This window comes from Malania oleifera, chromosome 4 (assembly GCF_029873635.1).
Source record: "Malania oleifera isolate guangnan ecotype guangnan chromosome 4, ASM2987363v1, whole genome shotgun sequence".
Classification (NCBI taxonomy): Eukaryota; Viridiplantae; Streptophyta; class Magnoliopsida; order Santalales; family Ximeniaceae; genus Malania; species Malania oleifera.
In genome coordinates, this window is record NC_080420.1 from 86,752,917 (window position 1) to 86,825,005 (window position 72,089).

Sequence of the window (72,089 nt, forward strand, 5' to 3'; positions counted from 1 at the left end):
CCTTTACTAATCATAGACCCTAACTAAATCGAATTTCGACAAAAAAAATATCTGAATTTGATTAAGAATGCTAAATTAAAATAACTATCAATTAGATAAACAAAGAGATTAATTTAACAATAATGAAATACCCAACATTACTCAACTTAAACAAAAAGAAAGAAAACTCCAATAACATTAAAAAAAACTAAACTTTCTTCAATATTCCAAGATTCAAAGAAAAGTAAATAAAAGAAAGAAAGAAAGGAAAAGAGGGAGAGAGAGAAACAAATCCACGGAGCCGTGGCAGCAGCTGCAGCAGTGTGTGGGTTGGTTCACAGCTGTGGCATGGAGCAAGGAATTGCAGGAGAGTGGCTCACGGATCTGCTGGTGCTGTTGGCGGCCGTCGGAGAGAGCAACAAAGTGTAGCAGGAGCTTTTTGTGCTGCGACAAAAATGGGAAAAATAGGTTTGAGCGAGAGAGAGAGGGATAAAGGGAAGGAGAATAGAGAATAGAGAAAAGAGAAAGAGAGCAAAGCAGAATTTAAAAGAACAAAAAAACAAACTAAATAAGAAGAAGAAGAAGGAGAAGAGGAGAATGGGGAAGAGGAGAATGGGGAGCCCTGGGGGCTGCCTACGCAGGAAGAGGAAGAGAAGGGTTTAATAGGATAGGGGGGAAAGCCCTAGACCCGGATCGGATACCCGACCTAGCAACTTGACCCAATTGGAGTTGACCCGAATTGCTATATTTTTTTTTATTTTTTTCATTCTGTTCATCGCAAATCTAACTCCTTTGGAGCCTGTATCTCACAACACTCAAAACACAAAAGTTGTAGATAATCCTTTCTTCTTTCTCCTAAAATTTGAATCGTCTTGATCGGAGCTCGGACGGAAACGTTATGCATGAAATACGAACAGGTATCGGTTTTGGTTCCCGGGAATTTTCCTGCGACAAAAAATTACCAAAACTTCATAAATAGTGCAATAAAGTTCAAGAATGATGATTTTGGCACTTTATTAAAATATTGGATAATTTTGGACATTTAATTAAAAATATAAATGGTAAAGCCCGGATTAAGCGTCCAATTACGCAGTTTTGACGCGTAATCAATTCCAAGCATTTTAGGAAAAAGTGAGTCCGAGTCCTTCGATTTTCAAGAAGTCAAGTTTCAATATCCAGCAGAGTCTCTCTTTTCATTGGATAGGGTTGATAAAAAATAAAAAATAAAAAATAATCAAAATACAAAAATTCTAGATACTAGTATATTATTATTATTACTATTAGTATATTATTTTTTGGATTACACACCGAGTATCCACGTGTCCGTTTTACGGTCCACGTGACTAATCCTACACCCCTTGAAGTTCCCCTCGCGTAACCGTACTCCCGCACCCGACTCTGGTGACGCAGACCGATTCTATCCCTAACGGGGTAGCAATCAAGTGTTCCAACCGCACTTCAAAAGCTTAGTGGTGACTCCTTCACACATGTTATCCACAAAAATCACATTTTCAAAATCACACATTTCCATCATTTCCACCCTGTTCGCTAGCCGGAACCCCACATTTATGCCCCAAGAGAGAGCAGTTCTCTCTCCGAGCCAGGTCCGGGACGTCGCAACAAACGGTTTGCTGAAACCATCAACAGATTCACTCGGGAGACCAACACTGATTTTAAATTTTGAATGTGAACGTTAGTATGGTTGGTTGTTTCCCGTAGTGTTTATATATACATAATTCTTGGTGTATTCTCATTGTAAGAAGATCATTGCATTGTGTCCTTTGACACCAAGATAGTGAAACTTTGTCGACTGTTTCCGTGGATGTAAACATTGTCAAACCATGTAATTCCTTGATTCTTTTGTTGATTTTATTTGCTTTCATATACACTGTGTGGGTGCGTTCCATATTTGGTTCTTCATTGATTGTTGTATTGATTTTCTGCTATGCAATATGATTCTATACACAACAACTTTATTATTTGAATTGTCTTAAAACCATTCAATCTTTTATTTCATTTCTTTTCCTACCCCATTCCTCTCCTCAAACAAGGGGGGATCTAGAAATTTCAACTAAGGGCGGCAAAAGTATATATAAAATTATTAAGAATTTTTTAATATGTCCATATTATTTTAGCTATTGTTAATATTTAGCTAAATTATCGAATCTATTAACATACAAGAATAAGGAAAAAGATATTTTATTAATTAGTTATGAGTAAATACATCCTATATATATATATATATATCTGTGCCTTGCAACCCCCTTGCATCTGCCTTTGCCGCAAAATCAAACACGACATAAAATTGAGCATGACAGAGATATATATATGCTTACATTTCTGCTAACTATGCATATATATTACATTTTATCACATGCCATTGATTCTTTAACACAAATATGAGGTTCTTAAATAATTTTTTTATTTTTTATTGCACATGTAATGCCGCACAAAGAAGAAAATTTAAAATAAAAAATGGTATCCCAAACTAATGAGGTTTACCTTAAATCCCAAAATCACGCATATTTACATGAATTGACAAGCCTACTATTCTCCTTTAGCTAGCCTAGAATAATTTTTTTTCTACACATCCATGTAAAAAGTGTTTCGTGACTTTAGCATTAACAACTTCATATCAAACACAAATGTAAAACAACACATAGATGTCTCAATAACTTCTTTACATATCCTTAAGACTCAAAATCCTAAGGCTATTTATACCCATAGTTGGTTTATACATTGCCAAGTTTTGTGACATTGAGGTGGACGTGCCGAAGCTAACGGTTCCCACAAACTCCTACCTAACTGAAAATTAAGCGCTTAGAAACAAACTTAAAATACATGTCTTAAATCTATACATGGTTGATTTCAGCACTTAGGTCTCCAAGTTAGATATACGATGTCTGACTTGAGTGGGGTTAGTTCTGAAACATTTGTGACATTGAGGTAGACGTGCCAAAGCTAACGGTGCCCAAAAAATCCTCCCCAGCTAAAACTTAAATTCGTATGTAGTAATCAAAGTTAGATATTTAGAATTGTATCATTTGTTATTAAACTATGTATAATCATTCTTGTTGTCAAATCATTTGTACTTATCGTATTCAAAAATTTTATACTAATTTCTTATATAATTATTATTTTGTAGAGTATGCGGTGTGTCAAATGATGATGACAGCAACAACAACCACAACGATAATGATGCAAACTATTTTTCTACATTTTTTATTATGTGGATAGACCGTGCATATATACATTTTAATATTTTTTATGTATATATATATATTCATTTTCTTAACAATAACAGTAATTAATCCTCTATTATGATTCAATATGACGTGTGACGAAATTTAGTTACCGGGTTCTCACCGAGATACGTGATTTCTTTTTTTTTTTTTTAATTAAATTATTAGGAACTTTGAGTGATGATTTTAGAGTCGTCACTAAAAGTTCACTAGTAGTGATGGCTCTAGAGTCGTCACTAAAGGTGGGCCAATAGTATTGCTAACCATCACTAAAGGTAGGCAAATAGTGACAGACACTAGAAGTTAACAATAGTGACAGTTTTAAAACCATCACTAAAAGTTTACAATAGCGACGGTTTAGAAACCATCACTAATAGTAGGTTTTAATGATGACTTTCAGGCCAAAAATAATGCCAGTTGTAGTGACAGTATTACACTTTCAGTGACGGTCCATTTACATCACTAATAGTCCATTATTAGTGACGGTTTTTAGAATTGTCACTAATAGTAAGTTGAGATAGTTGTTATAGTCACCAATCTATAAGTATCACTAAGTCATCGTTAATAATTAATAGTGATGAGTTTTTATTATTAGTGTTGATTTTTAACCGTCACTAAAACTTTTCCTTTTTGTGGTGATATGCATCTATATGTGCATTGATTTGTGCATCAATAACCTCATTTGTATGCACATTTATTGAATTTGTATCATATCACAGTTCTAATAATCTCACTGATTATTGCAATTTTGCCACCCACCCCAACAATATTAGTAATAAAATTTCACCAACGGATTATAGGAGGATAGGAAACTTGAGATTGGACATTGTTTTTCATTTCCTTGAATAAAACCAAAATTTTTAATTCCATTTCACATTTGTTTAGTATTTTACTTAACTATTCTCTTTAATTTATTTTCAATAGTAGGCAAACTAACCCTTGTCCAACCATGCTAATAAAGATGGGTCTGCAACTGACTGTTCAATGACTTTATGATCACCCTCCCTTTTTCCATTATTTTCATTTCTTAATATAGTTGATACATCAAAGTGATGACTATAACTACATGCTTGGTACATAGGAGTGGAATGGAATTCAATTTATTATTTGAATTTTTCTTAACACCATTCAATTTTTTATTTCATTTATTTTCTTGCCCCATTCCAAAGCTCAAACATGGGGATTCTAGAAATTGTAACTAAGGGGGCCAAAGTATATGTAAAAATTATTAAGAATGTTGTAATATGTTCATATTATTTTAGCTTTCATTAATTTTTAGCTAAATTATCTAGTCTTAATACATGCAAGAATGAAGAAAAAAATATTTTACCAATTAGAGTTATGATTATATATATATATATATATATATATATATATTACACTTTATCACATGTCATGAATTCTTTAATACAAATATGAGGTTCTTAAATGACTTTTTATTATTTACTACACATGTAATGTCGCACAAAGAAGAAAATTTAAAATTAAAATTGGTATTGCAAACTAATGAGGCTTACCTTCCATCCCGAAATCACGCATATTTACATGAATTTGCAGTCCTAATGTTCTCCTTTTGCTAGCCTAGAATAAATTGTTGCTATGCATCCATATAAAAAGTGTTTCGTGACTTTAGCATTAACAACTTCATATCAAATGCAAGTGTAGTAACAACTCATGGATGTCTCAATAACTTCCTTACATATCGACAAGACTCAAAACCCTAAAGTTATTTATACCCATTGTCGCAATGTCCCAAGAGCGCGAGCCTCAAGGAGGCGAGGGAATAAATATATGATATTGGAAATTTTGATTTGGAGTCACCTCTAACCTATTTTTCTTTAGTGCGGTTAGAACATCTAATTACTATTCATTTAATTGATCACTAGACTAAACCAAGGTCAAGAAACTAGTAGTCTCGGTTTGCTTATACAAGAATCGGGATCGATCGAGAGTTTGGTTATGTGAGGAAAAGGTATTTGTACCCCTACACATCAGTTCGACGAATAGAACCTAATTAATTATAAATTATCCCCAAATTAAATTTAATAACCTTTAATCAACTCCTTTAAAATAAATAAATAATATTAAAAAATAAAATTAAAAGTAGATTAAAAATATTGTACGATTTAAGAGCGTCTAATAAGACCTCCAAATGAGGGGATGTTGTTAGATAAACCCCCTCGGAGCTAATAAAGGTGAGCCCTAAAATACCTCATTGCCCCTTTTAAAATCATAGGGACGCACACACACAAAAAAATCAAATAAAATCATCGATTTTCTTTTTTCTTTTTTCAAGCAAAAGAATCTTTAAAAACATTCCCAAATTTTTCATAATTTTGTAGAAATTTTCTAAAATTTTCCAACATTTTTCCTAAAATTGTTTGGGATTTTAAAATACTTTTCTTCATTTTTTGGTAAAAAATCATATCATATGATAAAATACAAGAGAACCTAGTTTAACTTCCAAATGTCCAATATACAATGAATTGGATTTTTAGAAAATGCATGCATTGATGAGCAAACCAAAGTCATATCATGTGATAAAAGAAGAAATATGAAGCATTTAAAAGCAATCAACAACATATTAATGTAATATATAAGGAAACTTGGTTAAAAAAGAAACCAACAACCATTATGATCATATATAAGGAAACATGAATCAAAAGGGAACCAATTGCACATTGTGGTAATATGTAAGGCGATGTGATTCAAATAAGGGAAACCAACAATCATTGTGGTCACATAAAAGAAAACAAGAATCAAAAACCAACAACCATTGTGGTCAAACAAAAGGGAACATTAATCAAAGGAAACCAACAACCATTCAAATCAAGAAAGCAATTTGACTTAATGCATAAATATCAAGGACGCAAGATTTAAGTCATAAAATAAGAAAAAGCCAACCTTAACCAAGTAGCAAGCCTCCAAGGCAGCCTTGCAACCTATTCAAACCAAAACTAATTAGATCAAATGAAACTGAGTCCTTATGATAACGAAGCAAACTATTTTTTTGTATTTTTTATTATGTGGATAGACCGTTCGTTACACATCATATTGAACCATATTTGTAGATTAATTGTTGTAATGGTATGAAAATATATATACATAAAAAAAAGTTAAAATGTACATAAATATCATATATACACACACACATGATATTTATGTACATTTTAACTTTTTTTTATGTATATATATTTTCATACCATTACAACAATTAATCTACAAATATGGTTCAATATGATGTGTAACGAATTTTAGTTACAGGGTGCTCATAGGAATGTGTGATTTTTAAAAAAAACATTAAATTATTAGGAACTTTTAGTGACGATTCTTGAACCGTCACTAAAAGTTCTCCAGTAGTGATGACTCTAGAATTGTCACTTAAGGTAGGGGAATAATGATGGTCACTAGAAGTTAACAATATATAGTGACGATTCAAAAATGGTCACTAAAAGTTAACAATAGTGACGATTTAGAAACCATCACTAATAGTAGCTTTTTAGTGATGATTTTCAACCCAAAAATAGTGTCATTTGTAGTGACGGTATTACACTTTTAGTGACGGTCCATCTCCATCACTAAAAGTCCATTATTAGTGACAATTTCCAAAACCATCACTAATAGTAAGTTCAGTGAGCCGTTAGAGTTACCAATTTGTAAGCATTATTAAGTCGCCACTAATAATTAATAATGACAGTTTTCTATTATTACTGACGGTTTTAAATCGTCACTAAAAGTCATTTTTTTTTTTTTGTAGTGATATGCATCTATATGTGCATCTCTTTGTGCATCAATAACCTCATTTGTATGTGTTAGGATCGTAGGAGCCTATGAGTGGGCTTGATACACATGGGTGAACACCAACTTGACCCAAAAGCTTAAGCCTATTGGGTCTTAGGTACAACCATGTATATAAGCACCCATCATCCACTCAAATTTTCCAATGTGAGATAAGCTCACAAGTGAAATTCACAACAATCTCCCCATCACTTGTGAGTTCCAACTACTCCCCCTTGAACAGAAACCATCTCCTTTATGGGAGTAAGCCCAAATCCCCAATAGTTGCTCAAGTGGGCCTTACCACTGGCGCCTTACGTGCCTCCGATTGCATTCCACGTACCTCCAAACCAATCCTGCCTCCCATGTCTTGATCCTATTCGGATCCATCCCAAACTTAGATGATCCTTATTGATCTCGGTCACACACTTGGTCCTCCAACTATTAGCACGTCAAGAGAATCAGATTCACGTCTCGACTTTTACAATGTCGCTGACCCAGAGTTACAAACTGTCGGCTCTGATAACACTTGTTAGGACTGGAGGAGCCTAGGGGTGGGCTCGATACACATAGGTGAACAGCAACTTGACCCAAAAGCTTAAGCCTAATGAGTCTTGGGCACAACCATGTATATAAGCACCCATCATCCACTCAAATTTTCTAATGTGAGACAAGCTCACATGGGGAATTCTCAACAGTATGCACATTTATTGAATTTGTATCATATTATACTTCTAATAATCTCACTAATTATTGCAGTTTTGCCACCCATCAAAATTTGGCCCCAAAAATATTAGTAATAAAATTACATGAACGGATTCTAGGAGAATAGGACACTTGAGATTGGACACTGTATTTCTTTTCCTTGAATAAGAACAAAATTACTAATTCCATTTCACATTTTTTAGCATTTTACATAACAATTTTCTTTAATTTATTTTCAACAGTAGGCAAACTAACCCTTTTTCAACCATGCAAATAAAGATGGGTCTAACACTAACTGTTGATTGACTTTATGATCACCCTCTCTTTTCCTCTTAGTCTCCTCTCTTTATATAGCTGATTTATTAAAGTGACAACTATAACTACATGTTTGGTGCATAGGAGTGGAATGGAATCGGGTGGATTAGAATTCAATTTATTATTTGAATTTGTCTTAACACCATTCAATTTTTTATTTCTTTTCTTTTCCTACCCCATTTCCCTCATCAAACAAGGGGAATCTAGAAATTGCAGCTAAAGAGGGCCAAACTATATACAAAAATTATTAAGAATGTTGTAATGTGTCCATATTACTTTAGCTATCATTAATTTTTAGCTAAATTATCTAATCAATTAACGTACAAGAATAAAGAAAAATATATTTTATTAATTAGAGTTATTAGTAAATATATCTTTTTTTTATATATATATATATATATATATATATATATATATCACTACGAGTTGTGAACACAAATTTGTAAAAAAAATACATCGCCAAAAAATTTGTACATATTAAAATCAATAGTGATATATATACATATACCACTTTGATTGTGCCTTGCAGACCCCTTGGATCCGCCCCTACCGCAAATCAAACGCGGCATAAAATTGTGCTTACATTTGTGCTTACCATGCATATATATACACAAAATGCAATATATATATATATATATATATATATATATATATGGCATGGATTCTTTAACACAAATATGAGGTTCTTAAATAATTTTTTATGATTATTATAATAGGATGTGGCTCGTATGGGTGTCGGCAGTCGCACCAGTCGAAATTGTTGAAGCTGGAGACGGACAGCCACCAAACTCTGCCTACCATGTTGAATTGAAGTCGCCTTGTTTGACTTCCTCCCCCTTTCATATGTGTGTGTATATATATATATATATATATGTGTGTGTGTGTGTGTGTGTGTGTGTGTGTGTGTGTGTGTGTGTGTGTGTGTAATTGAGTGTGGCAGTGTGGTGAGTTGTGGGGTGCTATGTTGTGTGCGTGCAGAGAGCTAAATTGTGAGAGTGCAGAGAGCTGTGTGTTGTAGAGAGATGTGGTGTGCTGTGTGTGAGGTACAGTGAATCCTTGTAGAGAGAGTGAGAGAGGAGTTGAGAGCAACAACCTCCTCCTTCTCCTTGTATAATTCTCCCGGTGGTTGTAGTGGATTTTGTGCTCTCCGGTGGACGTAGGCCACAGTGGACCGAACCACATAAATCTAGTCTTGTATTATTGGTTGTGTAATTTTTCTTGTGCGATTGTTGCTCGTGGATCACTTCCTAACAAATGGTATCAGAGCGAGGTTGGAGCAAAATTACCAGATCGAAGCAAAATTCCCAGATTTGAGCCTCTGCCCAGTAGCTCGAAACTCGATTTTAAGACCACCTAAACATTCCTCTCATCGAGACGAAGCCAATGGCAATAATTGGATCTCAAATGGAGCTCGTACAAAGCCGCATAGGCTCACACACACCACTGGTGGAAAGAGCACATTGCCACCGCCCCCACATGCTCTTACGTGCCAACAACTGATCGAGAAAAAGCGTCACACGCGCCCATATGCAGGCGAAGGTTCGGCGCACGTTCAGAGGTTAAAGACACTGACATTAGCGGCCATGTAAGCCCTGAGTCAGCTACACAGTCAGCAGCCATGTCAGCGGGCGACCAGTGACACATCAGTAGCCCGTAAAGTGCCACATCAATAGTCGGGGACCCAAAGACACGTCAGTAGGTGGACCCCTGTGCCACGTCAACAAGTGGGCCCTGCAACAAGTGGACCCCTGTTCCATGTCAGCAAGTGGGCCCCATAGGAGGTAGGCCCTAGGACACATCAGCAAATGGGGACCATGGCGCCACATCAGCAGACGGCGTCAGTGGCCGTTAATGCCATCAGGAATATTCCGTTAAGGGAGGGAATATTTTGTTAAGTTAATGGAGAGTTGACTGCTTTTGACTAATTTGACCTGAAGTTTGACCTGGCTTTTTAAAGCCATTTCGGTTCAGTTTTTTGAACGGCTTAAACCATTTCTTAGATTTTTGGCCATTCGAGAGCCATTGGTGATGTTTTTTTATTGAGATTTGGAGCAGAATGGCAGGAATTGGAACTTCAAAGTTTGAGATTGAGAAGTTTGATGGGCGGAACAACTTCAGTTTGTGGCAGGGCACGGTGAAGGATATTTTGGTTCATCAAGGCTTGATCAAGCCATTGATAGAGAAAAATCTAGATGATTTCAAAGATAATGATTGGACCAAATTGGAGATGAAGACAGTCAGCATAATCGAATTGTGTCTGGCAAATAGAGTTAAATATTAGGTGTTAAACGAAACCTCACCAATGGAGCTCTAGAAGAAATTGGAGCAAAGGTATATGTCGAAGTCTCGTACTAATAAACTGTTTCTGAAGAAGAAACTTTATTAACTTCGAATGAATGAGGAAAGTAGTCACATAAATGATTACAATGAGATTTTGACCCAGTTGTTGAGCCTCGGCGTAAAAATTGATGAAGAGGATAAGGGGCTTCTTCTATTGTCGTCTCTACCAGCTTCATTTGATGGTTTGGTAACTGTATGTCTCGTGGGGAAGGATACCTTGAAGTTGGATGATATGATGGCATCACTTCAAGATTCTGAGACGTTAAGAAATCCGATTGTGATGATAGTGAGAGAGAAGGAAAAAGCAAAGATCGAAAGTTCAGAAGTAAACAATGGCGTTCAAAATCAAAAGGACAAGATACGAACGAGGTCATATGTTACTAGTGTGATAAAAAGGGGCACTTCAAGAGGGACTGTGAAGATCGAAAAAGATACAAAGAAGAAAAGAAGATACGGGACGGTGTCAATGTATCGGAGCATGACACATGGCATGGTATTGACGAGGTCCTTGTAACGACGAGCAGCTTACATCGAAAAAATCGAAGAAATGTGCAGTGTCGATACTGCAAGAAGCACGGCCATATGAAGAGAGAGTTCCAAAAATTGATGAGAAATAACATGAATGCTCATGACATTCCAAACGATGATGGATGGGTTTTGGACTCTGGGAGGTTAGTTCATGTTTGTTTTAAAAAAGAATTTTTTCATTCTTTCAAATAAGTTCGCGGTACGGTATCACTCGGTGATGGGTCTTCATGTGATGTCAGAGGGATTGGATCTGTGAAGCTGAAGACGCCTATTGGAGTGGTTTGTATTTTGGATGACATAAACTTCATTCCAAGGATGCGAAGAAATTTGATCTCCCTTAATCGGTTGGATTCTAAGGGTTGTCAAATTTCTATCGTAAGTGGAGCTATGGAGGTGACCCGACATGACTTAATGATATTTACTAGGAAGGAGTCTCGTGGGCTGTATCAGTTGATGGGAACCATAGTGGTTGGTGGTTTGACCTCGAATGATGATAATGGTACGTTGTCAGAAACGAACAAACGCGTACTCTTTGCATGGTTCAGACATTTGAACCAAGTTATAAATACTTGCCTTGATCAAGTTCGTATGAAGGTGGAGCTGTGGACTTGGGAGTTAATACTCGCCAAGGTGGAGATTGTTGGGATGTGGCTCATATGGGTGTCGGCAACCGCACCACCCAGCCAAAATTGTTGAAGCTAGAGACGGACGACCACCAAACTCTACCTACCATGTTGAATTGAAGCCTCTTGTTTGACTTCCTTCCCCTTCCATATGTGTATATATGTGTGTAATTGAGTGTAGCAGTGTGGTGAGTTGTGTGGTGTTATGTTGTGTGCGTGCAGACAGCTGAATTGTGAGAGTGTGGAGAGTTGTGTGTTGTAGAGAGGTGTGGTGTGCTATTTCTGAGGCAGAGTGAATCCTTGTAGAGAGAGTGAGAGAGGAGTTGAGAGCAATAGCCTCCTCCTTCTCCTTGTATAATTCTCCCGACGGTTATAGTGGATTTTGTGCTCTCCCGTGGACGTAGGTCACAGTGGACTGAACCACGTAAATCTGGTCTCGTATTATTGCTTGCGTAATTTTTCTTGTGCAATTGTTGCTTGTGGATCACTTCCTAACATATTACACATGTAATGTCGCACAAAGAAGAAAATTTAAAATAAAAATTGGTATTGCAAACTAATGAGGTTTACCTTCCATCCCAAAATCATGTATATTTACATGAATTTGCAGGCCTACTATTCTCCTTTTGCTAGCCTAGAATAAATTTTTGCTACACATCCATATAAAAAGTGTTTCGTGATTTTAGCATTAACAACTTCATACCAAACACAAATGTAGAAACAACACATGGATGTCTCAATAACTTCCTTACTTATCCACCAGACTCAAAACCCTAATTCTATTTATACACATAATTGGTTTATACTTCTACCAAGATCTGTGACATTGAGGCAAGCATGCCGAAAGTAGCGGTACCCAAAAACTCCTCGCTAACTATAAATTAGGCGCTTAGAAGTAAACTTAGAATACATGCCTTAGATCTATACTTAGTCGATTTTAGCACTCAGGTCTCCAATTCGGACATACGTGGTCCAAACTAAGCGGGGCCAGTTCTGAAACATCCATGACATTGAGCTAGACGTGCCAGAACTGATGGTACCCAAAAAATCCTCCCCGACTGAAACTTAAAATCGTATGTAGCAATCAAAGTTAGATATTTATAATTGTATCATTTGTTATTTAACTATGTATAATCATTCTTGTTGTCAAATCATTTGTACTTATTGTATTGAAAAATTTTATACTAATTTTTGTATAATTATTATTTTGTATTGTTTGTGGTTTGTCGAACGGTGATGACAGCGATGACAACCATAATGATAATGATGCAAACTATTTTTTCATATTTTTTCCTATGTGGATAGACCATGTACACACACACACACACACACACACACACATATATATATATATATATATATATTCACTTTCTTAACAATTACAACAATTAATTTACAATTATGGTTCAATATGATGTGTGACAAAAAACAAAAAAAAAAAACTAGTTACAAGGTGCTCACTGGAATGTGTGATTTTTTTTATAAAAAAAAATTAAATTATTAGAAACTTTTAGTTACGATTCTAGAACCATCGCTAAAGTTCACTAGTAGTGACAAATCTAGAATCGTCAGTAAAGGTTGACCAATAGTGATGGTTGCTAACTGTCACTGAAGGTAGGTGAATAGTGACAGTCTTTAAAAGTTAACAATAGTGATTGTTCTAAAATCATCACTAATAGTATGTTTTAAGTGATGATTTTCAGCCCAAAAATAATGTCAATTATACTAATGGTATTATTCTTTTAGTGATGATCCATCTCCGTCACTAATAGTCCATTATTAGTGATGGTTTCTAGAGCCATCACTAATAGTAAGTTGAGACTGCCGTTATAGTCACCAATTTGTGTCACTAAATCATAACTAATAATTAATAGTAACATTTTTCTATTATTAGTGACAATTTTAAACCGTCACTAAAAGTCCCCCTTTTTATAGTGATATGCATCTATATGTGCATCTATTTTTGCATAAATAACCTCATTTGTATGCACATTTATTGAATTTGTATCATATCACACTTCTAATAATCTTACTGATTATTGCAATTTTGCCAGCCATCAAAATTTGGCCCCAACAATATTAGTAATAAAATTACACCAATGGATTCTATGAGAATAGAAAACTTGAGATTGGACAATATTTTTCTTTTCCTTGAATAAGACCAAAATTTTTAATTCCATTTAACATTTTTTTAATATTTTGCATAACTATTCTCTTTAATTTTTTTTTTTGAATAGTAGGCAAACTAACCCTTGTCCAACCATGCAAATAAAGATGGGGCTGCAGCTAAGTGTTGAATGAATTTATGATCACCCTCCCTTTTCCTCTTGTTATCCTCTCTTTATATGGCTGATACATCAAAGTTACAACTACAACTACATGTTTGGTACATAGGAGTGGAATGGAATTAGGTGGAATGGAATTCAATTTATTATTTGAATTTTTCTTAACACCATTCAATTTTTTATTTCATTTCTTTTCCTACCCCATTCCACTCCTCAAACAAAAGGGGGATCTAGAAATTGTAGCTAAAGGGGGCCAAAGAATATATAAAATCTATTAAGAATTTGTAATATGTCCATATTGTTTTAGCTTTAATTAATTTTTAGCTAAATTATCTAATTTATTAACATACAAGAATGAAGAAAAAAATATTTTGTTAATTATTTTTATAAGTAAATGCATCCTATATATTACTATGAGTTGTGAACACTAATAAGTGTAAAAACACATTACCAAAAAATCAATTAAAATTGATCTGCCCCTACTGCAAATCAAACACAACATAAAATTGAGCACTGTTGAGATAATTGCTCAGCATGAGCATCAAGTACTAGATAGAGTGCCCAAGGGAATTTATATTCATTCAATTTCTCTTCCATACATTTTGTCGTGCTATTACATTACTTTTATAGAAACATTCTAGAGCTAACAACTTTCCACACAATCAGGATCAATCAACACTTATCCTACCAAAAATGATCTTTTGCTTCTAAAAGAATCTTAGTTAATCCTTTGTAGTGCCTTGCTTTTTGCATGCCTTGGTGATGGTACGTGGAAAGTTTTTCTGATATTGGCAAGTGATGATCTAGCTTGGTATTATCCTTAACAACCCCCCTCGATGCAAGTGGCACTTGCGAAATAGTGAGACTTGATCAAAGGAGTAAGAACCATGTTGTTGACAATGGTTTAGTGAGTATATCCGCCGCTTAATCTTTACTGGGCACAAAGGAGACATTGAGTGTCTTGGCTGCTACACGATCCCGTATAAAATAATAACCAAGTTCTACATCTTTTGTTCTAGTATGTAGAATTGGATTTACTAATAAATATGTAGCGCCCAATTTGTCACACCACAAAGTTGGTGGATCTTTCAAAAATTCCTACTTCCATCAAAAGAGATTGAATCCATAGGATTTCATAAGTTGTATTGGAAACTGCCTTATACTTAACCTCAGTGGATAATCTAGAAATTGTGGGTTTTTTTTTTTTTTTTTTTTTGAACCCCAAGAAATAAGATGTGACCAAAAGAAGATACAAAACCCACCTCTAGATTTTCTATCATCAAGGTCGCTAACCCAGTCAACATTGGAGAATGCGGAGAGTACGGGCTTGGAATTTTTGGAAAAGAAAAGGCCAAAATGGGGAGTTTTTCTCAGATACCTAAGAATTCTTTTGATAGCTTGACAATGTGGAATTCTAGGGTTATGCATGTATTGGCACACTTTATTAACAACAAATGATATGACCGGATGAGTAAAAGATAATATTGCAAGCTGCCAACTGTACTAGGATATAAATGAGGATCCTCAAAAGAATTTCACTCAAGGGTCGAGAGTTTAAAGTAGGTTGACATGGGGGATGAAACTAGTTTTGCATGATGCATATTTTCATGATGAAGATTATCCGAAATGTATTTATATTGACTTAAGAACAACCCTTTATCATTTCAAATAATTTCAATTCCTAAAAAAAAAAAAAAAAATACAATGGACCTAAGTCTTTGACAAGAAAAGACACGTCTAAGGCAGCAATGAAATCATAAATAAATTTAGAATCAGACCCGATGACTATAATTTCATCCATTTATATAAGAATGAACATAATATGAGATGCATTATGATATAAAAATAAGGAAGTGTCAGTCTTTGATTCTTGGAAAGCAAGCAAAAAAAGCTTGGTATTGAGCTTTGAAAATAGGCCTAAGGAGCCTATTTGAGGCCATAAATGGCTTTTTTCATCCTACGCGCATGATGAGGAAATTCCAAATGTACGAAACTAGGAGGTTGCCGCATGTATACTACTTCTTCCAAGTCACGGTGCAAAAAGGCATTATGTATGTCTAACTATTTGAGAGGCCATTTAAAGATGACAGTCGGATGGTAGTATGTTTAATCACTGGTGAAAAAGTTTCTGTGTAGTAAATGCCTGCTTGTTGATGAAAGGCTTCGGCTACATGACATGCTTTTCTTAATTCTAAAGTGCCATCAAATTTCCTTTTTGTTTTGATCATCCACTTGGGACCCAAAACATTGAAAGAAACTGATGGAGGGACCAGGTCCCATGTGTGATTGTGTAATAGTACTTGAAATTCCAATTTCATAACCTCTCACCATTCAGGGAATTTAGAGACCTCAGTGTAGGAAGTAGGTTCTTCTGGAACAGTGTGTGAAGTGGTGATGAGTGAAAGTGAAGGTGATGGCTTTCGAGTGGGCCAAAGAATTGTACCATCAATGCATTTGAGAGGGCAAGAAGTGTTTACCTTAGCACAAGTGATCATAGGACGAGCATTAAAAGATAGCACAAGAGGAGACAAAGTTGGTGGAATAGTTGGAACCGATTAGAAGAAATATGAGTTTTCTGAATTTAGGGATTGTGACGATCTTAATGAGGAATAAAGGTCTTGTATTGTATTAGGTGAGGAGTCCGAGAGTCTTAGTGGGATGAGAGAAGAGTTAAATGAGTTAAATTGGTCTAAAGGTGATGCAAGCCCAGTGGGTAGTGAGGGCGTGTGGGTCACTGAGAGAGGGATGGGTTGGGAGGCATGTGAGTGTGGGCTGGACTGAGATGCAGTGGGTGAGGTATATAAGTGTATAGGACAAACAAAAGTAAATAAAATAAGCATGGGACGTGATGTGTTACATGTAACGTCCCGACCCGTTATACAGCCCTAGAGTGCTACTACACCTATATAATACACCCGCCCTTAATAGGGACATACAGGTATTTCATACTAATCTGAAATCACATGCACAAAAGAAAACATAAACATCCACATGGAAACTCTAAAAGACATACCAGAGCTTCTAGCTGTATCCTCAAATACATAAGATCGTACTTTAAAACATAACATGTTCTCATAATCTTCAAAAGATGTTCTAGACTAAGTCTATTACATATACAGAACCCTTACATAAGCTAAAATCAAAATGAACATTCAAGTCCCTCTAGCAACCAGGATCGACGTCTTGTAGGACCTCAAACAAAGATTGTATGTTGGGGTGAGACACTTCTCAGTAAGGTAAAAGATATTACATCAGTGTGTGACCACATGTGTTTATTTCAATTGAAAGCAGATTTATATAAGGCATATTCTTAATACTGTAATATAGGAGATATATAGACATAATTCCTATGATTGATGGTTTAGCATCATAACAAGTGAGAGTTCCCGAGGTTAGAGTAAGGTATAGGCCCATACACTATATGATCTCTCCGCCCGGTACTTAAACTTGTGAATTTGCTCATTTTAGTTTTCAAATCATAAATTTGCATATTTAGAACACTGTCCAACTTAGATACAATAATAACAAATGCCAACACATTAAACCCCTTGGCTTCGAGTTACACGATTTACTATAGTCCAACTAGAACCACTTGGTCCATTAATCCACTAGTGGCCACTCCAATATCCAGCCAACTATCTCAATACCCACACTAAAAATCATATGTGTGGTTGCACTGTATCTAATATATATAAAGCAACGAAACCGTGCTTAACATTGAGCTTTTTAAAGCTCTCTTATAACGGTGAGCTTTTTAGGGCTCTTATATAACGGTGAGCTTTTTAAGGCTTTAATATAGCAGTCAGCTTTTTAAGGCTCTAATAGTAACAAGCTGGGGTTTCCAAATATCATATATATAATTTATGGTAAAACGAATTAACTTGTTTCACATTCAAAAATCACGTGTATAGTTCTAGTATTTTCACAAACTCATACAATCATAATGTGGCATAAACCGGCACACAACCTCTCAGTTTAACACTTTTTACGTTTATAGCTCGGTTTATAATCGACACCGATTTTTCACATTTTTCACATAGCAAAATAGAACTCCAGTTCCCATAGTTCATATACATATTTAAACAAATTCACATATTCCATTTCATATCATATGTCACACTAGTTTGATCAAAAATCCGCTATATACTATATAACTCGATAAATATCATTTGAATGGAAAATAAAGGGTTCAAGCATCTCCTACGTTAAGATTAATGCAAAGAAAGATGTTTTTGAAAATTTTGGAGATCATACAATAAAACCCTCATTTTTACCAGAATTGTAAAATCGTAAAACCGGCATTTTTACCTAGTGAAACTTCAAAAATAAGCAGTTATACTATACATATAAACATAAGCTAACTTTTTTAGCAGTTTAGTTTTATGAAAATACTGATGTAAACAAATCCCCTTACGTATTTCTAAATTTCAAAACATGAACTATACGGCTCCCAAAATAGCGAACCGGGTTCTCAAAACCTATAAACTGAAGAGCAATACTTCAATATTATTCAATCTACTACAGATCTACCAAAACAAAAACAAATTCAGATCCTTACCTCGATTTTAGGGACAATCCCAAAAATCTTGAAAACGACGATCTGATCCACTATAACTGTAGAGTTTCCTCCCCTAATCCACGCAGAAACTTCCGATCGTAGAAACAAACGACAAACGATGAAGGATCGTAGAGAGAGAGAGAGAGAGAGAGAGAGAGAGAGAGAGAGAGAGAGAGAGCTTTTGGGTTTTCTTACCCCTTAAGCAACCAAAAATGATATTTATAAAGCCTTTGACCTATTCAAATTGGTCGATGAAGCGGCACCTTCATTGACGAACCAGCCATTCAATTCATGGACGAAGCTCTACCTTCGTTGATGAACCCCATCCGGATATTTTTCTTGGTTCACCTGGTATTTCTTTGTCGACAATGCTCTAAATTTCGGTGGCAAAGAACTGAAGGTAATTCGGTGACGAATATACTGGCTTTGTCGACGAACCCTACTAAAATTCCCTTTTTACCCTTTTCTTATTTATTTTCCTTATTTATGGGTTTGGGTCTCTACAATCTCCCCTCCTTATAAAAATTTCTTCCTCAAAATTTATTAACCGTTTCTAAGCATAACCATATCTTATAACTTCGTTCTACAAAAGAGTTGGCAGCCACCCACATAGCGGCTCCGACCCAAGTTGATTACATACCCTCACATATGGCGGAGGAATACCATGGTTACAACATAATGTTTTAGAAGTTTACATACACATACAAAACTCTCCCAAAGACCATATTATTTAATCTGAACCACCTATACTACTATACATACTTACGTACCATAAAATAATTGCGGGTACTTCTAACGTATTTCTGACTCTAGTTCCCATGAAGCTTCCTCCACTGCATGGTTACGCCATAATACCTTCACTAACGGTATTTTCTTAGTCTGTAACTACTGAACTTTCTGATCTAATACCTGTACTAGTACCTCCTCATATGATAAAGCATCACTGATCTCTAGAGGTTCATAACTTAGCACGTGTGATGGATCTGAATGTACTTCCTCGGCACTGATACGTGAAACATGTCGTGAACTCTGGATAATGTTAGGGGTAATGCCACTCGATAAGCGACCGGACCTACCCTTTCTAGAATCTCAAATGGCCCAAGCTATTGAGGGCTTAGCTTCCTTTTCTTCCCAAACCTCATTACTTCCTTCATCGGAGCAATCTTCAGGAATACTATATCTCTTGCCTCGAACTCTAGCTTTCATCAACGATTATCAGCATAACTCTTCTACCAAATCTAGGCTGCCCTAATTCTTTCTTTAATCAGCTCGACCTTTACAGATGCCTGCTAAATTAGTTCTGGTGCCGCTCGCCTACTTGATCTCAGTACGATAGAGATCGACACCGACAACCATACAATGCCTCATATGGTGCCATTTCTATACTAGCCTGGTAGCTATTATTATACATGAATTCCACAAGCGGTAGATACCGTATCCAACTGTCCCTAAAATCTAATACGCATGCCCATAGCATATCCTCTAACATATGAATAGTCCTCTCAGACTATCCATCCATCTACAGGTGAAATGACGTGTTGCATGTAAGCTGCAATCCCAAGGCATCCTGTAGACTTTTCCAAAATCAAGAAGTAAAACGTGGGTCTCGATTTGAAAAGATAGAAACTGGGATACCATGGAGTCGTACAATTTCCTACACATATAGCTTTTCCAGCTTATTTAAAGAGTAACTAACTCTGATTGGAATGAAATGCGCAGTCTTCATCAGCCGATAAACACCAACCCATATCACATTTTGCCCATGCACCGCCGCAAGTAACCACGTCACAAAATCCATCGAGATCTGCTCCCACTTCCACTTGGGGATGTCAAGTGGCTGAAGTGGTCCTACTGGCCTTTGCTACTCTACCTTGACCTATTGACATGTCAGGCACTACTCTACGAAGCGGGTGATCTCTCTTTTCATGTTCAAGCACCAGAAATATTCCCTCATATTTCGGTACATCTTCGTACTGCTAGGATGTACGGTGTAAAGCAAATGGTGTGCCTCCTCCAGAATGACCTGTTTAATCCCAGTGTCATCTGGTACACATACCCTGTTATGGGATCTCAAAATTCCATTACCAAAAATACTGAAATCCAGGTTTAACCCACTCTAAACTCCTTCCATAACCTCAACCAGCTCTGGATCCTCCTTCTGAGTTATTCGGATCTTCTCCTGTAAGGTTGGTTGTACCACCAAGGTAGCAAGAATAGCCTGGTGATTTCCTTCCACCGCTTTTAAACACAACCTTTCCAGGTCCATATAGATCGGATGCTGAACTCCCACTACAGAAACTGACGCATCCACAGACTTTCGACTTAGAGCATCAGCTACCACATTTTTTTTTTCCTAGGTGGTAGCTAATAGTACAGTTGTAGTCCTTTATCAACTTAAGCCACCTACGCTGTCTCATGTTCAACTATTTTTGGGTGAAAATGTACTTAATACTTTTATGATCAGTAAAAATCTCGCACCTTTCACCACACAGGTAGTGCCTCTAGATTTTCAATGCAAACATTACAACTGCCAATCATACCTCACGTTCTTCCTCGTGAGTCACATCAATGGATCCGCTAAACTGGAGAACCTTTCAACAAAATGATGGTAGTAACCTACAAGACCTAGAAAACTTCTAAGCTCCTGAACATTGTTCAGTCTCTCCCAATCCACTGCTGCCTCTATCTTACTCGGATCTGCTAATACTTCTTTGGACACTACGTGCCCTAGAAATGCAATATGTTCCAGCTAGAACTCGCACTTCTTCAGTTTAGCAAGAAACTTCTTCTCCCTAAGGATTTGCAGTACCAGTATCAAATGAACTTCATGTTCTGCAGCACTCATAGAATACACCAGGATATCATCGATAAATACCACAACGAACCGGTCTAAGTATTCATGAAAAAACCTGTTCATCATATCCATAAATGTCATAGGTGCAATAGTCAAACCAAAAGGCATCACCATAAATTCATAATGGCCATACCAGGTTTGAAATGCTGTCTTCGGAACGTCCTCTGCTTTCACCTTCAGCTAGTGATACCCAGATTGTAGGTCGATCTTAGAGAAGATCCATGTGCCCTGTAGCTAGTCAAAAAAATCATAAATCCTAGGTAGCGAGTATTTGTTCTTTACCATCACCTTATTAAACTCTCTGTAGTTGATGCACATCCTTATCGATCCATCCTTCTTCTTTACAAATAACACTGGTGCTCCCCAGGGTGAAACACTCGGTCGAATATACCCCTTGTCTAGTAACCCCTTTAACTCTCTCAATTTTGTTGGAGTCATACGGTATAGAGCTTTGATATAGGCACCGTACCTGGAACCAACTCTATAACAAACTCCACCTCGCGATCTAGAGGTAATCCCGACAAGTCCTCTGGAAATAAGTTTGGGAACTTGCATACCATAGGAATCCCCTCTAGTTTACACTCCTCTTCTGGCGTGTCTTTCACAAATGCCAGATACCCTCAGCATCCTTCCAAGAATAATCTCCTAGCTTGCATAGCTGAAAGGATCCATGGTGCAGAACGCGCACATGACCCTAGGAACTTGAACTCTTGCTCCCCTGACGGTCTAAACATCACCTCCCTCCTATGGGAATCGATACTGGAATAACTTGCAGATAACCAGTCCATCCCTAGGATGATATCAAAGTAATACATGTCAAACACAATAAGGCTAACTCATAATACCCTCTCCTAAATTTCTAGTAGGAAATCACGGACTACTTTGCTACATATGACTATAGACTCAAATGGCGTAGCCACTACGAGTTCATAATCTAACTATTGCACATCTAATCCACACAATTTAATGAATCCCCAAGAGATAAAGGAATGTGTTGTCCTAGAATTGAATAATATAATAACTATATGAGAAAGCATGTAAAAGATACCTGTGACTACATCACCAGCATTCTCTGCATCGCCTGGAGTCAGGGAATACACCCTAGCCTGGGTTGTACCCCCTATTGACCACCATGTTGCGCCTGTGTATCTCCTTTGTATGGTTTTTGTGGAGCTCCGCTGTTTCCCTGCATGCGATAATCTTTCGCCTGATGTTCCAGCGTACCACACCACATACAAGCCCTTATAGTCCTCCAACACTGCCCAAAGTGCCTCTAACCACACGTACGGCAACCACGATAGGATGTGGTGCTCTAGGATGTACCACTACTGTTCTTCTTCCAGTTACCCTGCCCTACCCCAGAAGAAGAACTAGGAGGCGCTGGCTTCTTCTTCGGAACCTGGACCTCTGCGTCCTCCAGTAGACTCTCCTCAGCTACAGCGACTTTGTCTACCAGTGTAGCAAAGCCCTGTAACTGAAAGATTGCTATTTGTCTCCGAAGCTCCGTCCTTAGACTCCTATGAAACTTGCAAACCTTCATCGCCTTATCTGGTATCATCATCCTTAGACCCCTCTGAAAGCTCCTGGAATCTGGCAGCGTACTGTTGCACTGTCAGCGACTCCTGCATCAGGCTTATGAATTCCTCCATCTTCGCATTTCTGACCGTGGCTAAAAAGTACTGTTCAAAGAACAATTCTCTGAAATGGTCCCACATCATCGCTATTGGTATCGTTCGGTGCTCCCCCATCTTCTTTACCGACACCCACCATCTCTCTGCCCTCCTTGACAACTTGAACGTTGCAAAAGTTACCTTCTGCTTCTCTGTGCAGTTCAGAACATCCAGGATCTTCTCGATCTCCTGGATCCAATTCTCATATCGAATCGGATCTACACTTCTTATGAAATCCCAAGGCTTCAGTCTAGTAAACTGATTAATGGAGCATCTCACCTCAGTTGTGGGACGGTCTTGCCCCCTATTAGTTCGAACCACCTCAGCCATAAGTTGCTGTGTGAAATTCTGCAATACACTCGTAGACTCACTGCCAACCTCATGGCCGGCACCCTCACTACTACTACTTCCCACATTGGCAGTATTGTCCTTGGATTCCATCCTGAAAAGCAATTGTGAACATCCATTAAAAGAGTAATAGCCTAAGTATCAGCTAATACTACAATGCTACAGACTCAGTTCCCTAAATCAATATTCTTAATATTGACATACTCCATCAATTTAACATCCTCATTCTAATTCAAGTTCCGCCCTTCCACTTAGAAACAAAACCGTCAATGGATTGCCGTGATTTTTTGAACCTTTTGATTGATCCAGAAAAACATAGAAGTCTGTTAATGCATTTCTATTTCTAGGTATACAAAGCAAAAATCAAATGTTTTATACATATCCTAAACTCTGGTAAAGTCTAATCTACATAACCTTGCAACCTAAGTTCCTAGAATTTCCATAACCAGGCAATATGAACCATATCACACTTCCAGCTGATAAATGCTTTGATACCAACTGTAATTCCTTGGCCCATTATACGGCCCTAGAGTGCAACTACACCTGTATAATACACCTATCTCTAATAAACGTACATATACAACCCACCCTAAATAGGGACATACGGGTATTTCATACTAATCTGACATCTCATGCACAGCGGAAAACATAAACATCCATATGGAAATTCTAAAAGGCATACCAGAGCTTCAAGCTGTATCCTCAAATACATAAGATCGTACTTTAAAACATCACATGTTCTCAAAATCTCCAAAAGATATTCTAGACTAAATCTATTACATATACAGAACACTTACTAAGCTAAAATCAAAATAACCCTTCAAGTCCCCCTAGCAACTAGGATCGACGTCCTGTAGGACCTGAAACAAAGGTTGTATGTTGGGGTGAGGCACTTCTCAGTAAGGTGGAAGATATTACATCAGTGTGTGAACACATGCGTTTATTTCAATTAAAAGCAGATACATATAAGGCATATTCTCAATACTATAATATTGGAGATATATAGATATAATTCCTATGATAAATGGTTTAGCATCACAACAAGTGAGAGTTCTCGAGGTTAGAGTAGGGTACAGGCCCATACACTATATGATCTCTATGCCCGATACTCAAATTTGAGCACCTTTTATTTTAAAATTGAATCCCAAATATTTTTAAATTAAGTCCTGGATATTTTTAAATTTTAATCCCTTTTATTTTAAAATTGAGTCCTAGATATTTTTAAAATTTGAGTCCCGAATTATTTTTTAAGTCCTAGATATTTTTAAATTTGAGTCCCTTTTTAAAATTGTGTCCTAGATATTTTAAATTGAGTCCCGATTATTTTTAAATTGAGTCCATTTTATTTTAAATTTGAGTCCCTAATATTTTTAAATTAAGTCCTATTTATTTTAAAATTTGAGTCCTTTTATTTTTAAATTAAGTCTTGGATATTTTTAAAATAAGTTCTGGATATTTTAAAATCGAACCTCGGTTATTTTAAAATTGGGTCTTTTTATTTCCAGGAATTAAATAGGGCCCCACAAGACAATCAAGTTTTCATATTTTATATGAGAATACAAATATAGGAGAATATGCTAGAATATCCAATGCCAAAGGGAATATGCCAAAATATACAAATTTGAATTAATCGAGGAATCTGCAGATTAAGAAATGAAATTCAAAATCCTATGCCTATAAAAGGGCATGCAAACAAATGCGTTAGACACCAAGGTCAGTCATAGCCCCATTCCTCTCTCTCTCTCTCTCTCTCTCTCTCTCTCTCTCTCTCTCTCTCTCTCTCTCTCTCTCTCTCTCTTTCTCTCTCTCTCTTGTAGTTTCTCCCTCTCTTCCAGAATAGCTCAGCGATGGCAGCGGAACACCTCCCGACCTACCCAGTCAAATTGATGAAGACGAACGGAAGTTGATTTCTTATCCGATGAAACTAAAACTTTACTAGGTTATTTTTTACCCTTTATTCTTTATTTTTACCAGTTGAATTATTTTTTTGAGTTTTATAAATTTATTTTTGTGTCCAGGATAGTAGCCTCATCAAAGCAGCAGTGGAGTCACCAATGCTTGCACAATCAAATTGATGAAGACAATCGGATAGTGATTTCTTATAAAGAGGGAGATTGCCAAGTTTCTGCAGCAGTGCTTGATGTGCCAGCAGGTTAAGGCTAAGCTCCAAAGAGTGGCGAGATAGTTGTAGCCACTTCACATCCCTCAGTGGAAGTGGGATCATATTTCTATCTTCTTTACCGACACCCACCATCTCTCTGCCTCCCCTGATAACTTGAACATTGCAAAGGTTACCTTCTGCTTCTCTGTGCAGTTCAGAACATCCAGGATCTTCTCGATCTCCTGAATCCAATCCTCATTTCGAATCAGATCTGCACTTCCTATGAAATCCCAAGGCTTCAATCTAGTGAACTGATCAATGGAGCATCCCATCTCAGTTGTGGGACGGTCTTGCCCTCCATTCGTTCGCACCACCTCAGCCATAAGTTGCTATGTGAAATCTCGCAATACACTCATAGAGTCACTGCCAGCCTCATGGCCGGTGCCCTCACTACTACTACCTCCCACATTGGCAATATTGTCCTTGAATTCCATCCTGAAAAGCAATTGTGAACATCCATTAAAAAAGTAATAGCCTAAGTATCAGCTAATACTACAATACCACAGACTCAATTCCCTAAATCCATATTCTTAATATTGACATACTCCATCAATTTAACATCCTCATTCTAACTCAAGTTCCGCCCTTCCACTTAGAAACAAAACCATTAATGGATTGCCCTAATTTTTTGAACCATTCGATTGATCTAGAAAAACACCGAAGTTTGTTAATGCATTTCTATTTCCAGGTATACAAAGCAAAACTCAAATGTTTTATCCATATCCTAAACTCTGGTAAAGTCCAATCTACATAACCTAGCAACCTAAGTTCCTAGAATTTCCATAACCAGGCAATGTGAACCATAACACCCTTCCGGCTGATTAATGCTCTAATACCAATTGTAATGCCTTGGCCCATTATACGGCCCCAGAGTGCTTCTACACCTGTATAATACACCTATCTCTGATAAACAAACATATACAACTCGCCCTAAATAGGGACATATGAGTATTTCATACTAATCTGACATCTCACACAGAGCGGAAAACATAAACATCCATACAAAAAATCTAAAAGACATACCAGAGCTTCTAGTTGTATCCTCAAATACATAAGATTGTACTTTAAAACATAACATGTTCTCAAAATCTCCAAAAGATATTCTAGGCTGAGTCTATTACATATACAGAACACTTACTAAGCTAAGATCAAAACGACCCTTCATGTCCCTCTAGCAACTAGGATTGACGTCCTGTAGGACTTGAAACAAAGGTTGTATATTGGGGCGAGGCACTTCTCAGTAAGGTGGAAGATATTACATCAGTGTGTGACCACATGCATTTATTTTAATTGAAGGCAGATACATATAAGGCATAGTCTCAATACTTTAATATTGGAGATATATAGACATAATTCCTATGATAAATGGTTTAGCGTCATAACAAGTGAGAGTTCCCGAGGTTAGAGTAGGGTACAGGCATATAGGACCTCTCCGCCCGATACTCAAACCTGTGACTTTGCCCATTTTAGTTTTCAAATCATAAATATGCATATTTAGAACACTCTCCATTTTAGAAACAATAATAACAAATGCCAACACATTAAACCCCTTGGCTTCGGGTTACACGATTTACTATAGTCCAACTAGTACCACTTGGTCCATTAATCCACCAATGGCCACTCCAATGTCTAGCCAACTATCTTGATACCCACACTGAAAATCATATGTGTGCTTGCGCTGTATCTAATATATATAAAGCAACGGAACTGCGCTTAACATTGAGCTTTTTAAGGCTCTTTTATAATGGTGAGCTTTCTAGGGCTCTCATATAACGGTGAGCTTTTTTAGGGCTCTCATACAGTTCCAGTATTTTCACAAACTCATACAATTGTACTGTGGCATAAACTAGCACACAACCTCTCGGTTTAACCCATTTTACACTTATAGCTCGGTTTATAACCAGCACCGATTTTCAACATTTTTCACATAGCAAAATGGAACTCCAATTCCCACAGTTCATATACGTATTTAAAGAGATTCACATATTCCATTTCATATCATATGTCACACTAGTTTGATCAAAAATCCGTTATATACTATATAACTCGATAAATATCATTTAAATGGAAAATAAAGGGTTCAAGTATTCCTATGTTAAGATTAATGCAAATAAAGAGGTTTTTGAAAAGTTTGAAGATCACACGTCAAAATCCTCATTTTTACCAAAATTGTAAAATTGTAAAATCGGCATTTTTACTCGGTGAAATTTTGCAAATAAGCAGTCATATCATGCATATAAACATAAGCTAACTTTTAATGGTTTAGTTTTATAAAAAGACTGATGTTAACAAATCCCCTTACCTATTTCTGAATTTCAAAACACGAACTATACGGCTCCCAAAACAGCGAACCGGGTTCTCAAAACCTATATATTGAAGAACAATACTTCAATATTATTCAATCTACTACAGATCTACCAAAATGAAAATGAATTCATATCCTTACCTCAATTTTAGGGACAATCCCAAAAATCTTTAAAATGACGATCTGATCTGCTATAACTATAGAGTTTCCTCCCCCCCCCCCTATCCACGCAAAAACTTCCGATCGTAGAAACAGATGATGAAATGCAAAGGATCGTAGAGAGAGATAGAACTCGCAAGTTCTAGAGAGAGAGAGAGAACTCGCTAGTTCTAGAGAGAGAGAGAGAGAGAGGGAGCATTTGGGTTTTCTTACCCCTTAAGAAACCAAAAATGATATTTATAGACTCTTTAACTGAGTCAAATTCGTCAACGAAGTGGCACCTTCATCAACGAACCATCCATGCAGTTTGTAGACAATGCTCTACCTTCATCAACGAACCCCATCCGGATATTTTTCTTGGTTTGCTTGGTATTTCTTCGTCGACGATGCTTTGAATTTTGGCGATGAACAACTGAAGGGACTTCATCAACCAATATATGGCTTCATCGACGAACCCTACTAAAATTCCCTTTTTACCCTTTTCTTATTTATTTTCCTTATTTACGGGTTCGGGTATCCACATTACACACATGTTGGACAAATTGCTGAAATGGAATATGGTTTTCACTGAAAATTACATCCCTAGAGATGTGGACTCATCCCAAAGGAAGATGAAGACATTGATATCCCTTATGATCTGGAATGTATCCCATAAACACACAAAGTGTGGATCTAAGGTCTAATTTATTATGATTGTATGGATGCAAATTTGGCTAACATGCTACCCCAAAGATCTAAAGAAAATTGTAATGAGGTATTTTTTTATAAAGCAGTTGAAAAAGAAATTATTTTCTAAAATTGATGTAGGCATTTTATTTATGATAAAAACCAAAGTTTGAAATGCCTTGGACTAGTATTTTGTTGGCATACATGCTTGAGTTAAAAGAGATAGTCCAGTTTCAACAATATAATGGTGATGATGCTCAACTGTCCCATTTTAAGCATGGGAATATAGACATGTGAGGTGATGAACCAAATTATTGAACAATTTTCCTGGTTAGTCTAAGTTCACCATCCCTGTCTGTTTGCACAATTTTAATTTTTGAGGAAAATTAATTATAGACATAATTTAAAAGGCAATAAAATTTAAAGAAACATCTTATTTAGATTGGATCAAAAAACATCAAATATATTTAGAGAAATCATCAATGATAGACAAGTAAAATTTACAACCATTCAAGGATAAAATAGGGTCTGGACCCCACACATCTAGGAAGAGTAACTCAAATGGATGTAAGGACCTAGAGGGTGATGAATAATGAGGAAGTGCATGTTCTTTTCCTTGATAACATGTTGAGCAATGTGAAATAGGTTTGTGAGAATTTATTGGAAGCTTAAACTTACTAATGATGAAAGAGGTAGTTTTTAGGGATGCATATCCAAGTCTGAGATGCCATAGGTATGAAGAAGTGTGTTTGCCAATGTATACTTGAGGAGAGGATGAAACTGACACTATAGTGGTGCTATCTGTAGGTAAGACACACAAGCCATTTTCAATGTTTCCCTAAAGTATAACCCTCGGAGTTTGTAAATCCTCCACTAGAAAATAGTTGGAATGAAACTCAAAGTAAACGAAATTGTCATAGCAAAATTAACAAATGTACAACAAATTTTTTTTGTAATTCAAGGAACATGGAGAAGTTGATAAAGATTAAATTTTCTAGTGGGAGTGTGCAGATGAGCAGAACATGTATGATGTATAGGCATCGTAGAACCATCTTCAACGCCTATTTGATTCGAGCCCTGATATGAAGAAGAATCCAAGTTTAGGTTGCTAAACTCATAAGTGAAATATGATGGGTTGCAATAGTGTCAGGATACCAAGAATGAATATTCTATGGGGTGGAAGGAAGAGTGGTGATATTTTCCAATAATGGGGGAGATGGAGCTATTTGAAAGCTATGATCAAATTTGTGCTAACAGACCAAGGCTGAGTAGTCGGGTTTGTGACACACTTGACACAGGAGCCAATTATCAGTGTAGACACCCTAATTTTAACCAGACCTTTTTGAAGAGACCTTACGTAATAAGAAATCAACCTTTTATCCCAGGAATTGGAGGATCTGTATTGAAAAATCTGGTTGAGTCTTGAATCTTTGAAATTGAGTCCTTTAATTTAAAATTTAAGTTTTCTTTTTTTAAAAAAAAAATTGAGTTTTTCTTATTTTAAATTGTGTTATTTAATTTCAAAATTGAGCTTTTAATATTGAGTCCAATATATTTTAAAATTTGAGTCTCTTTTATTTTAAAATTGAGTCCCAAATATTTTTAATTTGAGTCGATGATATTTTTAAATTTGAGTCCCTTTTATTTTAAAATTAAGTCCCAAATATTTTTAAATTAAGTCCCGGATATCTTTAAATTTTAGTCCCTTTTATTTTAAAATTGAGTCCTAGATATTTTTAAAATTTGAGTCCCGAATTATTTTTAAGTCCTCAATATTTTTAAATTTGAGTCCCTTTCTAAAATTTTGTCCTAGATATTTTAAATTGAGTCCCGACTATTTTTAAATTGAGTCCATTTTATTTTAAATTTGAGTCCCTAATAGTTTTAAATAAGTCCTATTTATTTTAAAATTTAAGTCCTTTTATTTTTAAATTAAGTCTTGGAGATTTTTAAAATAAGTTCTAGATATTTTCAAATCGAACCTCACTTATTTTAAAATTTGGTCTTTTTATTTCCAGGAATTAAATAAGGCCCCACAAGACAATCAAGTTTTCATATTTTATATGAGAATACAAATACAAGAGAATATGCCAGAATATCCAATGCCAAAGGGAATATTCCAGAATATCCAATGCCAAAGGGAATATGCCAAAATATCCAAATTTGTATTAATCAAGGAATCTACAGATTAAGAAATGAAATTCAAAATCCAATGCCTATAAAGGGCATGCAAACAAATGGGTTAGACACCAAGGGCGGTCATAGCTCCCTTCCTCTCTCTCTCTCTCTCTCTCTCTCTCTCTCTCTCTCTCTCTCTCTCTCTCTCTCTCTCTCTTGTAGTTTCTCCCTCTCTTCCATAGCGGCAACGCCAGAATAGCTCAGCGATGGCAGCGGAACACCTCAAGACCTACCCAGTCAAATTGATGAAGATGAACGGAAGTTGATTTCTTATACGATCAAACTAAAACTTTACTAGGTTATTTTTTACCCTTTATTCTTTATTTTTACCAGTTGAATTATTTTTTTGAGTTTTATAACTTTATTTTTGTGCCCAGGATAGTAGCCTCATCATAGCAGCAGTGGAGTCATCGATGCCTACATAATCAACTTGATGAAAACGATCAGATAGTGATTTCTTATAAAGAGGGAGATTGCCGAGTTTGTGCAACAGTGCTTGATGTGCCAGCAGGTTAAGGCTGAGCTCCAAAGAATGGTGAGATAGTTGTAGCAACTTCACATCCCTGAGTGGAAGTGGGATCATATTTCTATCTTCTTTACCGACACCCACCATCTCTCTGCCTCCCCTGACAACTTGAACATTGCAAAGGTTACCTTCTGCTTCTCTATGCAGTTCAGAACATCTAGAATCTTCTCGATCTATTCGATCCAATTCTCATATCGAATCGGATCTGCACTTCCTATAAAATCCCAAGGTTTCAGTCTAGTAAACAAATCAATGGAGCATCCAATCTTAGTTGTAGGACGTTCTTGCCCCCTATTCGTTCACACCACCTCAGCCATAAGTTGTTGTGTGAAATCCTGCAATACATTCGTAGTGTCACTGCCAGCCTTATGGCTGGAACCCTCACTACTACTGCCTCCCACATTGGCAGTATTGTCCTTGGATTCCATCCTGAAAAACAATTGTGAAAATCGATTAAAAGAGTAATAGCCTAAGTATCAGCTAATACTACAATACTACAGACTCAGTTCCCTAAATCCATATTCTTAATATTGACATACTCCATCAATTTAACATCCTCATTCTAACTCAAGTTCCGCCCTTCCACTTAGAAACAAAACCGTCAATGGATTGCCATGATTTTTTGAACCTTTCGATTCATCCAAAAAAACATAGAAGTCTGTCAATGCATTTCTATTTCCAGGTATACAAAGCGAAACTCAAATGTAATGCCTTGGCCCATTATACAGCTCCAGAGTGCTACTACACCTGTATAATACACCTATCTCTGATAAACATACATACACAACTTGCCCTAAATAGGGACATACGGGTATTTCATACTAATCTGACATCTCATTCATAGCGGAAAACATAAACATCCATATGGAAAATCTAAAAGACATACCAGAGCTTCTAGTTGTATCCTCAAATACATAAGATCGTACTTTAAAACATAACCTGTTCTCAAAATCTCCAAAAGATATTCTAGACTGAGTCTATTACATATACAGAACACTTACTAAGCTAAAATCAAAACGACCCTTCAAGTCCCTCTAGCAACAAGGATTGATGTCCTATAGGACCTAAAACAAAGGTTGTACGTTGGGGTGAGGCACTTCTTAGTAAGGTGGACGATATTACATCAGTGTGTGACTACATGCGTTTATTTCAATTGAAAGTAGATACATATAAGGCATATTCTCAATGCTGTAATATTGGAGAGTTCCCGAGGTTAGAGTTGGGTACAGGCCCATACACTATACGATCTCTATGCCCCGTACTCAAACCTATGACTTTGCCCATTTTAGTTTTCAAATCATAAATATGCATATTTAGAACACTATCCATTTTCGATACAATAATAACAAATGCCAACACATTAAATCCCTTGGCTTCGAGTTAGGTGATTTACTATAGTCCGACTAGTACCACCTAGTCCATTAATCCACCAGTGGCAACTCCAATATCCAACCAACTATCTCGATACCCACACTGAAAATCATATGTGTGCTTGCACTGTATCTAATATATATAAAGCAACAGAACCGCGCTTAACATTGAGCTTTTTAAGGCTCTCTTATAACGGTGAGCTTTTTAGGGCTCTCATATAACGGTGAGCTTTTTAGGGCTCTCATACAATTACAGTATTTTCACAAACTCATACAATTGTACTGTGGCATAAACTAGCACAAAACCTCTTGGTTTAACCCATTTTACGTTTATAGCTCGGTTTATAACCGGCACTAATTTTCCACATTTTTCACATTGCAAAATGGAACTCCAATTCCCACAATTCAGATATGCATTTAAAAAGATTCACATATTCCATTTCATATCATATGTCACACTAGTTTGATCAAAAATCCTATATACTATATAACTCGATAAATATCATTTAAATGAAAAATAAAGGGTTCAAGCATTCCTCTATTAAGATTAATGCAAATAAAGAGGTTTTTGAAAAGTTTGGAGATCACACGTCAAAACCCTCTTTTTGACCAACATTGTAAAATTGTAAAACCGGCATTTTTACTCGGTGAAACTCCGCATCGCAAATGAGCAGTCATATCATGCATATAAACATAAGCTAACTTTTTAATGGTTTAGTTTTATTAAAAAACTTATGTAAACAAATCCACTTACCCTTTTCTTATTTATTTTCCTTATTTACGAGTTCGGGTCTCTACATTACACACATGTTGGACAAATTGCTGAAATGGAATATGGTTTTCACTGAAAATTACATCCCTAGAGATGTAGACCCAGCTGAATGGAAGATGAAGACCTTGATATCCCTTATGATCTGGAATGTATCCCATAAACACACAAAGTGTGGATCTAAGGTCTAATTTATTATGATTGTATGGATGCAAATTTGGCTAACATGCTACGCCAAAGATCTGAAGAAAATTGTAATGAGGTTTTTTTTTTTTTTTTTATAAAGTAGCTGAAAAAGAAATTATTTTTTAAAATTGGTGTGGACATTTTATTTATAAGAAAAACCAAAGTTTGAAATGCCTCGGACTAGTATTTTGTTGGCATACATGCCTAAGTTAAAAGAGATAGTCTAGTTTCAACAATATAATGGTGATGACGCTCAACTGTCCCATTTTGAGCATGGGAATATAGACATGTGAGGTGATGAACCAAATTATTGAAGAATTTGCCTAGTTGTTCTAAGTTCACCACCCCTGTCTGTTTGCACAATTTTAATTTTTGAGGAAAATTAATTATAGATATAATTTTAAAAGGCAATAAAATTTGAAGAAACATCAAATTTAGATTGAATCAAAAAACATCAAATATATTTAGAGAAATCATCAATGATAGACAAGTAAAATCTACAACCATTCAAGGATAAAATAGGGTCTGGACCCCACACATCTAGGAAGAGTAACTCAAATGGATGTAAGGACCTAGAGCGTGATGAATAATGAGGAAGTGCATGTGCTTTTCCTTGATAACATGTTGAGCAATGTGAAAAAGGTTTGTGAGAATTTATTGGAAGCTTAAGCTTACTAATGATGAAAGAGGTAGTTTTTGGGGATGCATGTCCAAGTCTGAGATGCCATAGGTATAAAGAAGTGGGTTCGCCAATGTATACTTGAGGAGAGGTTGAAACTGAAGCTGTAGTGGTGCTATCCATAGGTAAGACACACAAGCCATTTTCAATGTTTCCCTAAAGTATAACCCTTGGAGTTTGTAAATCCTTCACAAGAAAATAATTGGAATGAAACTCAAAGTAAACGAAATTGTCATAGCAAAATTAACGAACATACAACAAATTTTTTTTGTAATTCAAGGAACAAGGGGAAGTTGATAAAGATGAAATTTTCTAGTGGGAGTGTGCAAATGAGCAAAACATGTATGATGTATAGGCATCATAGAACCATCTTCGATGCTTATTTGATTTGAGCCCTGATATGAAGAAGAATCCAAGTTTAGGTTGCTAAACACATAAGTGAAATATGATGGGTTGTGGTAGTGTCAGGAAACCAAGAATGAATATTCTGTGGGGTGGAAGGAAGAGTGGTGATATTTGCCGATAATGAGGGAGGTGGAGCTATTTGAAAGCTATGATCAAATTCGTGCAAACAGACCAAGGCTGAGTAGCCGGGTTTGTGACACACTTGACACAGGGGCCAGACACCCTAATTTTAACCAGTCCTTTTTAAAGAGACCCTGCGTAATAAGAAGTCGACCCTGTATCCCGGGAATTGGAGGATCTATTTTGAAAAATCTGGTTGAGTCCTGAATCTTTGAAATTGTGTCCTTTAATTTAAAAATTAATATTTCTTTTTTTAAAAAAATTGAGTTTTTCTTATTTTTAATTGTGTTCTTTAATTTCAAAATTGAGCTTTTAATATTGAGTCCCATATATTTTTAAATTTGAGTCCCTTTTATTTTAAAATTGAGTCCCAAATATTTTTAAATTGAGTCCATGATATTTTTAAATTTGAGTCCCTTTTATTTTAAAATTGTGTCCCAAATATTTTTAAATTAAGTCCCGGATATTTTTTAATTTTAGTCCCTTTTATTTTAAAATTGAGTCCTAGGTATTTTTAAACTTTGAGTCCCGAATTATTTTTAAGTCCTGGATATTTTTAAATTTGAGTCCCTTTTTAAAATTGTGTCTTAGATATTTTAAATTGAGTCCCGACTATTTTTAAATTGAGTCCATTTTATTTTAAATTTGAGTCCCTGTTATTTTTAAATTAAGTCCTATTTATTTTAAAATTTGAGTCCCTTTAATTTTTAAATTAAGTCTTGGATATTTTTAAAATAAGTTATGGATATTTTAAAATCGAACCTCAGATATTTTGAAATTGGGTCTTTTTATTTTCAGGAATTAAATAATGCCCCACAATACAATCAAGTTTTCATATTTTATATGAGAATACAAATACAGGAGAATATGCCCGAATATCCAATGCCAAAGGGAATATTCCATAATATCCAATGCCAAAGGGAATATGCCAAAATATCCAAATTTGTATTAATTGAGGAATCTGCAGATTAAGAAATGAATTTCAAAATCATATGCCTATAAAAGGGCATCCAAACAAATGGGTTAGACACCAAGGGTGGTCGTAGCCCCCTTCCTCTCTCTCTCTCTCTCTCTTGTAGTTTCTCCCTCTCTTCCATAGCAGCAGCACCAGAATAGCTCAGCGATGGCAGCGGAACACCTCACGACCCACCTAGTCAAATTGATGAAGACGAACGGAAGTTGATTTCTCATCCGATCAAACTAAAACTTTACTATGTTATTTTTGACCCCCTATTCTTTATTTTTACCAGTTGAATTATTTTTTTGACTTTTATAACTTTATTTTTGTGCCCAGGATAGTAGCCTCATCATAGCAGCAGTGGAGTCATCGATGCCTACATAATCAACTTGATGAAAACGATCAGATAGTGATTTCTTATAAAGAGGGAGATTGCCGAGTTTGTGCAACAGTGCTTGATGTGCCAGCAGGTTAAGGCTGAGCTCCAAAGAATGGTGAGATAGTTGTAGCAACTTCACATCCCTGAGTGGAAGTGGGATCATATTTCTATGGATTTCATGACGAGTTTACCGTCAGTGCAGCACGGACAGAATGCTATTTGGGTGGTCATAAATTGACTGACAAACACCACTCACTTTATTGCTATCAAAGTCAACTACTCCATGGATAGACTGGCTTAACTATATATTCAAGAGATAGTACGATCACATGGTGTGCCAGTGTCTATAGTATCAAACCAAGACCCACGTTTCACGTCACATTTTTGGAGGAGCTTGCGGGAAGCTCTGAGGTCTCAGTTATTATTTAGCATGACGTTTCATCTTCATACTGACGGGCAATCAGAGAGGACGATTCAAATATTAGAGGATATTCTACGAGCATGCATGCTAGATTTTGGGTGTAGTTGGACCCAGTTTATGCCGCTGGTAAAGTTTGCATATAATAACAGCTATCAAGCCAACATCGGCATGGCACCTTACGAGGCATTATATGGTAGGAGGTATCGTTCTCTATTATACTGGGATGAGATAGGTGAAAGGCAAGTTTTGGGACCAAAGTTAGTGTAGCCGGCATACGAAAAATTCCAACTTATTAAAGAAAGAATCAGTGCAGCTCAGAGTCAACAGAAAGGCTACGCAGATACTCGCCGCCGGAAGTTGGAATTTGAAGTGGAAAACCATGTATATCTTAAAATAGCATCACTAAAAGGAACTATGAGGTTTGGGAGGAAGGGTAAGTGGAGCCCTAGGTTTATTGGCCCTTTCGAGATACTTGAAAGAGTGGGGTTAGTTGCCTATCATCTAGTTTTACCAATTTTATCTAGAATACATGAAGTACTTCATGTTTCCATGCTGAAAAAATACATCTCAGATCCCTTCCATATGGTCAAGTTTTCAGAGATACAACTCAGAGATTCACTAGTTTGTGAGGAGATACCAGTACAGATCTGAGACAGCAAATGAACAGGAATTGCACTGTAAGAAAATTTCATTGCTAAAAGTCTTGTGAAAAAATCACACAGTGGAAGAAGCTTCTTAGGAGCTTGAAGAAGAAATACGATAGAATACCCGCACCTATTTAGTGGGGACCAGCAGTAATCAGGAAAAATGTAGATAAGTATGTTAAATTTCTTTTATGCAGGATAATCAATACATGTAATAATTTTTTGTTAGTAGGTAGTGTTTTGGTTTTGGGAGAATTTTTCTTTTATGTATTTGTAATCTTCCAGAACTCTAAATGTAACCATGGTATTCCTCTACCATAAATGAGGGTAAGTAATAAAATAAGTAGCCTATTTTCCTCAAAATATGGTGTTTAATGCAGATAGTAAATTTCAAGGATGAAATTTTTTGAGTAGGGGAAAATGTAGAGACCTAAAAATTTATAGTCATTAAATAATAAAGAGAGAGAAAAATAGGTGGAAGGAAAAGAAATTCAAAAAGGGGACAAAGCAGGGTTCGTCGATGAACTCTCTAGTCTAGTCGACGAACTCCTTCACCGGTTCATCGTACGCCATGTGTCTCATTAACGAAAATATACCGAGAGTGGTGATGTCAGGCCTGAAGTTCATCGACAAAGGTTATGAGCTCATCGACGAACTCCCTTCTTGGTCTCGTCAACGAGGTAACGTGTCTCGTCGATGAATCCAGGTGTATAAATATACCTACCTCAAGTTTTCAACGAGAAATTTTCATGCAAAACTCTCTCTCTCACACACACTAGATTTCGTCTCTCCCACCTTTTTTTTAGGTTTCTAGCTTCATTCCTTGCCGGTTCGATGATCAGAAGCCACCACGCTACTCTTGTGAAGATTCTCTTCAAATCTGCTGGAGAAGATCGTTGGTTAGGCCTACTTGGGCACCATCCCAAAATTTGGGTAATTTGGTTAATTTAAGTTTTATACAGTATTTGGTATTTCTAGACTGACGAAAGTGTTGTAGATGGAATAATACTGAAGTTTTTTTAGGAAAAATGTAAATTTCTGGGTGTTAAACTGGGAATACTACAAGCATAGTTTTAGGTTAGATTGTGGGCTTCTCAATAAGTTAGGTAAGGGGTAAATTAAGTCAAGATTTTCATGAAATTATTAATTATTATACAGCATTTATTTTCAAAAATTACACACGATATAATACAGTGTTTGGGAATATTGTTCTTGAACAGGGAAATGCATTTTATACATTTTAGCAGAAAACATGGTTTCAGTTCAGATTTTATATTCAAAATAATATTCACATTTGTGTGGCATGAGTATGATTTTCCATGTAAATTATGTTATACCGAAATATTATTATTTCCCAAACTAAGCATGTTATAATAGTTTTCAAAAAAACCATAAAAATAGTACAAGAACTATGGTTTTTACATAATATGTTAATAGTACAGAAGTATCGAGATTCAATCTATTATGTTATGTTATATGCTAGCGCAAATGCCATGATTTATACGATACGATATGCCAGCACAAATGCCTTGATTTATACAATATGATATGTCGGCACAGATGTCGTGATTTACATGTTATGTTATGCCAGTGCAAATGTCGTGATTTATGTTGGCATAAATGTCATAATCATGTATGTTATGTCAGAATTTATAAAAATATGATCATGTTAAATATTTCTATGAAATATGAAACATTATGTATTAGTATCATGAAATGTATTATATGTTATCAAAACCTGAATGGCTTAGTTTAGTTTCACAAAGCACGGTACCATAGCTATATGTTCAAGATTATGTTTATGTTAGTGCTACCACACATCTCAGATAGAGTGTAGGAGATTGCAGTCAATGTGGCTTCATGGTAGTGCAGGTGTCCCACTGGCAGTTCGAACCAGGTGGTGCAAGCCCATCGTACTTACAGACTTAGGTTGACTTAGCATGGTCGGCCAACCATTGCTAGGTTCTACCTTCGGGCCGCACAACCCTGTCATGTGGCGGGTAAGACATGACACTAACTAACTATCTATTTTAGGTATTATTTCAATATTGTATAGTTATATAAGACAATTCACATGTACAGAAATTTAGTATGTTATATTACAATATGTCAAATCATGTTTTATTCAGAAACTATACAAGTAGTTTTACATGTTATATAATTAAGTACAGTTCACCATTATGAAACGATAATACTCATGTTGCCACACACTGATATTAGTTTCTCCCTTACTAAGAGATGTCTCACCCTAGGATTATAAACATTTTAGTAAATCCAAGTAGGAGGCCAGATAGAGCCCCGCAGCAGTAGTTGACCGAACTATCCTATCAAAAGGGTAAGTAGTTGAGATAGGGTCAGATGGGTTTTTGGTTTGAGACCCTAAGATACTTTTTGGTCTTCTTGTGGATGATTGTATATATATGTAACGACCTGAAAAATTAAAATAAATAAAATAATTAGGAAAAAATTAATAAATGAAATAACAAATATAATTAATTAATTAATTAAAATTATTAATCAATTAGTTAGTTAAGTATTATTAAATTGATGTATTAAATAAATAAATAAAAAGAAATAGTATGAAATAAAAAAATAAAAAAATTTAAAATTAAATTAAATAATTAACTAAGTTGAATACTTAATTAAATAGTAATTAAAATATACAATATAACATATTAATATATGTTAATATAATATAATATATTATTATAATATATATAAATATATATATATATATATATATATATATATATGTAATGATCTTGAAGCTTCCCAGCTTCAGGATCAATGCAATTACAAAGAGGAGGCCGCCCCCTGTGAAATTCTCCTGGCCGTCTAGCTCTCTCCGTCTCCATCTCTCTCTCTCTGTCTCTCTCTCACAAGATTTTGATGAATATTCGACCGATCGGGAAACGGAAGGTGTCGTTGGATTCCTAACTCCGCCACCGACATTTCTACTAGAGCAGATTTGTCGTAAGAGTGGCATAGGCACCATTCCTGGGGTAAGGTAATCTTCCCCTAATTTCCCAATTTCTCATTAAATCTGATGTTGAATCGACGATCAGGCACCACCATGAGATTCTAGTTGTGATCGTCGTCATTTTGAGATGAGTAAATTCCAATTGGGGTTTTCTAGGCTCCACTCCAAAGTGAGAGTGAAATATAGGAAATTTGGTATTTTGGCTATATTTAAGGATATAATTATTTATTTAGAATTTATCGTCCTAAGAAATATTAAAATAATATTTTATTTAGGATTAATTTAATGGAATTAGGATTTTTGATTCAGGGTTCGAGTGAGCGCCGCAGACATATTTTTGGGGTCCCTGTTGGCGTAGTTCAAGAAATTAGGTAAGGGAAAATTATATATTAAATCAGAATTTATGAAATTAAAACTAATAATTTACGTTATATTATATGAATGTTTTGGTGTGAATTATTAAAATGAAGACCATGTAAAACAATGATTTTTGAGTCTAGGACCACTTATTTAGTTATGTATTTGTGAAAATGAACTCATGAAAGTGCAAAAATATTTTCATTACAATTATGTAAGAAATGAAAGGTATTTTCAGCATATAAACGTTAAATGTTGGTTGGCTTATTTTACAGACAATGCATGAATTTTATTGCTAAACTGTGTGGCATGAGATTCTGTGCAAATATATGTTAAATATATGAGATGCAGGCTAAGTAAGAAATGAATTGTGAATAAAACATGATATGGACTATGTTGCTTGTGTGTGTTAATGCAATCATGTAAACAGCTGAAAAATGTTGGGTAAAATAGTTGAAAGATGTTGGGTAAAACAGTTGAGAGATGTTGAGTAAATGTGTAATAGCTGAAAAATGTTGGGTAAAACATTTGAAAGATGCTGGATAAATTTATGACAGTTGAAAAATGTTAGGTAAAACAGCTGAATGATGTTGGGTATGAAACGAAATGAAATGAAAAGGGAAATGAATGAAATGAAAATGAAATGTGAAATGTGAACAATATAAAATGGGAAAGAGTCATTTAAAGTGAAATGAAGTGAAATGTTAAAGTTATGAACATGAACGTAGGTGAATGGTTGAACAATAACAGAAAGAATAATATATTATGGTATTAGCAGTATTTATGCTAGTAGAACATGTTACGTTTGGGGCGAGGCAAACTTTTCGAACGTATCATATGGTGCACGCACACAACACATGAAGTGAAGACTTGAAGACCCTGTTTATGTTGTATTGTAATTTAATCATTATTTGGGTCTGTAGTAGTAATTAGGAGAATATGGTATGTGATAAGTAATGTCTTACCTGCATGGTAGGATCGATAAGCTCAATACCATAGATGGACCTTAGGGAACACCGGTCAACCGACACCGGATTTTATCGGTGTTTTAAAAAAGGCTTAGAAGAGACCCTAGGACACTCACTCATGCATACATATGATTGATTATTTTACTCGGGTGATTGCTTAGGGAAAAAGGACCGAAATGCACACATTGTGCACTTTCGGTCGACTGGCCAAGGCAGTTCATTTTGCCCTGGTCGACCGAATCTGGCCTAGGTCAACAATTTGAGTTCAGTCTAGTCGGCCGAACTAGATAATTCATTTATAGCCCGATTGACCGAACCCAGGTCCAAGTCAACGATTGACCATGTCCCGGTCGACTAAACCATTATAGTTCAAATACCCATGGTCGACCGAAACCTCCTAGAGTCAAACATTTGACAATCTGGTCGACCGAGCCAAAATTGCATACCAACTACCTGGTCAACCAAGGGTCCTCAGGAGAAATCCTAACTGTCTGGTCGACCGAAAGATTCAGTTCATTTTCCCCTGGTCGACCGAACCGCGCGAAATAAAAAATTCGCCTTCCCATGGTCGACCGACCGAATAGTTCAAAAATGGCCCGGTCGACCAAACCATATGAACTTTGGTCGACTGAAACCTTCCTTGTCAACCGGACCTCTCGGATTGCCCCTCATTTTTTACCGCAATTAATATTTTTAAACGGGGTTAACTTGGTTAAAATGTATTAAAACTTTCCTAATAATTCCATATGTCCTTAACGGTTATATTTTAAGGGTTGTCTATATATACCCCCTCATTTGGTATAATTAGTAATCAGATTAACAAAACAATTAGCAAATATCCTCTAATTCTCAAAAGCTCTATTTCTCACATCCAAGCTATATTTCTTCATTCTTACTTATCCTCATTGCAAATCTTGTTAAGTAAGAGTGCTATTGTGAGTATCTAGTTAAGCTTACACTCTTATTTGTTCTAGTTGATTGATATATATTTTTATCCGAGAGTAAGCTTGAAGTTTTTCTAGGAGACTTCATTAATAAGTCTTCCATAAGAAAACTTCGTAGAGCTTGTGAGTTTTGCATCATCATTGCAATACTCAAGAGTTCGTATTGCTTTTTGTTTGTGAAATAAATTGTTGCAAATCGATTTCAAATATCTCGTGTGATTTACTTTGAGAAATATTTTGTTGAGATATTTGTGCATATGCAAAAAAATCTTTGTTGAAATATCCTTTGATTGATTTTATCTTCTTGAAGACAAAGATCAAATTATTGATAAACTATATCTGAATATCTCTTGTGGTTTATATTGAGAAATATTATCTATTGAGATATTTGAAGTGTGCTTAGATCTTCGTCTGTGCATTGTGATTGAAATATTATTTTGACACAAAGAACCTATCACTTACACTCTCACGCACTGATTGCTATATTTGCATAAATATTTGAGAGTAGACACTCAGACTACACCGAGCTATCAAATCCTATCTCTTGGTAGTGTATTAATTACATTGTGCTTAGTGGTACGTAATCAGCTTAGTGTAAGAAGCATTTCCTTATACGCAAAATTATATACACATTTTTTGTATTTCCAGGAACGGGTCTGAAAAGGGAGACTAGCCCTGGAATAGTCTCAGATTGGCTTAGACCCAGTTAGGAAAGCTAGGTGCGTCATCCTGATAAGGCGTGTTGGTTGTGGTCAACCCCTTTAATTGACCTAGTTGTAAAGGTTGAGGTCAGCCCTATGCTAATTAACCTACTTGTTTAGGTGCCGCTCCACCAGTTAAGTGAGTCTATAGTGGTAATCCTTGTGCTTGTTGGCCAAGGCGGGGATGTAGGCAATTTGGCTGAACCTCGATAACATTTCTGGGTGTCGTCTCATTTACTACTTTATTGTGTATGCTTGGTTAATCGTTTATTGCAGCTTAAATTCCATTATATATTTACATTGATTCATTTTGCATGCACTAGATTGACCTTAGACTTGTGTAATACTGTTGTTAGAGGATTGACCTAAGGAATAAATTTTTAAATACCAATTCACACCCCCCCCCCTATTGGGATTGCACCAAAACTAACAATTGGTATCAGAGCCTCGTAACTTAGATTTAAACATTATTTTGTAAAAGATCATAATGGCTCATGTTAGTGCATCCCATGCATGTGAGGGTAGGTTAGTCACAAACCCACCATTATTCTATGGTGATAATTTTGTTGTATGGAAATTCAGAATGACTGTGTATGTGAAAGCTTTAAATTGGAAATTTTGGAATGTCATTGATCAGGGTGATGGTGTGCCTGTTAAATTCATTGGTTGTACTAGTGTTCCTAAATCTGAGTGTGAACTCAATGATCATGATAGGAACTTAATGCAAATAAATTTTGATGACATGAATACCTTACTGCATGCTTTAGATTCTAATGTTTTATGTGAGGTTATAGCGTGTAGTAATGCTAAGCAGATCTGGGATGAACTTGAGAGGAGATATGGAGTACCTATGCAAAACAATGTGATCTCTCCGTGTGACTCAAGCCCTTCTAATCTTGAAGGAGGTAACCAGTGCTTTGTTGCCTTAATAGATAATGAGGTTATCTTTGTTCCTTCTGCTTTAGTAGATAAATCTGATACTGAATCATGTGATAATACTGATAGTGAAAGCATGCCTACTTATGAGGAATTGCAAGTTGAATATGTTAGAACTCATAAGTCACTTGTTAAAGCTAATAAAAGATATACTACTTTGAAAAACAAGTATGAGGCATGTGAGAAAGAATGTGACTCAAAAGAAAAGGGTATATATCTATGTTAATTTTGGGGTGTATAAAATTTATGTTTTATGTCTTTATGCTTTAAGTTAGTTATGAAAGGAATGATTGTGAAAATACTGGAATGTGTGGAGAGGTAAGTATTTATGGTAATGCAGGTGTTGGATGGATAGTAAGGATGTTATATAGGGGTAGTAAACTCTGGTATTATTGATTATGGTCTTTATGTTATATGGAGATTATGTTTATGTTTTCCGCTACGTATATGTTGATTATGGATTATTAGAGATTTTATCAGGTAAAACGCGTCGGACCCGGGTTTAAGGGTTTGGGGTGTTACATTGTGGTATCAGAGCAATGTCCAACCGGAAGTGTGATTAATTTCGCATCGCCTGGATATGGAAATGTTAGAGTATTAGGTTAGAGATGATTTATACTGAGTATAGGAAACAACTAGGATAAGGATGATAGATGGATAGGTTAGCTAGGTTAGGTGTTGAGAAGTAGGTATGGTGTAGGGAAGTATGGAAGTATAGGATTTTGTCTTATAGCTTGGAGGCAGAAATCCCTTGCCGGACTTTTGTGATTTTCTGATTCAGTGGACGGTTTCAGAAAACCACGGTAAATCCATCGATGGTGATGTTTCTTAGTAGTGGGACTGGTCCTTATATGGAGAACTTGGATGTGTATTGGATTTAAAGTATATAATTGTGTTGTTGGGATTATGGTGTGAAATATAGTAAATCGTAGAATTATGGAAATGAAAGATTAAAATTAAATTAAACTAAATTAAATAATTAACTAAATTGAATACTTAATTAAATAGTAATAATCATTAATTAAAATATACAATATAACACATTAATATATGTTAACATACTATAATATATTATTATAATATACATAAATATATATATATATATAAATATATATATGCAAAGATCGTGAAGCTTCCCAGCCTTAGGAACAACGCAATTACAAAGAGGAGGCCGCCCCCTGTGAAATTCTCCTAGCCGTTCAGCTCTCTCTCTCTCTCAAGTTTTTGATGGATATTTATCCGATCAGGGAAACGAAAGGTGCCGTTGGATTCCTAACTCCACCACCGACATTTCTACTGGAGCAGATTTGTCGTAACAATAGCGTAGACATCATTCTTGGGGTAAGGTAACATTCCCCTAATTTCTCAATTTCTTAATAATCGGTTGTTGAATCGACGATCAGGCACCACCATGGGTTTCTAGTCGCGATCGTCGTCATTTTGACATAAGTAAATTGCAATTGAGGTTTTCTAGGCCCCACTCCAAAGCGAGAGTGAGATTTGGCAAATTTGGTAATTTGTCTATATTTAAGGGTATAATTATTTATTTAGAATTTATTACCCTAAGAAATATTAAAATAATATTTTTTTTAGGGTGAATTTAATGGAATTAGGATTTTTTATTCAAGGTCTGGGTGAGCATCGCGGGCATATTTTTGTGGTCCCTCTTGGCATAGTTCAAGAAATCAAGTAAGAGCAAATTATATATTAAATAAGAATTTATGAAATTAAAGCTAATAATTTACGTTATATTATACGTAAATTTATGTGTGGATTATTAAAATACTGACCATGTAAAACTATGATTTCTGAGCCTATGACCACTTATTTAGTTATGTATTTGTGAAAATGAACTGATAAAAGTCAAAAAATATTTTCAGGATAATTATGTAAAAAATGAAAGATATTTTCAGTATATAAACGTTAATGTTGGTTGGCTAAGTTTACAGGCAATGTATGAATTTTATTGCTAAACTGTATGACATGAGATTCTGTACAAATATATGTTAAATGTATGAGATGCAAGTTAAGTTAGTAATGCATTGAGAATATAACATGATATGGACTATGCTGCTTGTGTTTGTTAATGCAACCATGTAAATAGCTGAAAAATGCTGAGTAAACAGCTGAAAAATGATGGGTAAAACAGCTGAAAGATGCTGGGTAAATGTGTAAACAGCTGAAAAATGCTGGGTAAATAGCTAAAAAATGTTGGGTAAAACAGCTAAAAGATGTTGGGTAAAACAGTTGAAAGATGCTTGGTAAATGTGTAATAACTGAAAAATGCTGGGTAAAATAGCTAAAAGATACTGAGTAAATGTATGACAGTTGAAAAATGTTGGGTAAAACAGCTGAAAGATACTGGGTATGAAATGAAATGAAATGAAAAGGGAAATGAATGAAATGAAAATGAAATGTGAACAATGTAAAATAGGAAAGAGTCACTTAAAGTGAAATGAAGTGAAATGTTAAAGTTATGAACATGAACATAGGTGAATGGTTGAACAATGACAGAAAGAATAATATATTATGATTTTAGTAGTATTTATGCTAGTAGAACATGTTACATTTGGGCGAGGCAAACTTTTCGCCCAAGGCTTGCTGAGAAAAACGAGTGCCCTGGTTGTATCAGGTGTAGCAATAGGCTGCATAATGTGCTAGGGCGGAGGAAAACTACTTGTATAGGCAGGTAGATTTCCATATTCTTGGGAGCTTTCGCCGGTAAACTTTTGTATGAACTGTATGAGTACAAGATCAATTTATCACTTGAGGGCTTACTCAGTAAGGTGAGTGCCCTGGTATGCTTTAACTGTAACCTTTGGGTTGCCTAGGTATCAGAGCAGAAGGGTGCTACTTGTATGGGTGGGTAATCACCCTTATCCTTGGGTAATCTCGTAGGTTAAATCTTTGCATATGATTGATTAGGTTTAGAAAATGATTTCAGTGTTTATAATAATGTTTTGAAAATGTTATTAAAATGATATTTATAAACTCATGTGAGTCACACACTATTTTAATATATTGTTTATTCCCTTACTGAGATGTGTCTCACCCCAATATGAATTTATCTTTTTTACGATTTCCTCGAGATCGAGCTTAAAGAGCTTGAGGGTTTTTAGACTTTTTGAGAGGTATTAAAAGAAAAGGGTATATTTATATGTTAATTTTAGGGTGTATAAAATTTATGTTTTATGTCTTTATATTTTAAGTCAATTATGAAAGAAATGATTATGAAAATACTGGAATGTGTGGAGAGGTATGTATTTATGGTAATGCAGGTGTTAGATGGATAGTAAGGATGTTATATAGGGGTAGTAAACTCTAGTATTATTGATTATGGTCTTTATATTATATGGAGATTATGTTTATGTTTTCCGCTACGTATATGTTGATTATGGATTATTAGGGATTTTATCAAGTATAACGTGCCGGACCCAGATTTAAGGGTTTGGGGTATTATAATATATATGACAGACTCAGCAGAACTCTGATATTGTGTTTGGTGTTGTATATGGCTTGTATATAATTTATATTTTCCGCTGCTTAGGTATTAGAGATGTATGATAGGCTTATCAACGGCACCATTTGGTCCGAGTTGATCATAACTATTGCAGTTTAGCAGGATATCAAGATTATTATGTATGTTATAATATATATATATATATATATATATATATATATATTTGGAAAAATAGGCAGGTCGTTACAACCTGGTTAAACATAAATGAATGAATGGCAAATAGTATGAGTTGGTCACGCAAGACCCACTGAGTATAATCGGGATTAGGGGCATCATTGACCATGGGAGAAGGCATAGGAGAATAGCCATCCACATGACCAAAGAGTTGATGGCCCATATATAAGAAAGGGTACCGTCTGTGCCTTCCAAAGAAGGAAATTGTCGATGGTGAGCTTTATAGTGATGAAGTGGCTAGCGGTACATGACTTTGCAAGTCTACTACTCTCTTTTTGCTAGCCTAGAATAAATTTTTTCTACACATCCATATAAAAAATGTTCCGTGATTTTAGCATTAACAACATCATACCAAACACAAATGTAGAAACAACACAAGGATGTCTCAATAACTTCCTTACATATCCACAAGACTCAAATCCCAAAGGCTATTTATACCCATAATTGGTTTATACCCATATATTCATGCGAAAGGCCACGAAGAAGTTCATTTGTAGAAAACTAATGAGGCTTACCTTCCATCCCGAAATCATGCATATTTACATGTCTTTACAGGTCTACTATTCTCTTTTTACTCGCTTAGTATAAATTTTTGCTACACATCCACATAAAAAGTGTTCCGTGACTGTAGCATTAACAACTTCATACTAGACAAAAAGGTAGAAACAACACATGGATGTTTCAATAACTTCCTTACATATCCACACGACTCAAAACCCAAAGGCTATTTATACCCATAATTGGTTTATACCCATATATTCATGAGAAAGGCCATGAATAAGTTCATTTGTAGCAGTATTTTGCCACTTTTAATGCTTTCGGGCATGTTCATTGTGGAAGCAGCTCCATGGGGGTCTCAGATCACATGCCTCCCTGGCTTCAATGGCACTTTCCCCTCCAAACACTACTCTGGGTAAGCCTTGTTATCCTTGCATTTACAAACAAAAAATATTTTTTACTCGTCCTCCTCTTCTCCTCCTATTCTTCTTCTTCCTTTTCTCTATCCATAGGTGTACATTTGTGTTTGTTTATGTATATATATGTAATGATAATAAAATAAAAATAGTAAAAATAATAACAATAATTATAGTAAAGTAATAATAAAAAATAAATAATAAGAATGATAAAAATAATAAAAATAATAATAATAGTAAAATAATAATAGTAACAATAAAAATAATAATAATGATAAAAAATACTAATAATAATAATAATAATAATAATAATAATAATAATGATGATAAATTTTGGTCCAGGAAAAATAGGATGTCTACACTATGTGCGTACGTGCGCACACACACAGACACACACATATACATATATATTACATTTTATCACATGCCATGGATTCTTTAATACAAATATGAGGTTCTTAAATTACTTTTTATTTTATTACTCATGTAATGTCGCCCAAAGAAGAAAATTTAAAATAAAAATTGGTATTGCAAACTAATGAGGCTTACCTTCCTCTCGAAATCACGCATATTTACACGACTTTGCACGTCTACTGTTCTCTTTTTGCTAGCCTAGAATAAATTTTTTCTACACATCCATATAAAAAGTGTTCCGTGACTTTAGCACTAACAACTTCATACCAAACACAAATGTAGAAACAACACATGGATGTCTAAATAACTTCCTTACAAATCCACAAGACTCAAATCCCAAAGGCTATTTATACCCATAATTGGTTTATACCCATATAATCATGCGAAAGGCCATAAATAAGTTCATTTGTAGCAAACTAAAGAGGCTTACCTTCCATCCCGAAATCACGCATATTTACACGACTTTGCAAGTGTGCTATTCTCTTTTTGCTAGCCTAGAATAAATTTTTGCTACACATCCACATAAAAAGTGTTCCCGTGACTTCAGCATTAACAACTTCATACTAGACAAAAAGGTAGAAACAACACATGGATGTTTCAATAACTTCCTTACATATCCACAAGACTCAAAACCCAAAGGCTATTTATACCCATAATTGGTTTATACCCATATATTCATGAGAAAGGCCATGAATAAGTTCATTTGTAGCAGTATTTTGCCACTTTTAATGCTTTCGGGCTTGTTCATTGTGGAAACAGTTCCGTGGGGGTCTCAGATCACATGCCTCCCTGGCTTCAATGGCACTTTCCCCTCCAAACACTACTCTAGGTAAGCCTTGTTATCCTCGCATTTACAAACAAAAAATATTTTATACTCCTCCTCCTCTTCTCCTCCTCCTATTCTTCTTCCTTTTCTCTATTTATAGGTGTACATTTGTGTTTGTTTATGTATATATATGTAATGATATTAAATGGGATTTCGTTTGAAGGTATGTGACCATTCAAGGGAATCCTACGAAATATCTTTTCTACTATTTTGTTGTGTCAGAGCAGAATCCACGTAAAGATCCTCTTGTTCTGTGGCTTAACGGAGGACCTGGTTGTTCCAGTTTCGATGGGTTTGTTTATGAACATGGTATTGCTTCTTAACATGTATGATATAGAAATGTTTGTATTTAGTCCACCATATATTTGATATTTGCAAATTGTCCAAGTTAATAATCTTTCAATTTTTTTCTTTAAATTTCATTCTACTGAACTAATCATTTTAAATTTTTTTATATTTTAATTTCTTTATGAATTATCATATTTCCATGTAGAATAAATTATTTTAAATGCTTAATATATAAGAAATCTTTGGCTTCAGAGTTCCAACAGTATTTTTTTTTTAAATTGTTTAGCTATTTCACCATTGCTTCAAGTAAAAATGACACTTAGAATTTGAGAAATGAAATTAAGAATTATAAATAAAAATATCGATAAATGGGTTTATTTGAAATAATAGCTATTTATTGGAAGATTTTTTTTTTTTTTTTTTTTGGTTCAAAAATATTCATGTAGTTATTGGTCACATTACTTATAGCTTGATCTGCTTGCTTAGTTTTCATCACCACCTTCCAACCAAACTCTCTACATAGAAAAGTTGTTCGGTAAAATTTTGCGCAGGACCATTCAACTTCGAAGATGGAAAGGCTGGAGGCAGCCTGCCTTCATTACAACTCAATCCGTACAGTTGGTCTAAGGTTCAAAAATTCTATTTCTTAAGATACCATTTAAATACCTGTTGGAGAGCAATCAATTCATATCAGTGATTCCAGTAACTTAACGTGGATTATTTCATGCCTTTCATTAAGGTTTCCAGCATTATTTATTTGGATTCTCCCGCTGGTGTCGGCTTCTCCTACGCGACAAATGAAAGAGCTTACGCTACTGGAGATTCGCAGACAGCTCTAGACACACACGTGTTTCTCCTTGAGGTAAAAGCTTATGTCAGGACTCGGCCCACGCGTAGCCTTCCCCCGGGAAAAAAAAAAAAGAAATGCAAGTCGAGTAAGAGGAGAAGTAGTAAACTTGAAAACCATTATTGGGTCTGGGTGGATTCAAAACCTGAAATTAACTTTGAGAAGCTTTGCAGACTTGGATTTAACATGTCTCAATGTTGACTATTGAGTTTGTGAGAAAAATATGTTTATTAGAATTTGCAATTTTGAAAACAGTGGCTCAAGCAATTCCCAGAGTTCCAAGCAAATCCATTTTATATAGCAGGAGAGTCTTATGCAGGAATTTACGTGCCAACTCTCGCTTCTGAAGTAGTGAAAGGTTCGACGATGCTCACACCGATAAGTTATGTGTGTGTGGGGATAACCTATAGTGCCTAACTTTCTCTTGTCATGTAGGAAATCAAATTGGTGCAAAGCCTACCATCAATTTGAAGGTATAACATTCCATGTCCCGTGTATGCGTATTGTATTGAGTTTGAAATCCAACCCATATGATGCAGGGTTACATCGTAGGAAATGGAGTTACAGATAACTATTTTGATGGCAATGCTCTTATCCCCTTTGCACATGGGATGGGCCTCATTTCAGATGCTATTTTCAAGGTGAGTAACTAGAAAATTTTTCAACATCTATTTACTTTATATATATATATATATATATATATATATATATATATATATATATATATATATTATATAGGTAGTATGGTTCTCTTATGATAGCATAGGTTTTAATTTGCAATGGAGCCTTGTCTTTAAGTGCTCCATTTCAAAACATGGTTTCCTAATTTTTAGACACGACAAACTTGTGCGCAGCTTCATTACAAAAGTACTATTTTCAAACAAACAATTTTGAAGAAATGTAGACATGAAAAACTAGATTATGTTTCAAATTGAATTCTTAACTCTATTTAACTAGAACAATATGCACATTTATCGGTTCAGGATGCTACTGATGCTTGCAGAGCAAACTACAATGACAATAAGAGGAGTTGCCAGAAACAAGTAAAAAGAGTTGATGATGTTAGATACTTTTTTCCGTACACTTAAATTTTATTATTCAAAAGAATAGAATTATTTGCTTCGCTTGATGGAAATAATTTTCTTGAATAATTTCTAATTGCTAACTAAACATTTTTGTAACTATTAAATATATTTCCCCTTTCAAAATTTATTTTCCTTGGATACAACTAAGCAGATTCTTGACGGATTAAACATCTACAACATCCTTGAACCTTGCTACCATGACCCAGATGCAGATACAAATTCAAGCTTACCATTAAGCTTTAAGCGGCTAGGGATAACTACTAGGCCTCTTAAAGTGAGAAAAAGAATGTTTGGTCGTGCATGGCCTCTTCGAGCACTAGTACCACGCGGCATTGTCACACTGTGGCCTCAGCTAGCTAGCAACCACGATGTCGAAGTTCCGTGCATAGTAAGCTCTTCAATTCTATACTTCATCAACCCATTTTTATTTTTGGCTTCGGTACATTAACATTAACGTTGGACCAAGTTCATATTTGTGTGTTTAGTTTTAATTTTTAATTTTACCCTATCACGTTTTACTCTTTTATCTTTTATGATCTTTAAGTACGTGATCTTGCTAATGTTTTCCCTAATTTTAGAATGATGAGATTGCTACCAAATGGTTGAATAATGCAGGAGTCAAGAGAGCAATCCATGCAAAGGTAAATGTCTATTTAGTGTTTTTGCATTACTACTAACATCATATTTGATTTACCAATTGAAGGGGGTGGAAAAGGAATGGAATTAAACTTTTTTGAATGGAGAGTATGGTGGAATCAAGTGATAAATTTAATTCTTTTCCATCAATTCCATTCTATTGGTATGCCCTCAATCAAAAATGAAAATTTTAAATTACACTTTCGACGTTGTTGGATTCTTACAATTAAAAAATATATATATATGTATGTGTGTGTGTGTAGGATAACATACATTGGATGTTATGCACGGATAAATTAACTTACATCCATGACATTGAAAGTATGATTCCTTACCATAAAAACCTCACCACCAAAGGATATAAAGCTCTTATATTCAGGTATTTACCATAAAATTCTCCACTTTTCGAGACTTTTGTTGCTTATTGGAAACAAAATCATATATTGCAAACCAACTAATATCATTTTACTCTTGAGGATATATATGACACTGACACCAAAATGGAATGACAATAACTATTATGTATGCATTGTAAGGTTCATGGGATGTTCAAAGCTCCTCCATCATTTTATTAACATACATACATACATATAGGCCTTGACCATTACTATTTTCCTTTTATTTTTGCTCTCCCTTTCGGCTTGTTGGATTCAATGGCAGTGGTGACCATGATATGTGTGTGCCCTTTACGGGAACTCAAGCATGGACTGAATCACTTGGATTCAAGGTTGTGGATCAATGGAGATCATGGCTGTCAAATAAGCAAGTTGCAGGGTATAGCATATGTCCCTACTTAACAAAGTCCCATATATCACAAAGAATATTGTACTCATGGGAGTAATTTATATTTTAATTTTGCAGTTATACGCAAGGATATGACCACAACCTTACCTTTCTTACTATCAAGGTCTTTTCTTGAAAATCATTTTTTTTTTCTTTTTTTCCTTGTTTACCAGTCTACTGTTGTTTCATTTGATATTTTGTGCTAGTGTTAGAGTATAATCAATATCCCTATCATAAATTAATGACTACACATAGTTGCTAAATTTCTTCGTCAAAGTACACAACACCTAAGGAGTAGGCCTTCTACTCACCGCTTCAATCTCGATGAGGGTAGCCATCGCCACCATTTCAATGTTGTCACCCTGTTGAAATTCTATTGATGATTAAGGATAAAGGAAACCAAACAAAAGTAATGAAAAAGATAAATTTGGGTTGGAAGTTGAAAAGTGGTGGGAAGTTGAATAGTGCATAGTAAAAGAAAGAAAAAATTACCGTCAAACATATATCCACACCTTGGTGCAAGCATGGTTTAATGAAGCATTCCATTTTTTCCACATCTAATAAAACTCCCCATTCTTCTATTCCATCTATCTCTGCAAAACTACATACATACCATAATCTATGAAATTGAACAAACAAACATATTGATAGGAAAATATATAATTTAAGTGATATGTAATATAAATTTAGAAAGTAGTAAAAATTAACTTAGACTAAAACTAAGAATTGATTGGAGCGCAAAAAATCTGTAGACATGACTTTTAAAATACACCAATGGGATGTGTAATTTTCCAATTTAATTGAAAATTAGTATAATATTTTTTTTAATGACTTCTCAAGATTAACAATCATGATTTTTCTTTTCTGTGTTGTCATCCCAAATAAATGTCTGTAAAAAAAAAAAATCAATTTTTCTTCATTTTTAACAAAAATATTATAATTGAATACCCAATCACTTAAAAAAATAGAGAGAGAGAGAGAGAGAGAGAGAGAGAGAGAGAGAGAGAGAGAGAGAGAGAAGTGAGTGATTGGGAAGAGATAGACATAGAGGATTGATTCTGGAGAGAGAAAGAGAGAGAATTGGAGATGATCAAACATCTTATTAGTATTAGCATCATTTAAGAATTGTTTAATTGGTAGTGTGTAGGTCAAAGGGTATGAAGAAAATTAAGGCAATAGTAGATAAGAACATTAAAAATAAACTTATCGAAACATTAGCGATCAAATAAAAAAGTTCAAAATTATAGAAAAATAAAGATAAGCATTTGGTGGCCTATTATAGAATAGATGGGTGCGTGTGCACACGCGTGTGTGTTTATGTGTATATATAGACAGACATTTTAATTACTAATAAATTTCAAGTTCTTGGTTTCCACCACTGCAGGGGGCAGGGCATACGGTTCCAGAGTACAAGCCACGTGAGGCATTGGACTTCTATAGTCGTTGGCTAAACGGAACTCCAATTTAACAGCAGTCACGGTTCATCTAATTAGTCGTGACACTTCGTCTTCATCATTTTATCATATTTTATGTGGACTACTTAATTTGCTTCTATGTACCAAGATGAAATAAAATATCTTAGTAATATTACTAACTATGGCCACCTCTACGTATACAGACCAAATTTATCTTTTTTTTAGCAAACAAATTTGTTATTTCTATCTTGGAAATTTTTCTTTAAATGACACATTTTTTTTTTTTCAAAGATTGGAAAATTAATCAACATCTAGTCTCAATGTGAATTACACTAGGGATTATTCAAAACTTAATAAAACAATTATCATCAATGTAGTGAGCTAATTTGATCAAATCCAAGGCATTCTTCCATTGATTTGTAATGTATCGTTCAAGGGATTGATGAAATTCTAACGAAGAAAAGAAGTGATATAGACGAATTCTTTAAAATGGTCTTGCAAAAGGCATTCCCAGTATCCGTTTAAACGACTGCCTGTCGATGGACATCAAATAAAGCAAGTTTGGCATGAATTAATGCAATCTTAGAATTGAGCAATTGTTGCCTTGTAGTTAATGTCATGCTCTTGTTTATATCCTTAAGGTACCAATGTAGCCCTACACTGATCATATCTAGTTATCAGGCCTTGCCAAAAAACCAATTTATCCATAAGCTTGGGCTTAATATATGAGGCCCAACAATATTAAATTAGGCCCTTACATCTAAAATCTTACTGGGTTTGACAAGTAAATGAAGCATAGGCAAACCCTAACTCAAGTCCTACATTAAAATTCAAGGTTTCTTTGCCGCACGTTAGAATAGTAACCAAAATTCCATACGTGTCAGACACAAGTAAGGAATTCAATAGCATCACCGTCTTGTCATTTTCCTTGAATGTCACATCAATCTGAATTAAATCACTTACAATCTGCTTGAATGCATTGATGTGTTGGTTCAAATCCGAACCTTCTACCATCTTAAGCCAATACAACTTTTGCTTACGAATTAATTTATTCATAAGTGACTTAGACATATACCGATTCTCAAGTTTCTGCCAAACAGCCACAGGAGAAACCTCTTCCAAGACATGATACAGCACCTCATCGGCCAAATAAATCCTGATGGTAGCCACAACCTTCGCTTCCAATTCTTTCTAACTTATTTCATCCATGCCTTCTAGTTGAGTTCTGTATAAAGCCTTCACCATACCTTACTGCACTAACTGATCCTTAACCCTTCTGAAAGTCAAGGTGTAGTCCCAAGAGGAGGGGTGAATTGGGTTTATAAAATTCTTTTAAGTGTTTTTACAAATTTACAACCATTTGTATACTTGAGCAAACACACAAGAATGTTTTGATTTTATATACTCAATTTAAACCAACCACAACCAATCACTTCAATATCAATCACAAACCAAATAACAATCAATCAACCAATCACATAATACTTAACCAAATTGCAAGAGTTGTTGCACTTTCATATTTTAGTGCTTGCAAAATTTCAATTTATGGCCCTATATGAATGAATATTTTTGCTCTTCTTTTAATCAAGATTTTTGCAAGCGATTAATCAACGTACTCCCTTTAAGGTTTCCAAAAAAGATTAACCAACGTACTTTCTTAAATTAAAAGGTCTTATCAATCTCATTTTCAACTACTTGAACTCAAACACAATTTATAGATGCTGAAAATTTAAATAGAGAAGGGTAGAGAATGAGACCGAGATTTTTTATGAGGTTCAGCTTATCCCCATCCAACGTCCTCACCTTAGGCAAGGCCACCTAAGGATTTCACTAACACGTTACTTTTTCGGCAGAACAAATTGTTTACAAACCCTCCTTTAGGGTCGAGCCCCCTCTCCAAGCGATACCCCACGCTCGGATACAACAATCCAATGACCTAAACCGTCAAAGAAACAAAAAAACAAGAAAGGATTTCTTTTGTACAAAGAGATGCTCTTAGATAGAGTTGGTTAGTACAATTGAAAGCACTAATATACTTCAAAACAAATATCAAAATAAATTGAATTCAAGCTCAAGAATTAATTCGCCAAAATACTTCTCTAATAATCAACAATTCAGAGGTTTTAGCTCTGAGAAGATTGATCAGAGACTCAAAGAAACTCAACAATTCTCAGTTTGAAAGAGTGAGCAAGAGAGCTTTGAGAGAGCAAGAGCAATTTTTGCTTGAGAGCATATTTTCAATGCTTGGTGTAAATTTGATTAGAGAAATCATGTATTTATAGGCTCAAAAAGGTTTAATTCATATTTCCCAAGTTACTTGGAGTGTTTCCCAAGTTTATACAAAATTTGGAGCACAAAAAACATAAATTTGAATTTTAAAACTTTTAAAAAATATAGTCGTTAATAGTGTTCAGGCGCTTGAGGTCTCGAGGTCAATCGTCTGAGGTTCTTTAAAACTGTGTATTTTTAGCTATAAAACAGGGTCAGACACCTGAGGTTACAAGGGTCATTCGCTTGAGCCTACACTGCCTCTTCAAAATTACTTCAAGAAAATCTTTTGGCACCTGAGGTTTAATTTTCAGTCGCCTAAATAGTTATAATTTTTATTTTTCAGGCTATTTTTAAAAAACACTCAGTCATCTTACTTTGTTACTTTAAAAATCATTATCCGGGGTTTTAAAATAAGGTCTCCAAGTCCATGACAACCCTTAATGAGCTTCAAAACATTTCAACATGATATTTAATGTGAAGTACTTACATAATTCATCATAAAGCCTTAAGCACTCTAACCTTGAAGTCTTTATATGTGTCTTGTCTTTGAATCCACTTTAACTTGAGCTTGAGTCATCTTTAGGCTTTCATATGCTTTGATCTTTTTGTCCATTTGAGAATTCTTTGGATTACTTTGAAGATGAGTGTGCTTTATAGTGCTTAGTGAACTTGAACTTGCATTTCTTTTGATCTTCTGAACTTTGGCATTCAAGCTTTCCTGAAATATCAGCACTTAAACACAACAAGTTAAATCAACATTTATTTTGTTATCATCAAAACCAGATTAGAAAGTCATGTTTAGGCCAACAATCTCCCCCTCTTTGATGATGAAATATAAGGAACAAAGATGAGAGAACCTTTGATAAGGCTCCTCTTTACAATAAACATGCTTCTTAACAAATATGAAAAAATGATGATTTCATATATAAGTAAGTTAAAAAAAAATCACAATCAAGTAAATTGCATTATATGTAACGACCTGCTTTTTCATGCCATTTTTTTCCACTTAAACATACATAGCAAGTCTCCCTATATTATCTGCTGAACACATCTCAAGCCCAATGGAGCATTGACGAAACTTTGTACACAATACATTCCTATGCAGCGGTAAACATAAAACTATATACTATAATTACAATACCAAAAATCTAGAAAGTCCCAAAATATACATCACAAAATACCCAGTGACGTCAATAAAAAATCCTGGGATCTATCTCAAACAACCAACACCCAAGACACACTCACTCTTCCAAAAATGGCAGCGCATGAACTTCTCTATTAGCGAGGCTGGTCTGCTCACCTGAAAAAATGTTAAGCCACTAAAATGAGACAACGCCCAGTAAGAAGAAATATACTATTACTAGTGGGTGGCAACTGAGTTACACATGTGATATATTGATATAATAAAAAAAATGTAAAACTGATAGTCTAGTATATCGTGCAGATTATATTTATTATAATTTAAAATACAATTGTATATCTGAATTTTCTAGTTACACATAATTCTAGTATCATAGTAATATGTTGTTGTACTGTAAATCTTTATATATATAAACAACTATGATAATACCCTGGAATCTGAAAGTCATGATTTAACCACTCATAACAGTGTTTTAAAACTATAGTCGTTAACAGTGTTCAGGCGCCTGAGGTCTCAAGGTCAGTCGTGTGAGGTTCTTTAAAACTGTACATTTTTAGTTATAAAATAGGGTCAGACGCCTGAGGTGACCAAGGTTAGTCGTTTGAGCCTACACTACCTCTTCAGAATTACTTCAAGAAAAGTTTCACGTGCTTGAGGTTTAATCTTCAGTCGCCTAAACTGTTATAATTTCTATTTTTCAGGCTATTTTTCGAAAACACTCAGTCATCTTGCTTTGTTACTTTAAAAATCATTTTCTGGGGTTTTAAAATAAGGTCTTCGTTGTGATATTAATTGAGTATAGGATACACACACACTCAAAGGAAGATGTAAACTTGCAACAAATCACCAAGTCTCAACAACACACAACCAATATGGATGAGAAACAACAATTTATCACATAAGAATAAAGCGAATGGCACTCAATATTCACTATAATGTATAGAACAATAATACACTAATATTACAAAGTTCTCTATAAACAAAATACATTTAGAAATGCATAAATAGAAGTTTCTCGGAGGTTTCCCTCCAAATACCCAACTACCATAACGTCCAAATTCAAATTTTGAATTTCTCTTCGCGGCCAAAGCCACACTCATCAACGAGTACAAGGATTCGTCGACGATACGAAGAAGAAAACTCGTCAATGTGTCCAAACTCTTATTTATGAGTCTTCAATTCTAAGAAATTCTGATTCTTGGTATCTGCTCGTCGACGAGCTCAGAGCACTCGTCGACGAGTGCCTGCTGCGCAACCCCTCCATGTTCTTCTTCCTTCCCTTGTTTATGAAACTCCAAGTACAAGAGCCACACCATAAACAACAATCTCCACCTTGGCGATTATATGCCCCCTTAGAATACTGAAAAGCATATGAACTGCTCCACCTTGAACTTGAATCGCTCGGTTGGGTTATGTCTCCTTTCTAGCACTTGGAGACAAATACCAAGTCCAAACAATATCGCTTGAACTTACCAATGGCAGATTCAGCTTCTACCATCAACCCTGATGCAGTTGTAGATTCATCCTAGGCTTCCAACAAAGCCTTCCAACAATAGTAAACAAACACTGCTACAAGCCTTATATCACCAAAGCCCCCTGCATAGTCTTCAACAAATCTCACAACTGACGGTCCACTCTGTTGCCTACTGAAACACCCCATTTACACAATCATCGAGGACCTTAGACATATCCCGGACATCACATCCCATCCTTGGGTACCGAGCGGTATACATTTCATGACGATTCTCCATAGAACCCCCTTGATATGGCAAACGAAGTCTCCTTACGGTTTCGTCCACAAAGCCACCATGAGATAATACCAATCTCCTTACAGGTTTGTCCATGTGAATCAACAAACCAAGACTCATCTTGGACGTACCCAAATACATTCATGTCAAAACCTTCCAACAGAGTTTCCAACTGATTAAAGCCTCAGTTAAAGCATTTTCAGCCAATAACATGTCATTTATACACAACAGACATATCACTCCACTGCATCTTATCACCCTCTTCCAAATTGGAAGCCTCGCCACCTCACACACCTGAGTAGTGGTCTGATAGTGCACATGAGCTTACCGTGATTCTGTGGGTCTCTTGAGCTGAAACTCCCTACAATATGACCAATGTCATTTCTGCCCTGAGTCTATTGCTCCACCTGCATCACAAGCCCATTTAATCCATTAAATTGAGTTCGAACTCCCCTCATTTCTGCCTTAAGTCTCTAACTCCACCTAAATAAAGTGACTGTTGGTGCTGCAATTTTCTAATATTTTTGTTTCTTTTCCTTTACCTAAGTATGCTGCCCCATGACTTCATCAACAAAAAGTCATGTCCTCAATCACCCCTTTATTTCCCACAAGATCACCCAGCTTGCACTCTACTTTCTTAGTGAATAAAGAAAGAGGTACTGTCTGGAAAAAACACCAAGCCTAGATCCTCCATCACTAGAATAGTGCACCAGTGGACATTTACTCACAACTAAGTAGTCTACCGCAAAAAAAATGCCCACAATTCACTTGCAACTTTCCCATTTAGCGATACTTTTGGCGATCGAACATACGAGAAATGCACCATACTCTTACTTCATCAAGCAGTACCCTACAAGCTCTGTATATAACCTGCCCTGCTCACAAAAATTCTTAAGCAAAACCAACGTACTCACTCCCCAATGTCTAACATAAGGATTTCTCTCCCGGTCTCGTTCTCCACCTCAGCCACTGCATAAATTACACCAAGACCCTTCGTGATAAACTCACAAAATACATATGTCACTCCTTTGATGCTATCATCATCAATTCCCAAACATCTGAATATATGTAGTCACCCATATGCTTCAACTACATATACCGTGAAGTAACTGATTCAGATTCAACGGCTGCATCTCCACCTACAATCATAACACCCTGCAGTACATAGATATTTCCTTCTATCTTTTCTCCTTTCATAACTATCGAATCACCTTCACACACCTTTATTTATCCTTTTTCAGACTCGTAACTATACTCGTTATAGTCTAAAATACCCAATGAAATAACACTCTTTCCTAGACCCTCCACATGCCTTACATCATATATAGATCTTACAACACCATCATACATTTTTATTTTTACATCTCCAATACCAAGTATTTTGCATTAAATATTATTTCCCATCAAAACACAACCAGCATTGACTGACCTATAGGTGTCAAACCATTTTCTGTTTGCTGTCATATGATAAGAGCATCTGATATCTAGAATCCAAGAGTCTTTTGTGAGGCACTTCATACCCGATGAAATACACTCTGAATCTCTTTCAACTACACTTGCAGATTTTGACGAACCTTCCTAATTTTTAGAATTCCCTTTCTCTCACTCCAGACATTCCATCCTTATGTGCCTAATTCCACTTAAAATTTTCAGAATTCCCTTTATTTTCCATCCTTCTTCTTCTTCTCGGACTGAAACCGAGATTTTCCTTAGGACTTATATCTCCCATATTCTTGATTACCTTTTACAACAAGTCCTTCACAATGTGAAGCTTCATTGCTAATCACCATTCTTTGATGAAAACCAAGCAATGTACTTGTCACTTCTTCCAATATCAGATTATCTTTGCCCCATGTAAGAGTTGTAACCAAATTTTCATAAGTTTGAGAGGTAGGATGTCACGCCCCGAATCCCGAAATGGGACCCAAGAGTGAAAATATAATCTAACATGTCCCTGTATCCGATCAAACATCCAAAGATACAATACAATGGATGAGGGTCCTACCCTGTGGGGTTCCCAGGCACCCTAAACACATCCAATCACAAACATATACGCAGCGGAAAAAGTCATCTATATACACATATGCAGTAACATACCGGAGTCTATACAAGAGCAGAACATAGCCCTATCAATCGTACGAACCGGGTGCCCAAATACATCTCAAAATGGCAACCCACCAAAAATACAGTCCTAGCACTTACCTAAGCGCTAAATGCAGTACACTGACCACTACGCTCCCTACACCAGGACGCTAGTTCCGGTTACTCGAAGGACCTATAAAAATGTATGTACAGCAGGGGTGAGACACCTCTCAGTAAGGAAGAACACATGTTATATCGGTGTGTGGCATTTGAGTGTTATCATGATACACTAACATGCATGGATCAATAGTCAAAACAATCAAAACAGTTCCAGTATTTTCACAAACTAAGCAATACAATCTAGTGTCGTCACACCTTCGGCTCGAAGACGAACTGTCTAGTGGTATTTCACACCCTTCGATAAAAATCGGTGATCTGGTGGTATTTCACACCCTTCGGCCAATGCCGGCAGTCTCGTGATATTTCACGCCCTTCGACAAACGCTGGTGATCTAGTGGTATTTCACACCCTTCGACAAACGCCGGTGCCCCCGGTAACCTGCATAACATTAGCGTTGAACCAATGCAGATCTGGTGCTCGCACACCCTTTGGCTCGAAAGCTGGCCAATCTAGTGGTATTGCGCACTCTTCGGCAAAAGCTGGATTTTCAAACTTGGAACAATTTGGAACCCCGTTCCTATTTCACAAAGATACAACATATGCATGCTCATATAACCAAATAAACCACACCCATTTGGTAATCTAAATCATGGTTTTTCCAAACAAATACAGTTTAAACAAGTCAAGGCACGATCATCCCAATATCACAATATAAATCAACATATAACCACAGTTTTCAACAAAAACAGGGATGCAGTCTGTTGCCCCCTTTTTCCCAAAACTGTAATAATGAAAAACCCATAGTTTTCTCTGTTAGATCCCCCCAAATGAGTAGCCAAAGCACACACAGGATCGTGGACCACAGTTCCACCAAGTTTGATTTCAAAAATAACCAATATAAACATAGTTCCCCTTACCTTTTCCCCGAATAACAAATCCCAAACTCCAAGGTCCCTAAACAGCGAACCGAGTTCCAAAACCTACAAATCACAGTACAGAATATGCTCACAAGACCGTTTCCTACAAAACTACCGAATCAAAAATGAAAACCAAACCTTACCTCGATTTTTTGCCAAAACCCAAAAATCTCCAAAACGAGATTCCGATCCATAGAAATTGTAGAGAATCCTTTCACGATCCTTGTGGTAACTTCAGATTTCCGATTCCATCAACGATCGGTGAAGAAATCTAGAGAGAGAGAGAGCAGGGAGAGGTTTCGAGAGAAAGAGAGATGGGATTGAAGTTTCTTAGCTTGGAAGTAAGGAATATTCTATTTATAGCCCTTTTTACCTGGCCTAATTTGTCGACAAAATGTGTTCTCGTCAACGAATTTTTCACTACCTACCTTCATCGGCAAATTGGTGGCCTCTTCGACGAATCTGGGATCTCTAGTTTTTCCGAGACTCATCGGCTTCTCGTCGACGAGTCTTTGAATTTCGTCGACGAGAAATGCATAGCCTTCGTCGACGAAATCTGGTTTCGTCGACAAAATCTGCCAAATTTCCAATTTTTCCCTCTCTTATTTATTTAAACCCATTTATCACGATTCGGGTTCTTACAATCTCCCCTCCTTACAAAAGTTTCGTCCTCAAAATTTTCCATCTCTCATTCATAATGTCATATCCAGAATACACATATACGAACCACCAACAAGAAACCTGCGACTACTACAACGCAGTCCCATCGTACACATGCACCTACATACCCTCACTTATGGCGGAGGAATACTGTGATTACATATACAACGGGCTCAGAAGTTCACAATACACACACACTCCCGATGACTAACCATCTATCCCAACCCACAGTAGGATCATGTACAAGTGCTCAAAATAACTGTGGATACTTCCGGCGTATTTCCATTTCCAGTTCCCAAGAAGCTTCCTCAATCTCTTTGTTCCGCCACAATACCTTCACTAATGGTATCTCTTTGGTACGAAACTTCTGAACTTTACGGTCCAGAACCTAAACAAATATCTCCTCATACGCTAAAGTATCCCCAATTTCCAACTCATCATAACTAATAACATGTAAAGGATCCAACACGTACCTCCTCAACATGGATACGTGAAACACATCATGGACCCTCGAAAGTACTTGAGGTAATGCAATCCTGTAGGCTACCGAACCCACTCGCTCAAGTACCTCGAATGGTCCGATATACCTCGGGGCTCAGCTTGCCCTTCCTTCCAAATCTCATCACCCATTTTATCGGAGCAATACGTAAAAATACCTTACCTTCCACTTTGAACTCTAAATCACGGCGGCGAACATCTGCATAACTCTTCTGCTGACTCTGAACTGATCTAATCCTCTCTCAGATCAAACCCACATTCTCAGACGCCTGCTGCACGAGTTCAGGTCCTAACACCTGACATTCACCCACCTCATCCCAATACAAAGGAGATCGACACCTCCGACCATACAAAGCCTCGAACGGTGCCATCCCAATACTAGACTGGAAGCTATTATTATAAGCGAACTCTACAAGTGGCATAAACTGTATCCAGCTACCACCGAAGTCCAACACACACGCTCGCAACATATCTTCCAATATCTGTATCATCCTCTCCGACTGTCCATCCGTTTGGGGGTGGAATGTTGTACTAAAAGTAAGCTTCATCCCCAGTGCCTCCTGCAAGCTCATCCAGAATCGAGAAGTAAACCTCGGATCCCGATCTGATACTATGGACACCGGTACCCTGTGCATTCTCACAATCTCATGCACATACAAATCTGCTAGCCTACTCAAAGGATAGCCAACTTTCATCGATATGAAATGAGCAGATTTCATCCATCTATCCATGATCACTTAAATAGCATTCTGCCTGTGAAGCGCTGGAGGCAAACCGGTCACAAAATTCATGGAAATATGCTCCCATTTCCACACCGGAATAGGCAAAGGCTGCAACGGCCCTACCGGCCTCTGATGTTCAGCTTTCACCTGCTGATACGTCAGACACTGCTCCCCGAACTGAGCAATCTACCCCTTCATACCAGACCACCAGAAGGTCTCGCGCAAATCCTAATACATCTTTGTACTACCAAGATGTACCGTATACATAGTACGGTGCGCCTCCTCTAGAATCGTCCTTCTGATCTCATCATTGTTCGGAACACATAGTCTGGTCCCAAGCCTCAACACACCTCTCTCAAAGATGTTAAACTCTATAGTCAGTCCCTGCTGTACCTTTTCCCTAACCTCTGATAACTCTGCATCACTAACCTGCGCGGCTTTTATATGCTCAAACAAGGTCGGTTGGACCACCAAATCAGCAAGATAAGCCTGATGATCACCAACCACCAACTCTATACCTGAGCTCTCCAAATCCCGTCTGATGTGACACTGAGTTACAATCGCAGATACAGCCGTAGGCCTTGAGTTCCAACTCAACGCATCAACTACCACATTAGCTTTCCCCAGGTGATAACTGATCATGTAATCGTAGTCCTTAATCAACTCAAGCCACCGCCTCTGCCTCATACTCAACTCCTTCTGTGTGAAGAAATACTTGAGACTCGTATGGTCAGTGAAGATCTCACACTACACCTCGTACAGATAGTGTCACCAAATCTTCAGTGCATATACCACAGCAGCCAATTCCAGATCATGCGTAGGGTAATTCCTCTCATATTCTTTCAATTGTCGATAAGCATACGCCACTACTTTACTTTGCTACATCAGCACACATTCCTGGCCTTTCAAAGATGCATCGCTATAAATCACAAACCCACCATTCCCCAAAGGAATGGTCAACACTGGAGCAGTAACCAGTCAGTACTTCAACTCCTGAAAGCACTGCTCGTAATCACTAGTCTACTCAAACTGAACCCCTTTCCTAGTCAGTCATGTTAGAGGTCCAGACAGTTTAGAGAAACCCTCTATGAACCAACGATAGTTACCCACCAGTCCTAGAAAACTTTGAACCTCCTGCATATTCTTCGGCCTTACCCAGTCAACCATAGCTTCAATCTTGCTAGGATCAACTGATATACCATCCCCAGTAACCACATGGCCTAAGAAGACAATCTGACTCAACCAGAATTCACATTTCTTCAGTTTAGCATACAACTTCTTCTCCCACAGAATCTGTAACACTAACCTCAAATGTTCCACGTGCTCTTCGTACTCCTCGAGTATACCAAAATGTCATCAATGAACACCACCACGAACCGATCCAGGTACTCATGGAAAACCCTGTTCAACATATCCATGAACACCACCGGTGCATTCGTCAAACCAAAAGGCATGACTAAGAACTCGTAGTGGTCATATCTAGTACAGAAAGCAATCTTCGCTACATCCTCCACTCTAACCCTCACCTGATGATATCCTGACCGTAAGTCGATCTTTGAAAAGACCCACATCCCCTGCAACTGGTCAAAGAGATCATCTATACGAGGTAAAGGATAGTGATTCTTCACAGTTACCTTGTTAATCTCACAGTAATCAATGCACATCCGCATCGACCCATCCTTTTTCTTCACAAACACTACTGGAGCTCCCCAGGGCAAAACACTAGGTCAAATGAATCCCCTGTCTAGTAATTCCTGCAACTGCTCCTTCAACTCTCAAAGTTCTGTTGGAGCCATCTGGTATGGAGCTTTAGAGATCGATGCCTTGCCAGGCAGCAACTCTACCACAAACTCCACCTCATGATCCGGAGGTAAACCGGGTAAACCATCTAGAAACACATCCGGAAACTCGCTGACTACCCAAATGTCCTCGAGTCTCAACTCATCCCGCAGCGGTTCCTTTATACAAGTTAGGTACCCCTGACATCCATCCAAGAGTAGCCTCCTCACCTGTAGTGTCGACCGAATCTGTGGCGCTGAATGCACACACGATCCCACGAATTCGTACTCCTACTCCCCAAGAGGTCTGAAAACTACCACCTTCCTACGATAGTCGATCACAGCATAACTGGAGAACAACCAATCCATCCCTAGAATGAGGTCGAACCCCGAGTAGAAGCTTTCCCTAAATTTCTACTGGGCAATCTACCAACATCTTCCTACAAAAAAATACACTCCCAAATGGCGTAGTAACAGATAACACCTCATTCATATCTCGGGTCTCAACCCCACACCGTCCCACGAAATTCACAGACACAAAGGAATGGGTCGCACCCAAATCAAACAAAACAGAAGCTTTATTCAAAAGAAATAATAAGGTACTTGTCACCACGTTACCTACATGCTCAGCATTTGCTGGAGTAAGAGAGTATACTCTGGCCAGAGCTGTATTCGCTTGAACGGTCCCCCGAGGTATCTAATTGCTCCCTCGGTTCCCACTGATTACAGGCACATCTCGCTTTAATGCACAACAATCATGAAACATGTGACTTGACTGGCCACAGTTATAGCAGTTACCTCCAAATGACTGGCACTCACCCTCGTGCCATTTGTGGCATCTGGCACAACGTCCATGTGTCTGGCTCCCCTGAGAATCCTGGCGCTCGGTATTCTGGTTGTAACCCGAGCCCTTGCTCCTCTTCTTCCACTATCCCTGACGAGATCCTCTCTGAGAACCAGAAGGTACTGTCCTCTTCCTCGATTCCTGATCCGCCTCGTCCTCTAAGATACTGATCTCAATCACCGTGGCTTTATCCACCAATACCGAGAACTCGCGGATCTGAAGCATACCCACCAGTCTGCAGATATCCTTCCTCAAGCCCTTCTCGATCCTCCGAGTCTTCTCATACTCGCTCCAGATCATACATAATGCAAAGCGGGACAGCTCTATGTATCAAGCTGCATAACCCTACACCGTCAAATTCCACTATGTCAACGCAAAAAACTCATCTGCCTTCGCATCACGTACAGAAGCCGGAAAGTATCCGTCAAAGAACACCTCCTTGAATTGGCTCCACGTCATCTCCTCAAGACCTGCTCTCTGCTTCTCCAGCAGACTCACCGCAGTCCACCATCGACCCGCCTCCCTAGACAGCTGGAAAGTAGCATAAAGGACTCGCTGTCTATCCGTGCAGCGCAAGACTTCCAGAATCCTCTCATTCTTCTCCATCCAGTCCTCTGCTGTCATCGGGTCAGGTCCCCCAGAGAACGTCGGAGGATGCATGCATGTGAACCTCTCAATAGTGCACCCCGCAGCAGTAGGAAAGCGCTCGTGTCTCCTCACACTCCGCCCGATCTCCCGCAATACCTGCCTCATCAAACCTCGAGGCACAGAAGGAGACTCGTCACTCGCAGTCTCCTCGGAGCCACTTCCTAGGTTATTATCCTTGGGCTCCATGCTGCAACACAATAGGAATCTATCAGTATCCCTACAATAGATACAGTCAACACAGTGATCTACATTAATCGTGTTAACTACTCCCTGCCAGGTCTAAGTCTGTCCTATCACACTGACACGAAAGTCATCAATGATCTGCCCTGCTTTTACTAGAATCGTCATCCCAGGAAAAACACGGAATACTATCGACAATTCCCAGTCCAACAACCGAACAACCCTCAACCAACTCTACCCATATCCACATCCTATACTCTGGTATGTACTCATAACTAAGCCTAACCAAGTCTACAAGATCTAGTAACCTGGTTAGCTCTGACACCAAGTTGTCACGCCCCGAATCATGAAATGGGATCCAAGAGTGAAAATGTAATCGAACCTGTCCATGTATCGGATCAAACATTCAAAGATACAGTATAATGGATGAGGGTCCGACCCCGTGGGGTTCCCAAGCACCTTAAACACATCCAATGACAAACATATACGCAGCGGAAAAAGTTATCTATATACACATATGCAGTTCCATACCAGAGTCTATACAAGAGCAGAACATAGCTCTATCAATCATACAAACTGGGTGCCCAAGTACATCTCAAAATGCCAACCCAACAAAAGTACAGTCCTAGCACTTACCCAAGCGCTAAACCCAGTACACCGACCACTACGCTCCCCACACAAGACGCTAGTTCCGGTTACTCGAAGGACCTATCAAAATGTACGTACAGCAGGGGTGAGACACCTCTCAGTAAGGAAGAACACATGTTATATCGGTGTGTGGCATTTGAGTGTTATCATGATACACTAACATGCATGGATCAATAGTCAAAACAATCAAAACAATTCCAGTATTTTCACAAACCAAGTAATACAATCTAGTGTCGTCACACCTTTCGGCTCGAAGCTAGACTATCTGGTGGTATTTCACACCCTTTGATAAAAATTGGTGATCTGGTGGTATTTCACACCGTTCGGCCAACACCGGCAGTCTGGTGATATTTCACGCCCTTCGACAAACACCGGTGACCTGGTGGTATTCACACCCTTCAACAAACGCCGGTGCCCCCAGTAACCTAGCATAACATCAGCGTTGAATCGGTGCAGATCTTGTGCTCTCACACCCTTCGGCTCAAAAGCCGGCCAATCTAGTGGTATTGCGCACTCTTCGGCAAAAGCCGAATTTTCAAACCTGGAACAATTCGGAACCCCGTTCCTATTTCACAAAGATACAACATATGCGTGCTCATCTAACCAAACAAACCACACCCATTTGGTAATCTAAATCATGGTTTTTCCAAATATATACAGTTTAAACAAGTCAAGGCATGGCCATCCAAATATCACAGTATAAATCAACATATACCCACGGTTTTCAACAAAACCAGGGATGCAGCCCGTCGCCCCCTTTTTCCCAAAACTATAATAATAAAAAACCCATAAATTTCTCTGTTAGATCCCCCCAAATGAGTAGCCAAAACACACACAGGACCGTGGACCACAGTTCCACCGAGTTCGATTTCAAAAATAACCAATATAAACATAGTTCCCCTTACCTTTTCTGCGAATAACAAATCCCGAACTCCAAGGTCCCTAAATAGCGAACCGAGTTCCAAAACCTTCAAATCACAATATAGAATATGCTCACAAGATCATTTCCTACAAAACTATCATATCAAAAATGAAAACTGAGCCTTGCCTCGATTTTTCGCCAATACCCAAAAATCTCCGAAACGAGATTCCGATCTATGGAAATTGTAGAGAATCCTTCCACGATCCTCGTGGAAACTTCAAATTTTCGATTCCATTAACGATTAGTGAAGAAATCTAGAGAGAAAGAGAGAGTAGGGAGAGGTTTAGAGAGAGAGAGATAGGATTGAAGTTTCTTAGCTTGGAAGTAAGGAATATTCTATTTATAACCCTTTTTACCTGGTTTAATTCGTCAACGAAATGTGTTCTCGTTGACAAATCATTCACTACCTTCGTCGACAAATCGGCGGCCTCGTCGACGAATCTGGGATCTCCGGTTTTTCCGAGACTCCTCATATTCTCCTTGTCTACGAGTCTTTGAATTTCGTCGATGAGAAATGCATAGCCTTCGTCGACGAAATCTAGCTTCGTCGACAAAATCTACCAAATTCCCAATTTGTCCCTCTCTTATTTATTTAAACTCATTTATCACGGTTCAGGTTCTTACATAGAAAGGGAATTTAATAGCATTAATGCTTTATCTTCCTCCTCGAACATTACATCAACACATGCCAAATCACTCACAATTTGATTAAAAATGTTGATATGTTGGTTCAATTCCGAACCCTCAACCATCTTAAGCCAATACAATCTTTGCTTAAGAAAAAGTTTGTTCGACAAGGATTTAGACATATATCTGCTTTCAAGCTTTTTCCATACAGCCATTGGAGAATCCTCCTCCATCACATGATAAAGAACTTTATCGGTCAAACACAAGTGTATTGTAGAAACGGACTGTGCTTCCAATTCTCTTCATGTTGCCTCATCTATTCCAACCGGTTGAACACCAAGTAAAGCCTTAGTCATTCTCTGTTGCACAAGAATATCTTTTACTCTCCTCTGCCACAAACCAAATTTTATGATTCCATCAAATTTGACAATGTCAAATCTTACAGAAGACGATCTCGATGTCATAACAACAATCGCTCTGATACCAATTTGTTGTGATATTAATTGAGTATATTATACACACACACTTAGTGGAAGATGTCAACTTGCAATAGTCTCTAAGTCCATGACAACCCCTAATGAGCTTCAAAACATTTCAACATGATATTTAATGTGAAGTAGTTACACATATCATCCTAAATCTTTAAACACTCTAAGCTTGAAGTCTTTATATGTGTCTTGTCTTTGAATCCAATTTGACCACTTTGACTTGAGCTTAAGTCATCTTTAGGCTTCCACATGCTTTGATCATTTTCATCCATTTGAGCATTATTTGGATCACTTTGAAGATGAGTGTGCTTTATAGTACTTAGTGATCTTAAACTTGCATTTTTTTTTATCTTCTATACTTTGGCATTCAAGCTTTCCTGAAATATCATCACTTAAACACAACATGTTAAATCAACCTTTATTTGTTATCATCAAAACGAGATTCTAAAGTCATGTTTAGGCCCCCTTTTTGATGATGACAAATAAGGAGCAAAGATGAGAGAACCTTTGATAAGGCTCCCCCTTACAATAAACCTGCTTCTTAACAAATATAAAAAAATGATGATTTCATATATAAGTAAGTTCAAAAAAAATCACAATCAAGTAAATTGCATTATAGCTCATGTCAACATATATGCTTATAGTCTTATTCGTCTTATGTTCTTATTTATGCATTTACTCCCCTATGCTATAACTTATGTCAAGAGTATGCTTTACATATTTGTTGTGTTCTCATTTTTCAATGTTGCTTTCTCATGTTTGCTCAATATCTCTCCCCCTTTGACATCAATCAAAAAGAAATGAAGGGCATAGGCACAAAGAGACTTAGCACATAAGGAGCATAGTCATATTACACA

At 36.6% G+C, this 72,089-nt stretch overlaps 1 protein-coding gene and 2 long non-coding RNA genes across 3 annotated transcripts; all 3 read left to right on the forward strand.

Annotated features, from left to right (window-relative positions):
- The first annotated feature begins 24,931 nt into the window (after nucleotides 1-24,931).
- LOC131154489 (uncharacterized) lies at nucleotides 24,932-25,962 on the forward strand. The gene is made up of 2 exons (XR_009136451.1): nucleotides 24,932-25,163; nucleotides 25,243-25,962. It is a non-coding gene; the product is annotated as an uncharacterized LOC131154489 (long non-coding RNA).
- A 4,750-nt stretch (nucleotides 25,963-30,712) lies between these two features.
- On the forward strand, nucleotides 30,713-37,513 carry LOC131154490 (uncharacterized). Its single transcript, XR_009136452.1, has 3 exons — nucleotides 30,713-30,991; nucleotides 31,071-35,926; nucleotides 36,043-37,513. It is a non-coding gene; the product is annotated as an uncharacterized LOC131154490 (long non-coding RNA).
- Nucleotides 37,514-48,503: 10,990 nt separating this feature from the next.
- On the forward strand, nucleotides 48,504-54,991 carry LOC131153861 (serine carboxypeptidase-like 20). Its single transcript, XM_058106312.1, has 14 exons — nucleotides 48,504-48,643; nucleotides 50,048-50,193; nucleotides 50,724-50,800; nucleotides 50,912-51,034; nucleotides 51,275-51,377; nucleotides 51,455-51,492; nucleotides 51,559-51,660; nucleotides 52,003-52,080; nucleotides 52,256-52,492; nucleotides 52,683-52,745; nucleotides 53,004-53,119; nucleotides 53,401-53,514; nucleotides 53,602-53,647; nucleotides 54,908-54,991. The coding sequence occupies exons 1-14, from the start codon at nucleotides 48,504-48,506 to the stop codon at nucleotides 54,989-54,991; spliced, it is 1,467 nt and encodes a 488-aa protein (XP_057962295.1).
- Nucleotides 54,992-72,089: the final 17,098 nt, after the last annotated feature.

Bases quoted from the DNA above. Each gene is read 5' to 3' on its own strand.
- LOC131153861 (XM_058106312.1), top strand. From the start codon at position 48,504: ATGAATAAGTTCATTTGTAGCAGTATTTTGCCACTTTTAATGCTTTCG. The intron at 50,801-50,911 runs GTTCAAAAATTC...CCTTTCATTAAG, and splicing joins ATCCGTACAGTTGGTCTAAG to GTTTCCAGCATTATTTATTT. The intron at 51,493-51,558 runs GTATAACATTCC...CATATGATGCAG, and splicing joins AGCCTACCATCAATTTGAAG to GGTTACATCGTAGGAAATGG.